We start from the raw sequence: 72,089 nt of genomic DNA on the forward strand, positions 1-72,089 counted from the left end.
CTTTGCACCATTGCTTCCAGTGAATATCCTTTGTTCAATGGGTTGAGGAGATTCTCTCGAAAAGGTACCAGCAAGTGACTGATACCCAGAGGGAACAGAAGGACCGCCGTACAAAAAAGATTCAGGCGATTGAGTAAACATGGACGACTAACCTGACATATCTACGGGAGTATAAAAACCCCTAGGTGGATAAGGAGCACGAGGTGGTGAAAAACTTAACCCTGAGTTGTCCAAATAATCTGTTAAAGAAAGATACCAAGTAGTACTTCTAGGTGGACTGTAAAAAATCGATTCATGCTCCCTTAGATCAATAGTAGGTTGATCTTCAGGGATAGGGATGCCTATTTCTTCTTCCGGAAGATAATCAGGAGCACTAGAAGTTGGAGAGACTAACCCCGATGTTGGAATAACAGGTTCAGATATCTCAGGTTCTTCACCTATATCACTAGTAGATGAAAAGATACCAGCAAGTTCGGAAACCGAAATAGCTTCAGGATTATAACTTGTTTCTAGAGTTTGGTAATCAGGATGAACAACCAACGAAGACTCTCCTTCTTCAGGTGAACCTACTTTACTACCACTAGGAGTTACAAGGACTTTCAAACCTTCGTAATGGCCCGGGACGTCTTCAGGAGGTTGGCCCCGAAGTCTACGGGACGTCCTCAACAAATCAGCCACGGTTACAACCTCAGGAGACTGGCCCCGAAGTCTACGGGACTGTCTTGGTAATTCAGCCACAGCTAAAAACTTTTAACCACTACACACGCAAACAAAGTAAAATCTCAAAGCAAACTGCCTAAAGTCTCTAAAGAACCAAACAAATTCGAATCACACGCCTAAAGAATCTAGGGCGTCAAACCACACACAAACAGTAACCTTCCGGACCGAAAACACTAGTTGGTGATGAAATCCAACATCGCAGAATTTAGTACAGAAGTGGCGGGTGGAACAGTTACCCCGGCAACCTGCTTAATGAATAGACTGGACCAAGTTCCTCCACTTTAACCGTCTCGAGTGAAGTGAACCCCCCAGAAAATCCAAGTGACTCTAGCCGACGTCTGCTCCAGGTACAGTGGAATCTTCCCTCCACCGCCACCTTAGGAAAAATCCTAAAGATAATAGTCACTAAGGTCACCAACAACAACAAATATACCTGGGGGAACAGTCTACGATCCGATACACACGCAAGGGCAGAGTAACAAGCTCAATCCCCTTGCCGGCTCCTTGACAATAATCCAAGGTTTACCGACACGTGACCCCAGGCTCCTTGACAATGGTTAATCCGAGGTTTACCGTTTGTAGTACGTGCATATCTGGCGTCGTTCACAATGAAGGGGGATTGATTCCCTCACTGGTTCGGACACGATCTTGTGCTTCTCCTTTAAGAGGAGCTTTCCCAGAGCATAAATGTAACTTTTGGATTTATCCTACCGAAAGATAAGCTACTTGTTTGGTTTCGTTGTCTTGGAGAGTTAATTACTCTCCTACTCCAAGACACTAGCCTGATCTATATTGGTGTATCAAAGCCCTAGTAAATAAAAAGTTACTAAGTTAATTTTACTTTAAGCGTTAATTTTTATGGCTTTTCTTTAGGACAAAAGGTAGTGGAGATGAAACTGATGGTGTGTAGACTCGACTCAAATCCACTAAAAAGATGCACCTAGGATGAAACAAAGCAATCTTTCCTTTTCAATGAATTCCCTAGCTAAGAGAGTTGGAGAATGCAAAATTTATAAAGACAACTTTCTTGGCAATGAAAATCAAAGAAAAATCTCTTTATCTTTTCCAAAGCACACAACACATGACCACTAATTATTTCACGAAAACTTCCTTTCTCTTTTCAAAGACTTCAAATGCTACTAAAACAAACTTTCCTCAAAAGAGATTTTGTATTTTTTCCTATTTTAACAAAGCATGTAAAAGTACTTAACAAAAATCAATTTTAAGATCTATGAAAATCAAATCAATTTTAAGATCTATGAAAATCAAAGAGAAATTTACCTAAAAGCAAATCTAATGAGGTAAAAGCCTACAAAATATAATTCCAGGTTGTTTTACTCAGTTACAATTCAACCAAGGACTAATTCATGCAGAATCATAAATCAATCAAAAACAAAAATAAAAGGATTTTTTTCTTTTTCTTAAGAATGAAATTCACAGCTTAACCAACAAGCCTTCTCGAAATTCCGCAAAGAGACAACACAAATGTAGGTTTCTCAAACAAAGGTGGATTTTATGAAAGGTCCGACTCCTAAGGAGACTGAAAAGACCAGGGATATCCAAGGTTCTTACAACTTCTAAAGCTAGAGTCACTACAAGACCAATACAAAAAATCAAACCTTGGGCTAGAACTTCTATGAACTTCACTAAAACCCTTGATGCTAATGAAACAAGCTTAGATGAAAACTTTTGACAGGTAACCAGTGGATCTGGGTAGCAATAAATAAACTATAAACAAAATCTAAAAGGTAAAAAGGAAAAAATTGAAATTTTCTAAAGTTTTGACAGGGTACGCAGGTAACCTGTTTGCACAGGTGCGGCCACGCTCTGTGTACAAAGCAGAAGTGCGTACAGGTACGCACTGTGCTTAAGGCAGAGGGTGCGTACTGCTCTCAAAAACAAGAAAAATAAAAACTAACTCAATCCAAGCTATTCCACCCAAATTCACAGTCAATCAGTCAAAAACTAGAAAGAAATCAGATTTTCTCAAATCAAAGTATCAATCAAAAGAGAAATCAATCAAATCCATGGATTCCCCAGTGGAGTCGCCATTTTGTCATGCGGAAAGAGTCAATTTTGTGGACAAACCCGGCCTCCCTAGAAGCTAAGGCTTTCTAGTGACAAACAAAACAATCAAGCACTATCTTTCCCTAAATATGCATTTAAAATAAAAGCAACCAGGTGTTTAAGGCTTACCTCTAGTCCAGCGCTTGTTTGTAGCAGCCAAGCCTCTTCGATCCAGATGAGCTCCTTCTCCTTGAAGCCTGCATTCACTAACAAGAAAACGATTACATAGCACCTGAATAACTCATATAATAAAACATATTCATCATAAAGACCAAGGAGTTTATGGAACAAATTATATATAACAACTTGTTGAGAAAAATGAACTTAATTGCATTAATTGGAAACAAAAGAAACCATTACAACCAGTGCCTTGGTGTTGTGCAAGTCCCTCCCAGGGTCCAACAAGAGTTCTCCTCTACTTTGATCAGCTCACCCACTTCCAAATGAAGCTAAGAAAGGATTGGAATCTCTCCTCTCAAGCTCTATAAGGGAGTCCTAATTTCCGCAACATCTACCCTTAGGAATGTTCAGCTTTCAACCTCCCCTCCCTCTGGCCCAATGCCTGTATTTATAATGCTTTGGAGGAAGTTAATCAGGTCCACCATCAATGGGATAAGCCCCTCTTTCAATGGGATAGCTCCCCTCTTCATGGAATAAGTTCCTCTTTCATAGGGATGCATGAACCATCTGGAGGCGCTCAATACACGTCAAACCATCTTCTAGAATGCTCTAGAATCAACCACAAGTAACTTTTTTGAAGTAAAACTTGCGCCTTTTGGCCTTTACAGGAGTACGCACCCTCCCCTTTACAGACAGAGCGTACAAGTACGTAGGTATTATGTACTTGAGGTGCGTACACGCAGGTAAGAGTAAGAGAAACTGCGTAACCAGAGTTATATTGACTTTTAAAGACTTTCTCTCTTTTTTGGAGTTTGACATGAGGAGCAGAGGTATAAGACTTGCCAAGGAGGACAGTATGGTTGTTGATGGAGCCATACTGACTGCAAATAGTCATGGTGACAAATTTTAGTGTAACAACTCTGCTATGGTAGTGTGCCATGCAGATTACCAAACTACTCTAAGTGACTAGCTTATCTTATCTAATAATTATAGTTATCATCGCGTAAACAGATAATCATAATTGCGTTCAATTATTCAATGTAATTGCATTCATTCGCACATCACATAAGAATAATAAAGGAATTTCATACATAACATAGTAAGATGCAATAACAAAACAAAGACATAGGAATTGCAGAATATCTCTCTTTATTAATATCTTACAAATGCTTACAGACTCTATCCAACCCAGGACTTAGTATTCTTACTTCAGAGCTACAACTCTCTTACCTTAGTGTTTTCAGGAAAATTAGTATTTCTAAGAAATGCTAACCCTCTAGGTTTGGTAGCTAACCTAGAAACAATAGTTAAAACAATTCACTATTTTCCCTATGAATGACAGATAAGAGAAAGATTATAAGGAGCCAACCTGTAACTTCCGCTTGATTCCTCGCTTGATCTCTCTCTCCTTTGGCTGTGTTATCTCAAAATCAGATCCTGATAGGCTGCTGGTCAGGTTGACTCTAAGTAACTATTTCAAACCTACTTTAGGCTGAGGCTTAGCCTCCTCAACCTGAGAGGGCTCTCTCTGGATGTATTAATGATTTTGATTTAAAGTAAGATGGCTAACTCTTGTAGAATAACTATGACAAATATGACTGCTGAAAATACATTAAACAAGTATCCATTGGGCCTATGGAGTCAACAACACCTTAATAAACAATGATCTTGACTTTACATAGAAGTTAGGGCATTCAGCATTTGAATATTCAGAACACAACTCATATGGAACCATACAGTTTATAGATGCATACAGGAAATCAGAGCACATTCAGTGAATTCTGAGTGATTATACATCCATACTACTGTAGACAAAACTAAGAAAAGGAAAACATAACACATTCTGAATATAAGAAATCCTTCATGAATCTTGAGAAGTAAAATCAAAAATATATTACTGAAAAGTGAGTCTTTACATAAGCCAAATACTATGCTCTGTTATAAAGTTTCCAACCCCCTGTACATTGTTGTTTCAGCTATATATAGAGCTCTTATTCTAACTGATCGAGATTCCTCCTCCAGCATGAGGGGAATTCGATTCTGCCTATGATGACACCTACTAACATTTGAAACTAACTAATAAATACAACAGACTACAAATTGACAGCTCTAGAATCCTAAAACAATTAGGATTCTAATTCTACTAGATCTTCTAGACATCTAAATCAAATGGGACTCTAATTCCATAACAGCCTTGGTCTACAATCATTTTCGTTCTCTGACATCTGGTTCCCTTCTGGCGGTGGCTGTGATGGGTCTTCAAGGCTCCATGTTTGTCTTCAATGTCACATGTTTTCCAATGCCCTGAAACATAGGAAACTGCCCCTGTTTGTCGGTCCTTGGTTTGCCTCAAAATATTCGGATCCAAAGAAGCATGCCTTTATCCTTTAATTACCCAAAATAGAGCAGACTGCCACGTCCTTGATGTGCTGTCCACCGTTTTCATGTACCTGTGTGATGACAAAACCTTTCAAAAAGATTTGCCGCTTTGTCAATCATAATTGATCAACTCAATTGTAATATGCAGCTACAGCAGTTTCGTAGCGCGCTACGAAACTGCTGTGTAATTTCAAAAACACAGTCTTCCTTTCATAGCTAAATGATCGCCGCTGTTCATGGCTTAAGCACCTTACTCCCTTGATCATTTTGACAGGATTTGCTTGCAACTTTTCAAGAAACAGATATTTCTCCTGAGGAAAAGATGCAATGACACCAATAACACCATTCACTGTTCCAAATATAACTGTATGAATCTGGCTACAAGAACATCATTCAGAACTGAACCCTGCCCTAGAAGCATGCCATTTGGTGTAATATTGAAGTCATTTGTAGCTCGAGTGACAACTCGAAGGTACTCAGATATGTTATTGAAATAGCCCTGGAGATAAGAGTCTCTTGGAAGTATCACTTGTTGCTCTAAACCTGGTTGAAGCCTTGTAGTTAATGCAATGCTTGCAAAAGCAAAACCACTGAACACCAATAGGACTGCAACTTTCACTGCTGGTATGCTTAATACAGGTGCATGGATATTCTTCATGTACTGCACCAAAAGGCCAGGTTTTTGGTGCCTCCTGCCCAAATTATCATGTTCAAGTTCAGTTGTTGATGGACTAACTCTAATGCAAGGAAAGCAATCAACTCTGTTTCCTTCTGTTCTTATTAAATCAAATGTCATAAGAGGAACAAATGCAGTCACTTGCAGTAAGAAGTCCACTAACACCACAAGAGCTGCAAATATCGAGAACACTCGACACGCAGGCATAGGGATGAAACTTCCAACTGCAAATGCCACAACCTCTGAAAGGGTTGAAAGTGTTATAGATGGCCCCACTTTAGCAAGTGTGTTTCCTACTCGTTCTTCCAAGGCCAATTCGACTGGCTGGCGTTTAAGCGCATGCACTAAGATGCACATATTGTCAACTCCCACTGCAAGCACTAGAAATGGAATAACTTCAACAATAATTAAAGTGGACTTCACTCCAAGTGCACTGAATAGCCCAATAGATCCAATTACCGAAAGGACAACAACAAGAACCCCTGACAAACCAAGTAACACCTTCGATGAAACATAAAGAGGTGAAAAGTGTGGTGAAATATCACCCAGTGTCACTGATATGTAGGCAAACATGACAATGTAGCTGATCAATATGGTTACAACATCATCAGTGCTCTCCCTCTTAAGTTCTTCCTGCACAGAACTTTTTGTAGAAAATGCGAGAGTAAGATTGTGCAACTTTGCCATTGGAATAAGCTCTTCTTTCACTAAATGAATGAAAGAATTCTCCCATGCTAACACTTTTCCATTTTCATGTCCTGTCTTGTCTACATCATTATTAACATGATATGTGATAACAAATGCAGTAGCCTGCGAATAGACTCACCAACCGGCTTCATGCAGATATCCTTTAGAGATACCAATGATCCAGAGTAGTTTCCTTGAATTCTATCCACCTTTTTCTGCATTTCAAATAATAACTTGATGTTCTTCTCTGTCACAATACTTGGAGCTGGATTATCTTCTGAAAGAGGAATAGTAGCCAAGATAAGCTGTTCTATTCTATAGAAAGGAGACAAGTGGGTGTCAAAGAAGGATGAAGCAGAACAACGTTTACATCTTCTGCTAATGTTCTTCTCAAAGACTTTACAAAGTACATATGATTGCTGCACAGTATTTGAATTGCTATCGTTGCAATAATCAAGAATGTACTCATGCATCTGCCAATTGGTTCTTTCTCCATGGCGAACACATTTTCCTGTCTTTTCTTTCAATTTCTCGGCTATTTCATCCCAAAACCCTTTGTGAGTCTTGAAACGTGTTACATCTTTTGCCGAACTCACACCATGTAAACTGCAATTCACGCTATCTTTACCACAGAAGCAATAATGATGTCGTCTCATAGCTTCCCTTATCGCCATAACTCAGAGAATAATCTGCAGCAAGGCGCCATAGGGATTGGAGGCCGCCAGGATGAATGACAACCTTCCTTGACCATTTCAAAGCTTCTGTAGAAACTACACGATCCACTGCACCCTTTAAAGTTATGGTTTTATGTAAGCCCGCTAGCATTTCTTCATAATCTGTATCACTAGTTTCTCCCACGAAAACATGTATATTTGCTACGTCCAACCCCCATCGAACAAATAAATACCTCAAAGCTTGTGAACGGGAAGCAAGAAGCGGAATCACATGTAATTGCGTGGAATTTCGACAAAACATTGGATGGGATCTGAGACCCCGCATTCTTAACCTCTGACGAAATTCATCCACCTTCCGAACCCTTGTTGAATCCACTAATTACCAAAAAAAAACTTCTTCCAAGGAAAGAGTGCTCCAGATAAACCTGATGAAACACAATCTGCTGGGGTACCAGAAACCTCATAAGCTGTAGCCCCTTTGATGCCAACAGAGCTTGCAACCAGCGTTTGACGAACCGATAAGCAATGCCCGCTTCCAGATTTATCTGATTCAGTAGCGTAGACATGAACATTGAAGCAACCTCCATTGACAAGAGCTTCGGCAAGGCATTTGAGCCCTGGAGCTTCTATTCCATCCTCACTGGTTACAAGAACAATGGGCCTTAAATCCTCATTCCTCTCTAAATCTTCATTGCGTGTCTTCTCTTCGGCTGGAGCCTCGATCTTAGCTTCTTCTTCTTGGTGTTTTTGTTCTTCTTCTTCTGGGGTTTTTTCTATCTTTCTGTTCTTCAAGACATTTTGCAAATTAGAAACAAAGGAAGGTGACAAGAGCCCATTCTTCCCAGAAGTCATACTGCCAGATTGATCACAAATCGAAACCAGAATCAGAAGTTTCGGTCTTAATAGAGAATTTTCAAATTTGGTTTTGGATGGAAATCTCGATTTGAATAGTACAGGCAAGAATCAAATTTGAAGGCTACAGAACACGTGTCAAGACCGACATATAAGACCTTACACATGCTATCCCCGTAAAATTTTTGCAGAAAATATGACAGCTGGGGTGAGATGTGCTATGGATCAGCACGAATTCCCCATTTCGTAGCGCAGTTAGTGCAAAATCGGTGTTTTCCGCTACGAAATCACCTAAACCAAGGTTTCTGCGCTATGAACTTTGAAATAGGATTGGCATATGGAGCTTAGGTGCGGTGTGAGACCAGTGATGGACTACAACAGAGAATTGACCCCATTTGACATACTAACAAGACTCTTAACAAGACTCTAAAACAAGATGAAAAGACTAGGCCCAAAACTGACACCAACCTTTTGACAAATTTTAAAACAATTGATGTTCAGAATTTAAACTATTTTTTCTTGAGTGATAACAGGCTGATCTCATTGCTCCTCCCCGTACTTAACATGCTTGGATAGTGCTTGCACAATTATAGAAACAAAGACTCGTCAAAGCATAATGATCCATAATCCATAAACATCATAGAATCGAAAGTATGATAAACATATAAATGCATTGACAGATTTGATCCGGATTTAAACAGGAATGCGACAAATTACAGAGATAACCATAAATACAGAGATGCGATAACCATAAATACAGAGATGCAGCGGAAATAATACTTCATTTCATTAATGTAAAATACCAAAATATGCTTACAACCAGAAATGGAAATAAACCAGCTAGGGCGATGGTAGCTTATCTCTAAGAAGAGATGTGCGGCTACATGCCTCTGAACTGTTACCGAACTCAGTTAAAATGAGGCTCGAAGGCCTATTTATTGTTGAGAAACAATGGAAAACCCTTAACATTCCGAAATCTAACCCTAGAAGATGAAACGCCAAATTGTGGGCCCCGTTTGGGTAAATTGGTACATCAATTTCCCGGGGTCGTAACTTTGGCATACGATCTCCGTTTGATGCGCACAATAGCTCGTTAGAAAGATCTATCCGAGCACTACAACTTTGGGAGGCAACATCAGTCCATGGACCCATGTTACCCCAGATTCCCAAAAAAACATCGTTTAGGGCCTCAAAACGGCCCCGGAAGTTCAAGACCTGAAAAACTACTAAAAATAGTAAACTGTGCTACAATTTAGGAAACTGAAAAGACTGAAAGAGACAGTTGTGGGGGTCCAAATGGGATAGGTGGGTGGCCACCAACATCCACCTGGATCATTCCTTCCCCCTTAGGAAGCAATGGTCCCCATTGCGTTGAGTTCCTCCATCTGCTGAACTTGTCCTGCAATCTTTGATGTGTCCAGTAATGGTGGGAAGCATGGTCGACGATGGTCCATATTGAACACTTGGTGCAGGCAAAGGAATGGAGGAATGATGTGCTCCAAAGCATTGTTCCCCACAGTCTTGGTACTGCTATAAGGACCATGTCGGAGTGGTCTGAGCTTCTGATGGGTTCTGGTAAGGTGTTCTCTCTGCAGATGCAACCAGACTTTGTTGCCCACCTCAAACTTGTGTGGTATCTCTGTGGGTGAGGAGAAGTTGTTCCTGTGTTTTGTCATGACTGTATCCCTTTGCTGTTGCTGCTGCGTGGAGGAACCCTTCGCGGGTGTCATGGATGCGATGGAAATCTTCCCCTTACTTTGGGAGTGAACCAGACAGATGAATTTCCTGGTCTGTGAGATGAGCTTGCTGCCTTTCTTAGCAGTGATCAAGGATGTGGCAGTAGGTGGGGCTACCTCCAGTATCCTGTATAATGAATTATTTAAAGAAATAATGACAGCACAAGGCCTTGACTCATACACAACATGTCGCCTCCACAAGTATGGTTGGCCTAATAATACATCACAAACATCCAGAGGTGTAACATCACACAATACCTCATCTGTGAAGGGCTTGATGCTGTAGGGAAGGCGGCACTGCTGGCGAACTTTGAGATCTCGTCCTTCATGAAGCCACCCGATATTGTATGGCTGCAGGTGCGGTGTAGTTGGTAGGCCCAACCGCTTCACGACATCTGCTGAAATGAGGTTCTTTTGGCTTCCATTGTCGACAATGAATTGCAGTGGCGAACCCTTCACCCACATCTGTGAGTGGAAAAGATGCTCCCCCTCTTCTGGATCTACAGGTTCATTCTTCTGGATCTTGGCAGTGGCAATAGTGGCGCTGGGATCCGCATCAATGATTTTCTTCCCTTTGCCATTCCCCTTGTCGGGTTTTGGCTCAGGGTCGGAACATGCATCTGATTCGAAAGCCTTCAACTCAGCCACTAGCGACTGCTTGGTCCGACACTCACTTGTGTTATGAGTGGAACTCTTGTGGAACTCACACCACTTCCCTGTGTCCTTCTTCGGCTTCATGGTGTTGTTCTTTTCTTGCGGCTTCGGCGGGTTGTCTTGGGTCACCCCACCTTGGCTTTGTCCTTTGAGCTTCGGATTTGCAGATCCAAAGTCTCGCTTCTTCTGTTTGAACTTTTGCTCGATTTTGACAGCGTATCGGTATGCTATGCCGAGTGAGGAGATGTTCAAGAACCCCATCTCTTCTTGGATGTATTTGTGTAGGAAGCCACGGTATTTGAGTACCAGATGCAGCTCAGAATCTTTGATACCCAATTGTGTGCGAAGGGTATGAAAAATGTTTGTGAACTCCAGCACATCTTGGTCTTGTCCCTGCCGCAGTGTGGTCCATTTAATGTATTTGTCCTCATAGCTTCCGACAGGGTAGTATTGCTCCTTGATGGCATCCCGGAAGTCATTCCAAGTGGGTGCGGTTGAAAATAGTGAGCCTGTACTTTCATCCTTTTGCTCACAGTAGGTTTCCCACCAGTCCTTGACGTGGGGGGCTGCTTTGAGAAGAGCAAAAACAATCTTTTCCGGACTTGAAAATTGATGAACAGAAAAATACCCATCTAGCAGATTTAACCATTTATCTACGGCATCTGCGTCTATTTTACCCTCAAAGATGGGGATTTCAAAATTCACTTGTACCTTAAACAGTGTGGCATTTCCAGAGTCGCTGTTGGAAGCCGATGCGTCGCCTCTGGGTAGCCGCTGAAGGATCTGCGCAAAGCTATCCATCATCGCATTCCTTTGCCGCTTGAGCACCTCTTCGAGCAAGATTTTGATAGGATCTCCTGCCCCCTCGTCTTTCTTCTCATCCACCATGGGAGGCCGTCGGGATTTTCAAGGCTGGTCTTGCAAAGGTTCGACCAGTTCAAGCCCTAACTCCTTATATCCCGACCTCGTTGGGGACATGCAAAGAAAAACAGAGAAAAAGCAGGCTGCTCTGATACCACTGATCCAGATTTAAACAGGAACGCAAAAAATTACAGAGATAACCATAAATACAGAGATGCGATAACCATAAATACAGAGATGCAACGGAAATAATACTTCATTTCATTAATGTAAAATACCGAAATATGCTTACAACCAGAAATGGAAATAAACTAGCTAGGGCGATGGTAGCTTATCTCTGAGAAGAGATGTGCGGCTACATGCCTCTGAACTGTTACTGAACTCAGTTAAAATGAGGCTCGAAGGCCTATTTATTGTTGAGAAACAATGGAAAACCCTTAACATTCCGAAATCTAACCCTAGAAGATGAAACGCCAAATTGTGGGCCCCGTTTGAGTAAATTGGTACATCAATTTCTCGGGGTCGTAACTTTGGCATACGATCTCCGTTTGACGCACACAATAGCTCGTTAGAAAGATCTATCCGAGCACTACAACTTTGGGAGGCAACATCGGTCCATGGACCCATGTTGCCCCAGATTCCCAAAAAAACATCGTTTAGGGCCTCAAAACGGCTCCGGAAGTTCAGGACCCGAAAAACTACTAAAAATAGTAAACTGTGCTACAATTTAGGAAACTGAAAAGACTGAAAGAGATAGTTGTGGGGGTCCAAATGGGATAGGTGGGTGGCCACCAACATCCACCTGGATCAAGATTACACAAACATAGGGGAAAAATCTTGAAAAGATTTATTAATAGAAAGAAGGATTAAAACCCATAAGCTCGATCCAGTGCCATCCTCCCAGCTTCAAACCTTCCTCACCTCATGAACAACAAGAAATTCCGACATTACCACAATACTTTTCCTCAATACTAAAACCATCAGCACCTCCTTACAACTCAGAATTATTCAGCCTCTAGATCCCTTGGATGAGTGATCCATTTATAGATGAGTGAAGGAGGTTGGGTCATCAATGATGATGATGAATTCCTTTCTATTTTTAGGAATTGGTTCCATGAAAGATGGGAATAGGAGATGGATGTTTCCTAATTCCTTTAGTCATCCTTGGGTGGACTCAGAGGGGCAGATGGCACTGGAGAAGCTTCTAGAGGTTTCCATGAGTAAATGTTTCTTTAAACTCTCCCAGAATTTTGCCCAAGCTCGACCATCACACCATAAAGAGGGCCTAAGTGTGATGCATAGCACTTAGTCAGTGTGGCACCTGCAATGCATCGCAACATAATGAAGGGCTTCCTGCAATGATCTCTTTGAGACACTTTTTGGATGAATTTTGTGATGGAACTTTTAGGGAATGAGACATTCTAGAGGACTAAGTTTCTTTAGGGCATAAAACAACTATATTAGGGGTTGATGAACCCTAATAACGTCAACATGTGAGTTGGGGGTTGATGTTCCCAAATAAGTCTGTAACAGCTACCCGCTAAAGCATGACTTCATAAATATCTATGTTGGGTGAAATGCTTTATCATGAGGATCGGAAGTTTTGAACCAGAAGGTGACCTGCATCAATTACAATACAGTACATCATGATAATCTGAATTTTTTCATGAACTAGCTGAGGGAGGCATTCCCATGCTCAAATTATAAACTTTCATTACATGTACATAGATCAGATAGTCGTCTACAGTTATAGATTGGTGATCTTATAGATGTAGATTTGTGATCCATGATTAGGATGACCATCTGTGTAAAGCCTTTGTACATTTTATTCGGTACTCCTGAATATATCACAGCTCGGATGGATGAAACTAGATCCGGGGTCTTCAATCTCGTTCAATCTTCACTCAATGTACAAGTCTAACCATGTGAATAGATGTTCTGAGGTCGAACATGGAGAGACATCTCCTGATTACTAGCCAATGATGTAAGCTGTTAACAGGTGCGAGAGAGATCACCGATAATAATGATGATTCTCAAGGTACTTCAGTACATTTCACATGGTGTGAAAAATGATTTGATGTCAAACACCATACAAAATAGTTCAGTCGAAGGCCATTGATGTCAACCTGTCACCGGAAGCGAGAAACTTGCCATTGGTGTATGCAAGCTTCAAAGCACTAAAAGGGTGTTTCTAAGTCAACTTCTTGGATAATGAGCTAATATCGACAAGAAGTGACTCATCGTAGGAAGGACTTGATGTATCCCACATGTACGACATGAAACGAAGTAAATGATTTTTGGAGATGAAAAATGACTGATGACACAAGGTTCAGGAATGGCGGTCATGAAAATGAAGGCTTGTAGTATTGCAATGGATGAAGTTTTAACTGGATGACTTCTCTTGAACATATCGGTGACACTGAGATGAATTGGTAGCATTGACCCAAAACAAAAGTGATGGATGGTGTGATAGAGCAACAGTATGATAACCATCAAACGAAATGACCCAACCCAACTTAATGACGGAGATAAAGTGAAAGTGTCATGTTCAACAGCGACTCGCTACCATAAGTTTTCAAGATTTTTCTCATTTTCCCCAGTCATTGCTAACCAGTACCTCTTTATTTTTTATTAATCTTGAGGACGATAGCATATGCTTGTTCTATAATTCGCCCTTCGGGAAAACCCATCGCTATTTGATGTTTTAATGAGTCTAGCAATGGTGAAACTCGGTCTTGTGTAGACAGACAAGTTTGTCGCTATTATGATATTTTAATGAGTTTAACAACAAAGATAACTTGGTCCTTTCATGTTTAGAGAGTTTGAAAAGGGACAAAAAGAAAACTCTATAAGCTATTTTTTGTAAAATAATCCCTTAGTCTGAAAAATGATAAAATAGTACAAGAGAGATGTCATTTCCAATACTTTAACGAGTTGGAAAATACAAGCGCTCGACAATATTTTTTTATTTAGAGAGTCTGAAAAGATTTTAAAGAGGACTCTATTTTGAGGAACGAGTGGTGTCTAGGATAGAAACTGGTTCCAATGATGTTGGAACTTCTCAAAACATGTTGATTTTTGTAAAGAGGCTGGCTAATAAGACCACTCATTGCAATTGTTCCTCAAAAAAGGGTAAAACAACCAAGTGAAGGCGTATGATCGGCCAAAGAGATGGTGGTGATGGAATGAAAACAACCAAGGCTCATCTGATGAAAAGGCTGATAGAATGGCAATCATGAGGGTTAAAAAAAATGGAAATGGGTTCATTTTTACATAAGCTTGAACCATAGGGAACTATGCTTGGGTTCGGTTTCATGTTTACACAAGCTTGAAATGAAAAACTATGCTTGTATTCAGTTTCATTTTTACACAAGCTTAAAATGAAAAAAATATGCTTGAAATTGGTTTACATGCCCCCAACATGATGAAAGGGATAGTCTCCTGTAACCAGATGGAAGTCACTGCGGTGAAGTAGGACGATTATCCAACACCTCTTTGGCTTCATCTAGATAGACAAAGGTGAATGGGGTGATTCCCTTCACATAACCTATAGGGAAAGTTATCTTTACCACTAGGTGCATGCCCCCCAAGCTTCATTACATTCACCTAAGTAGACTACTCATGGCTTATCAGGTGGATGGAATGAAGGTTCTTTTACGAGATCAAGTGAAAGACTCGACTGGGAGTTTATGAGATCTACTCAAAGACTTGACTTGGAACTTTTTTCTAGGGGACCTTGTTTCATTTTCTAACGAGCTTAACACAAGACAAGGAACTATGCTCAGATTCCTTGTTTCATTTTTTAACGAGCTTGACACAAGACAAGGAACTAGGCTCATGGACCTGTTTCATTTTTTTAACGAGGTTAACATAATAAAAGAATGATCCTCATACTCCTTGTTTCATTTTTTAACGAGGTTGACACAAGACCAGGAATTATCCTCATTGACCTGTTTCATTTTTTAATGAGGTTGACATGGTAAAAGAACTATCCTCGAACCCTTGGTTTCATTTTTTAACGAGGTTGACACAAGACAAGGAACTATACTCATATCCTTGGTTTCATTTTTAAATGAGGTTGACACAAGACTAGGAACTCTCCTCAAGGATCTGTTTCATTTTTTAACGAGGTTGACAGAGTAAAAGAACTATCATCATATCCTTGGTTTCATTTTTTTAACGAGGTTGACACAAGACAAGGAATCATCCTCGAACCCCTTGTTTCATTTTTTAATTAGGTTGACACAAGACCAAGAACTCTCCTCGAGGACCTGTTTCATTTTTTAACGAGGTTGACACAATAAAAGAACTATCCTCATATCCTTGGTTTCATTTTTTTAATGAGGTTGACACAAGACAAGGAACCATCCTCGAACCCCTTGTTTCATTTTTTAACAAGGTTGACACAAGACCAGGAACTCTCCTCGAACTCAATCACAACTCATAAGAGGTCATGAAGGAGAGATCTGGTTCCAATGCCACCAGTACATGATGCACAACATCACTGAATTTCTTGTCAGTTGATGTAGGTATGGAACAAGTTTCCACATATTAACCCGTGGCGGGGATGATACCATTGGTATAAAAGGACCATTTAGGGAAGATGGTTGACTGGGAGCCATATTTGGACCTAGAAATGAAAGCTAGTTGATGGTGACAATTCTGCCTTCATGCGGGAAACAAATCACTCGAAAGAGTGTTGAAAAAATAGCTCCCATGTCATAAACATAGTTGCGCCTAAGAAGTAAATTGTAATCTAAAGGTCCTTGGACTACCATCACATTCAGATAAATGGTTTTTCCTCCCAAAGTAATAGGTAACTAAGGGAGGATCCCTAATGGTTGACTGGTTCCTCTGTTAAACCCAACAGATTTTGTGTAACTAACATAAGCGGCGGTGAATTGAGCGCTTTCCAAGTAGTTGAGGAAAGGATACTCACTGAGGCATCTTCATCTATAATAGTGCTAGATACAATGATATTACAAACTTGTACTATGATCTGGAAGGGCACGTAAGAAGGAAGGTAAAATCCTTCTAGTTGATTCCAATCAAAGGAAGTGACTAGACTACTTGGAGGGGGTGCCGTAGAAATGGGAGAGTTAACCCCTTGAGTTACGATAACTGGAGGATTTTCCTCCTTTGTTGATGGAACATGTTGATTGACCCCAAGCTCATTTGAATCTGAAGAAACAAAAAGAACCTGAATGATATCATGTTCACCCTTTTCGGAAAAGGTACGATTTACTGAAGGTGAAATTGGGTCAATTATTACCTCGACTTGTTGATTTGGGTCCGCTATAGACTCATAGGATTCACTTTCAGAGAGAGTGGGTTTTACCGACAGTTGATTTTGGTCAGTCAATTTATCAACTAGTGAAGGATTTAGGGAGAGTTTCCTGTAACCAGATGGAAGTCGCTGCGGTGAAGCAGGACGGTTATCCAACACTTTCTTGGCTTCATATAGATAGGGACAAAGGTGAATGGGGTGATTCCCTTCACATAGCCTACATGGAAACTTGACTTTTCCCTTCTTTCCATGAACTTTACTATCACTAGTTGATGGTGTGTCACCAACATGATCTCTAGAAGTTGATGACATAGGATGATGTAAACGGGAAGACCATTCTTCTAAGATCTGAGGAATATCAGGATAATTCCGAAGAAGATGGTCTCCTGCACAAAGTTTGCATGGATATCGAACTTTGCGATGCTTTATGGATGGTTTCTCATCAGACGTTGCATTCAAAGCAATGGTTGCTTGGTTGTCCCTTTGCCGAATTTTCTTCTTCTTCTTCTTCTTGCATTTCTTCTTCTTCTTTGCCACCTGGTTACTAGTACCAATACTTTCACCAGGTGAAGAGGAAGAAGGGGAGGAAGAAACAAATGAGGAAGAAGGTAAAGGGTCAACTTTAGGATCAACTGGAGGTTGATTTTGTCCAGTTGGAGGCGTACTCGATTACAGAGAGATCATGACATTTTGAACCAAGGAGGTTGAAAACAACCATACTGGAAAGCCAATGGTAAATCCCAGAAGGGACAATGTAGCCATATATGGAGCACCAATATTTCCAAATGGAGGAAAAGTACTAGGATTTCCATCAAAAGGAATTCCTTGATCGGTGGACTCTGCATTTGTCGCCATATGCTTCAACCTAAGATCAATTAAGGAGCGAGTGTGGAGGATTTTATCTACGGTCAATTAATTTTATGACATTGGAACACAACTTCACTTTTTTAGTTTTATAGAGTCGAGAAGAAGCAAAAGATGACTCTAGTCACTTTCAATTTTTAATGTGCTTGAAAGGACAAGTGCTCAGATAGACCTTTTCTTTTAAAGAGTTGAAAAGGAATGAAAGTGACTACTCTGGAGATTCTAGACAAGAGGGTTTACCAGACAAATCACAAAACTGCAATATACACCTTGGTGATAAATGAAAGAGAAATTACCAAGGACTTTACGTACGGCAGTAAATCTTACCGAATGATGTGTTCGGTGCATTGCGATTGGTAAGGCGGCAAACTCGGCTGCCTAGGGATAAAGGATTTGGGGTCTCCCACTATATATGCGATGGTAGAGGGAGCACAAGTCTGTGCTAGCACTTATCGGATCAAAGAGGAGGAATCACCCAACCTTCAGTGAAAACGATAGCCACTAGGTTTAAAGACACCAAAACACATCTCTAGCCTAGACCTCTAGATGTTTTGTGTTAAGTTCCAATGTGTTATTAGATAATTTCAGATAAATTTTAATTTGATCTTCTTTAGAATTTTCCTTCGAAACTTCACCACGTGATGTATGTTCACAATTCCTAAAATGAAACTATCATGATAAACAAACTTTTGATTTAGTTTGAACAATGAAAATCTTAGCTACTAAATGATAGAGCAATCAGATCTTTGACAAAGAGCAAAGAGCACATCTAATGCAATTTCCCTAGCTATTCCTATCAAGAAATCAAAAACCTTAATATGCACAATGCAAAATGAATGTATTTGTTTTTAGTTTCTCTTAATGTGAATGATACAATAAGAAAAACTAATGCACAAACGATTCAGAACTTTTTCACAAAAAATGGCGATTTACGACAATTTTGTTTCAAAGAGAAAGGAAGACTTGTATGATACTTTCAATTTTGAAGAAATGAAGCTTTTCGACACTTTGAATGAAAATCAAATCAAATGCACAAAAATAGATTGATCAATTATCTATGAAGGAGGACTTTACAACACTTCACTTTTCGATTAAAATGATGACTTTACGACACTTTTCAATTTGACACGACAATTGATCAAAACTAGTTTTCGACAATAGATTGCAAATGATAAAAAAAATAGACAAAAACATTCAAAAATTTAGTCTATGCGAGGCCAAAATAAGGAAATGGGAGGCTCATTTCAGAAATGAGACATCATTTATATCCACCGAGCAATCCAAAAAATAATGAAAATTGACAAAAACTTTAGCTCCTAGATGGGAAACTGATCTTCAAGAGACATCACACCCTAAAGAGGGACCAAGTGCGATGCATAACACTTTGTCCATGAGGGAACTACAATGCATAACAGGCCATAGTTAAGGACAATGCGATGATTACACGGAGTGATTCTGAAGTTGTTTTTGGCTCAAATTTTATTCAATTTTCAGTGGATTAAGCTTGACTTCAATGAACAACAGCAAGTAAAGTGTAGTGGAATGTTCTAATAGGCTATTAAACTATCAAAAAGGGCATTCAGAATCCCCAGTGGAGTCGGCAATTTGTTTTCAGGAAAATTAGTATTTCTAAGAAATGCTAACCCTCTAGGTTTGGTACCTAACCTAGAAATAACAGTTAAAACAATTCACTATTTTTCCTATGAATGACAGATAAGAGAAAGATTATAAGGATCCAACCTGTAACTTCTGCTTGATTCCTCGCTTTATCTCTCTCTCCTTTGGCTGATCTCATTACTCCTCCTCGTAATTAACACGCTTGGAGAGTACCTGCGCAATTATAGAAACAAAGACCCGTCAAAGCATAATGATCCATAATTCATAAACATCATCGAATCGAAAGTATGATAAACATATGAATGCATTGATAGATTACACAAACATAGGGGAAAAATTTGAAAAGATTTATTAATATAAAGAAGGATTACAACCCATAAGTTCGATCCAGCATCATCCTCCTGTTGTGGTCACCAACAACCCCCCCCCTTTTTCTCACTTGACATTAGCAATAACGTCAAGTGAAGAGGGGACCCTGAACGAAAATCCCAAAAATATAGTTTTTCTAAAGTTTTTTGTATTTCTCTCCCTAAGGCTCAAATCGCATCGCAAGGAAAAAGCCAAAGCATAACTCGAGTGCGAAAAACAAATGCTGCGAAATTGCGATGCGAAGTTCATCGCATTGCATACTTCACACGCGCCCCTTAAAAGAAAAACCTTCGAGCAATGCGATCGCCGATATGCGATATCGCAAATCGCAAGCATTACGCTATACAACGTAACCATTAAACGAAAACTTGCGATATCTGCGATTTGCGATCTGCGATATCTGTGATTTGCGATCTGCGATATCTGCGATTTGCGATCTGTGACGGAAGCGAGTTGCGATCTGCGACCTGCGATCTGAAAAGACTTACCACACGATAGACACATGCATTAAGCGCGCGCCTTGAAAGAATTTAATGACCGCATGCTTAAGTATCTAGGAATGATTGCGTTACATTTATCGAAGAGTCAAGTGCTGATGGATGTCAGAATTATGCATTCATTAGAGATTAATGCTTTCACATCAAGTCTTTTCATTTCACTTCTCCTTTACGTAGGCTGCAAGACACGCAATTGATATAAGTTTATATGCAGGAAACATCTGAAGGAAAGAGGAAAGCGCCAATCAGCAAAGAGAGAATGCTTTCGCAAAATTGATGCTGCATGCAGCAGAACCGCGGATTCCAGGCTATCAGCCAACCGGCACTGATGAAATTAGACTATCCGGGACTCAGAGTCAAAGGCGCACAAAAGCAACATGTTCAGAAAAGATCCTGAAGCTAAGACTTAGTGAAGCAGAGAAAGAAGCGCATGAGAAGGAGAATGCTTCAGGGAAACCTGGAACAAAGAACGGAAGAAATTCTCGACACAGGGAGTTGCCCATACAACACGTCTCCTAACTCACTCAGTCATTCGCACGACTGGAAACCAGAACGACAACAGCAAAATTAGTTCGAGAAGAACCTGGATTGTGCTAAATATACACGCGGCGAATACACCCAGCTAGAGAAAGGTTTTCGAAAATATCTTCTGGTCTGCCGGAAGGAAGTGCCAGCTCATGTTATTTCCACTTTTATCTCCCGAGTAAAAGAAGAAAGAAGCCAACCGACTCTTCCCAGGAAAGCATTGCGCAGTTGACAGCACTAAAGAGAATATACAGAAACGGTCAGAAATTAGATTTTAAGTTTAGAAATAAAGTTTCTTTTAGTAAAAGGGCAGTCATTTGAGGCCGATTCCCTAATTTCATGTAATTAATATCAATTAGCTATTAGTATTTAACCCTTCTCACGGCATTTGGAGAAGGGTCCGGAAATCTGTCAAAAAACTTATCCTCAGAACATGCACTTCTGCACCCTCAGAGGAGGCTTTTGATGAATGGATGGATCGAGATTTATTTATGTTTGCATTTTAATATCTGTTACTGGTGTTGCACTTCTGTACTCTTAACAGATGTTAGAACAAGTAGAAATAAATCATTGTTACTTGAAGTTTATTAGTGAAATTAGTCATAAATGGTACTTTTATCTCTTGGCTGAATTCTGCTAGTATTCCTAAAGTGATATGTGGCTGAGTTCTTTGTATGTTATTGCATGAATGTCTGTATTACCATTTGGCACTTCTGTACGGTGGGGTCATTTATTTATGTTTAACATATAGAAAACTGATTATGCGATATGCTGTTCACAACTACTCTGCCTAACTCTTATGCAGAATGGTTCATCTTTATTGATTTATATTCTGATATCAGTTGAATGATCTTTATTACCGGCTGCTGTTAGAAATCTTTCTAGATCGCATAACAAAAGAAAAACATCCCAGGTTAGCGTAGATTAGATGTATTTTTCTTCATTAGATTACATTAGCATAGAGTTAATTTAGCAGTTAGAATTAAGACTAGATTAGAAGAATCCTTCCTCCCTTCCTTAGATTAATACCATCAGACTCTACGCACACACACACACACCCATCAAATTGGGAAACTGGTCCCATTACCCCCAGTCGGACCCGCTACTCCAAACGGGCAAGGAGCCGCCAACCAGGTTTCGGACCGGGTGGGTATCCCCCTTGTTGTTGACCCGACCTCGGGGCCCTCAAGTGGGGGAGAGGAGGGGCAACCTTGAAATTCTATCCTATACCTGGGGGCATGCAAGCCTTTTGGAGTGCAAGCTAGGGGCGGTTATTTATCTGGTTTTAGGATTAGCCGTTTCCGAACTTGCATAAAGGAAGGATGAGTTGGAGCATAGCTTTGGTAAGGCGCAAGCTCTATAAAAAATGGAATCTTACAGGAGACATTCTTATTTCATGACTGGTATATCGAGCAGTTTTAGCATAAAGTTCATGCTCGTTAAAAAATAAACGCAAGATCCGAGCAGTTTTAACGTGGTCTTCATGCTCGTTAAAAAATAAATAAAAGCAGTGAGCAATGTTCCCTCCAGAGTTTAAGCTCATTTTTATCTAAAAAAAGAACCTATCCCGGTAAATAACCTTTGTGATCGTAATTTTATCAGCCTTAAAAAGCCTTGGTCGTGTTTTCATCCACCACCTCCATTTCATTTGGCCGATCGTTCACCCCCATATGATTGTTTACCCATTTTGAGGAACAGCTGCGAAGAGTGATTTCACCTAGCCATCCTTGTGACACTGCCGTGATTGGAAAATTCCAACTTGTACCTGGAATCAGTTGCTATCCCTGTTTATCACTCGTTCCTCAAAAGACGAGTCCTCTTTGAGCTCTTTTCTGACTCGTAAAATATGAAAAGTTTGCCGAGTTTTGGCCCTCCAGCTCGTTAAAGGGACCGGAAGAGGTATCCCTCATTTAGACTTTAATCTTTTTGGACCTGAGGGATTATTACACAAAAAGATCGAGCGCTTGTCTTGTTCGGCTCGTTAAAAGTACCGAACGCTCATTCCTTCTGTATTGTTTTATACTTTTTCGGACTTAAGGGATTAGATGACGAAAAAGGAATTTTGGAGTTAACTTTCTGTACCTTTTCAGACTCTCTAAAAATGAAAAGGACCGAGTTTTCCTTGTCGTTAGACTCGTTAAAATGATTAAATAGTGACAAACTTGTCTTTAGACGAGAACGAGTTTCCCTATCGCTAAGCTCATTAAAACATAGCGATAGGCTTGCCCGAAGGGCAGGTTATAGAACAAGCATATGTTATCCTCCTCAAGCTTGACAAAAATAAAGAGGTACTGGTCAGAAATGACGGGGGAAAAATTGGGAGAACCTCAAAGCTTTAATGGTAGCAAGTCGCTCTTGAACATGACACTTTTCCTCCGTACCACATCGGGTTGGGTTGTTTCATTCACCGGTCTCATCACCATGGTCCTCGCCAAACCATCCACATTTGGGGTAATGCTACCGATCCATCGCATTAGTGTCGTTATATGTTCAAGAGAGGTCATTCAGAAAGTGTCAACCGTGTTCATCCACTACCATACATTATCCTTCATCCGTCCATGATCGCCACCCTGAATCATATGTCACAGTTTGTTTTCACCTCCACTAAAATCATTAGCTCCGTTCCGTGTCATTGATGTGGGATTCATTAAGGCCCTCCTTTGACGGATCGCTTCTTGTCGACTTCAGCTCATCATCCAAGAAGTTGATCTAGGAACAACCCCTTCAGTACTTTGAAGCTTGCATGCCTCAATGGCAAATTTCTCACTTCCGGCGACAGGTATACATCAATGACCTTCGACCAGAAGATTTTGCGTGGCGTTCAATGCCAAGTCCTTTATTCACGCCACGTGAATTGTACTGCAGTACCTTGAGGGTCATTATCATTATCGGTGATTCCTCTAGTGCTTGTTAACGGTTTTCATCATTGACCAGTAATCAAGCGATGTCTTTCCATGTTCGACTTCAGCGAAATTCTCACATGGATCGACTTGTACTTAGAGTGAAGATCGAACGAGTTTGAAGACCCCGGATCTAGTTTCATCCATCCGGGCTGCGATATGTATTCAGGAAATATAAGAGCATTTTTCATGTACATCATTGCAGCAGATGATCATCCTATTCAAAGGATGATAATTTCAGCAGAGAATTATCTGTCTATCATCAGACGATCGTCTGTTCTATGTACCAAAATGTATTTATAAAGCTGAGCATGGGAATTCCCGCCTCAACTAGATCATGAAAACAGAATGAAAAATAATGTATTGTATTGTATTGTATTACAGGGCACCTCTCAGCACTTGAATGAACTTTGGATCCTCTGGATAAAGCATTTCACCCGATAAACGACCTCATACTTTAGGGGGCAACTGTTCTAGACATTTTTGTGCCTCGCAGCATGGAGCATGAAATGTCGATAATTACAGGGATCCAAAGTACCTAAACATGTTGTTCTTACCCCTAGAAGAGAAAGGTCAGCAAACCACAACACTTCAGATCAGTTCTCCACCTGAAAACACTCAAAAACAGGCAATTTTAAGTTCATGTCAACTGCTCCACTGAGCATCTGCGCTGAATGTCAACTGTCCCACTTTGTACCTGCGCTGAATGTCAAAAGAGCTGAAGGCTACCTGCGCTGGGCGAGATTGGCCAAGTGGCACAGCCATTCTGCAAGGTGTCAGATACCCAGGAAGCTTCCAGAAGACACTTGGATCAGGAAATTCGCCCTATGATGAGTAAGAGGTACTTGATCTCCATGTGGAAGCAAGGATCTCCAAGTGGACTCAAGAACTGAAGTTTAACTGAAGAGAGAGAGGACACAAGGCAGCTTCATGTCAGTCTCAAGCTGACTCATCCTTTCTCCATTTATCCTATATATAGAGCTCTCTCATGAGGTCTAAAGAGGCTGGAATTTTGTGCAAAGTAAGGAAGTGTTGTTGGTTTTAGTTTAGAGCTATTGGGTGATTGCTTTGAAGGAGGTGAAGAGGAGATTTCTTGCTGCTGGGAGGTGTTGCTGGATTGGGCCTCTATGGTTGTAACCCTCTCAGAACTTTACTTCTTCCATTAATAAAGCATTTGAGGTTCTTCTATATACATGTGTTACAGTGATGTATTGTTTCTATTTTTATATTTGATCTATTCTAATCCATGAATCAGTTATGAATGCATGCTTCTTGTAGTTTCCCTCTTTTGTCTTTTTGCAGGATCTTGGTGCAGCTGGGCCCGTGAAAGAGCAAGGAGTTGGGAGCAAGCGGCAAAGAGAGAAGGCTGGATCAACACTAGCGAAAGACATCGGTTGGTGGATCTCTTTCTCCTCTCTGTATTTTCATAAAGAAGAAATATCAAATGGCTTTACTTTCTGTTGTTGCTGAGGTACTATCACCCTTAGAGTAGGGATAGGGTCATTCCGAGTCGGATACTTTTCCCCACAACACTCCCACCTATGGAGCAAATATTACAGGCTGTAGCAGGCTCAGAATTGATGTCTTTCCTGGACGGATTTTCGGGATATAATCAAGTGCTGGTACACCCAGACGATCAGCTAAAAACCACCTTCCGAACTAAATGGGGTACCTACGCGTATCGAAAGATGTCCTTCGGTCTGATCAACGCCGGCGCTACTTTTCAAAGAGCTATGGATATTGCGTTCAAAGGGTTAATCAATAGATCAGTAGTGATTTACCTGGATGATATAACCGTGTACTCCAAAAAACGAAGCGACCATCTCAGAGATTTGAAGCAAATCTTTCAAAGATGTTTAAGGTATGGAATCTCGCTTAACCCGAAGAAATCTTTCTTCGCGTTGAGCGAAGGAAAATTGCTAGGATTCATAGTTTCCAAATCGGGCATTCACATCGAATCTTCCAGAATCAAAGAAATTTCCAAGATATCCATGCCCCATAACAAAAAGACCATGCAATCTTTCCTAGGACAGATCAATTTTGTGAAAAGATTTGTCCCAGATTTTTCACGTATTATTTCTCCTTTACAAAAAATGATAAAAAAGAATTCAAACTTTAAATGGGGTCTAGACGAGAATGAAGTGTTTAACTTAATCAAACAAGCCATCATCAACGCTCCATCCCTAGCAACCCCAAATTTTTCAGAACCATTTGTCTTATACACGTTTGCCTCAGAGCATTCTTATGCTGCGATCTTGACCCAGGCAAACAAAGAAAAGGCAGAAGCCCCAATCGCATTCTTTAGCTCAAACTTACAAGGTGCTGAGCTGAAATATTCGGACGTAGAAAAACAGGCATATGCCGTCGTTAAAGCAGTCAAATATTTCAGACCCTTCTTGCTAAAGTCCCATACCAAGGTCATAGTACCATTCCCGGCGGTAAGAAACCTCCTGATTCAGAAAGACGTGGGCGAAAAGAGAGCGAATTGGATCACCACCTTGCAAGAATACGACCTGGAAATCAAGCCGGCACACATCGTAAGAGGCCAAGGCTTCTGCAAGATGTTAGCTGGAGCATCGCAAATCCCCGAAGAGTCACCTGAAGAGGTACATGCGTATGAGGTAAGCCTAAACGACACATAATCATTTTATGCCGACATCATTTATTTCCTAAAGAACGGATATGCCCCATTTCACCTGGGTCACATAAAAAAGAGAGCCCTGAGGTTAAAAGCTAAACAATACCAACTCGTAAATGATGTCTTATTTAAAAGAAACTATGATTCTGTGCTTCTTAGATGTCTTGAGAAAACTGAAGCCGAAAAGGTTTTGCAGGAACTCCATGATGGACCAGCAGGTGGACACTATGCTGGAGAAGCCACCGCACACAAGATTTTACGTGCGGGATACTACTGGCCCACGCTGTTCAAAGACTCGTACAATCACGTGAGAAAATGCCAAGTCTGCCAAACTGCTGCAAGAAAACAAAAGAAGTCATCCATGCCACTGCAGCCGGTTAACATCGAACAGCCATTCAACCAATGGGGCCTGGACATAATAGGTGAGATCGTTCCTCACTCCTCTAAACAACATAGGTATATCCTCACCGCAACCGACTATTTTACTAAATGGGTAGAGGCAGTTCCGCTCAAGACAGCTAATTCTGAAAACATTGTTGAATTCATAGATCAGTTTATCATTACTAGGTTTGGATTGCCGACGGCCTTAATATTTGATAATGCTTCATATTTTTCTGGAAATACCATGACTGAGTTCGCGCTCAAAAGAGGATTCAAACTGAAGTATTCTGCCAACTACTATCCGCAAGGCAATGGGTTGGCTGAATCAACAAACAAGAACCTGATCAGGATTATCAAAAAGACAGTTGACCAAAACCAAAAGAATTGGCACAAAGCGCTGGTAAACGCCTTATGGGCAGACATAATTACCAAGAAAGCCTCTATCGGGACTTCTCCCTTTAATTTGGTTTACGGGAGAGAAGCAGTTCTTCCTACCCACTTACTCATTCCCTCTTTGTCCTTAGTACAACACATTGATGAAGTATCTACTTCTCCCTTACAACTAAGGCAAATGGAGATAATCAAGTTAGAAGAACGATGAGAACAGGCCAAGAAAACCCATGCTCACCACCAAGCGTTGATAAAATCCTCTTTTGACTCGAACATAAAGACCAGAAAAGACTTCCAGATGGGTGATCTAGTTTTGAAGTGGGATAAGGCTCACGAAGAAAAGGGCAAACACACGAAATTCCAGAAGCTTTGGCTTGGTCCTTTTCAAATCGTAGAAATCATAGGCCTGTCGACTTTTGTGTTGCAGGACTTGACAGGCAGAAGAGATTCTCTGCCTGTAAACGGACAAATCCTCAAAATGTATTTCCCATAGAAGGTCATCCTTCTGTTTTTGTAGGATAGTTTTTAAATTTCCATGTTAGTTTTCATGTTTTCATAGATAGGGCTAGTTGCAAATGATCATAAATAGTATTCATGAAGAAACATACCATTTCTGTATCAGATTTTGATTTCACTTGTATAAATAGCAAAACTTTTCGAAAAAATCTGACTTTTATTATTGACAAATAGAGTCAGCTTTAACCTGAATATGATGTTAGTTTCAAACTTCACCAAGAAACCTGGGATGAGAGTAACTTTTGGAAAAAATTGTTTTATGCCAACGCTATGAAAAGTATCGTCAATAGCAAAATAGGTATTCTCTGCAAAACTGCTGTTCTTAAAACTCTATTATTGTCGTCCAGAGCTTTCTTAAGGAAAAACAATGACTTCCTCCCTGCTAAGGAAAATCGCAGCATCCAGAGAGACAATCCAAGGAAACACTATATCTCAAAGAATAAGAGGTCTCATCACGAGCCGGCTTATCATGATCACAGATATTATAACTTGCTGACTTTGCCACTACTGTCTACCAAAACAGGGCAACGACTCAGGATTGTGCAATCGAAAGACAAGGGGTCTCATCACGAGCCAGCTTGTTCAGCAAAGAGTGTAAATCAAGTGAATGACCGTGTCATAATTTGGCCACCAAACCAAGACATTGTTCTTTAGAGAAAAAAAAAAAAGGAAAGAAAAAGTGTCAAAAGGATTTTTCTCTGGAATGTTGTAAATAACCTCAAGCAGGAAAAAGGATCATTGCTGGATAACATGGTAACCCTGTCGAGGCTATGGATGCCTGCGGGCAGCAGAGGCTCTACCTGCGACAAATGAGCATACTTTACAAAGCCAGCACGTAGAGAAGACCTTATTTTGTCTTTGAGGAGACTGAGTAATGACTAGGTATGAATACAAAAGAATAACCCAGGGGAAATAAACAATCAGAATCAAATAAGATGTTGAGACGAAGCATTATTGACATGATAAAAGGTAATACTCTATCTGTCCATAACAAAATTTAGGCATAAGAAAAATTTTCTGTTTTGGAAGTGAAAATGCAATAGAACAAGCAAAGATAACTGGTTCTTCACAGTGAATCGCCATTGTTGTGGTCACAAACAACCCCCCCCCCTTTTTCTCACTTGACATTAGCAATAACATCAAGTGAAGAGGGGACCCTGAACGAAAATCCCAAAAATATAGTTTTTCTAAAGTTTTTTGTATTTCTCTCCCTAAGGCTCAAATCGTATCGCAAGGAAAAAGCCAAAACATAACTCGAGCGCGAAAAACAAATGCTGCGAAATTGCGATGCGAAGTTCATCGCATCGCATACTTCACACGCGCCCCTTAAAAGAAAAACCTTCGAGCAATGTGATCGCCGATATGCGATATCGCAAATCGCAAGCATTATGCTATACGACGTAACCATTAAACAAAAACTTGTGATATCTGCGATTTGCGATCTGCGATATCTGCGATTTGCGATCTGCGATATCTGCGATTTGCGATCTGCGACGGAAGAGATTTGCGAACTGCGACCTGTGATCTGAAAAGACTTACCACACGATAGACCCATGCATTAAGCGCGCGCCTTGAAAGAATTTAATGACCGCATGCTTAAGTATCTAGGAATGATTGCGTTACATTTATTGAAGAGTCAAGTGCTGATGGATGTCAGAATTATGCATTCATTAGAGATTAATGCTTTCACGTCAAGTCTTTTCATTTCACTTCTCCTTTGCGTAGGCTGCAAGACACGCAACTGATATAAGTTTATATGCAGGAAACATCTGAAGGAAAGAGGAAAGCGCCAATCAGCAAAGAGAGAATGCTTTCGCAAAATGGATGCCGCATGCAGCAGAACCGCAGATTCCAGGCTATCAGCCAACCGGCACTGATGAAATTAGACTATCCGGGACTCAGAGTCAAAGGCGCACAAAAGCAGCATGTTCAGAAAAGATCCTGAAGCTAAGACTTAGTGAAGCAGAGAAAGAAGCGCATGAGAAGGAGAACGCTTCAGGGAAACCTGGAACAAAGAACGGAAGAAATTCTCGACACAGGGAGTTGCCCATACAACACGTCTCCTAACTCACTCAGTCATTCGCACGACCGGAAACCAGAACGACAACAACAAAATCAGTTCGAGAAGAACCTGGATTGTGCTAAATATACACGCGGCGAATACACCCAGCTAGAGAAAGGTTTTCGAAAATATCTTCTGGTCTGCCGGAAGGAAGTGCCAGCTCATGTTATTTACACTTTTATCTCCCGAGTAAAAGAAGAAAGAAGCCAGCCGACTCTTCCCAGGAAAGCATTGCGCAGTTGACAGCACTAAAGAGAATATACAGAAATGGTCAGAAATTAGATTTTAAGTTTAGAAATAAAGTTTCTTTTAGTAAAAGGGCGATCATTTGAGGCCGATTCCCTAATTTCATGTAATTAATATCAATTAGCTAGTAGTATTTAACCCTTCTCACGGCATTTGGAGAAGGGTCCGGAAATCTGTCAAAAAACTTATCCTTAGAACATGCACTTCTGCACCCTCAGAGGAGGTTTTTGATGAATGGATGGATCGAGATTTATTTATGTTTTCATTTTAATATCCGTTACTGATGTTGCACTTCTGTACTCTTAGCAGATGTTAGAACAAGTAGAAATAAATCATTGTTACTTGAAGTTTATTAGTGAAATTAGTCATAAATGGTACTTTTATCTCTTGGCTGAATTCTGCTAGTATTCCTAAAGTGATATGTGGCTGAGTTCTTTGTATGTTATTGCATGAATGTCTGTATTACCATTTGGCACTTCTGTACGGTGGGGTCATTTATTTATGTTTAACATATAGAAAACTGATTATGCGATATGCTGTTCACAACTACTCTGCCTAACTTCTTATGCAGAATGGTTCATCTTTATTGATTTATATTCTGATATCAGTTGAATGATCTTTATTACCGGCTGCTGTTAGAAATCTTTCTAGATCGCATAACAAAAGAAAAACATCCCGGGTTAGCGTAGATTAGATGTATTTTTCTTCATTAGATTACATTAGCATAGAGTTAATTTAGCAGTTAGAATTAAGACTAGATTAGAAGAATCCTTCCTCCCTTCCTTAGATTAATACCATCAGACTCTACGCACACACACACACACACCCATCACATTGGGAAACTGGTCCCATTACCCCCATTCGGACCCGCCACTCCAAACGGGCAAGGAGCCGCCAACCAGGTTTCGGACCGGGTGGGTATCCCCCTTGTTGTTGACCCGACCTCGGGGCCCTCAACACCTCCCAGCTTCAAACCTTCTTCACCTCATGAACAGCAAGAAATTTTGACATTACCACCATACTTTGCCTCAATACTAAAACCATCAGCACCTCCTTACAACTCAGAATTATTCAGCCTCTAGATCCTTTGGATGAGTGAACCATTTATATATGAGTGAAGGAGGTTGGGTCATCAATGATGATGATGAATGCCTTTCTATTTTTAGGAATTGGTTCCACAAAAGAGGGGAATAGGAGGTGGATGTTTCCTAATTCCTTTAGTCATCCTTGGGCGAACTCAGAGGGGCAGGTGGCACTGGAGAAGCTTCTAGAGGTTTCCATGAGTAACTGTTTCTTTAAACTCTCCCGGAATTTTTCCCAAGCTCAACCATCACACCCTAAAGATGGCCTAAGTGTGATGCATAGCAGTTAGTCAGTGTGGCACCTGCAATGCATAGCAGCCTAATGAAGGGCTTCCTGCAATGATCTCTTTGAGACACTTTTTGGATGAATTTTGTGATGGAACTTTTGGGGAATGAGTCATTCACAGGACTAAGTTTCTTTAGGGCATAAAACAGCTATAGTAGGGGTTGATGAACCCTAATAACATCAACATGTGAGTTGGAGGTTGATGTGCCAAAATAATTCTGTAACACTTAGTCATTATTCTATGTCTCTAAAACTACTTAGAGCTTAACTCTTTTTATACAATCCAATGGCCCATAGACCATGGGTAGATCTCTTTACAACCAAATTTACTTTACAAAAATAAGGGCGGACTACCCTTTATGACACAAAATACCTTTGTGCTCTGTGACCACAAAATGCAGAGTCTTTACATTTTTATTACAAAATTTGACTCAAACATGGGCTTTTAGCCCCAAAACTTCCCTTGGGGGATCCCGCTCCGAACATGACCCCAACAAAAACATCGTGACTCACCCTCGACTCACTCGGTATGCGTGGATATCTTTATGTGAAGCCCATCCAGTTCAACCCGTATGACCGCTACCTCGGTCGTGCATTGAGCTGCCGCCTGCTTTGCATCTTCCATTGTCTTCTCGATCACTGCTCCTGTGTTGTCACCTTGAAGCTTTTGTTGCATTGCTTGTAGAGTTGCAAGCTCGCCTTCAATATTTTCTATGGCTGCATAAGCTTCCTCCAGCCAGGGCTTTAGTCATGCCTTCAACACAACTTCCCTGTGCAGCACTGCATCCACCTGTGCCTTCAGCTGCTTGGCCTCCAACAACCTAGCTAGCCTCCGTGTTAGCGCGATGGTTTGCGCTGTGCCCTTAACTTCATCGTAGTACTATTGTAGCTCGCGTGCTTCTGTCTCTAGTCTCTATACATTTGGGTCCTTCTGTAAGCTTGTCAAGACCTAAAATGTTTTCTCGAACAACTGTGTGCAGTCTGCTACTTCACTTTCAATCACTGCGATTGCCTCTGTGACAACAGTCGCCCACTGTTCCTTTACCTCCGACAGTGTTGAAGGCTGGGCCCTCAACTGTAGCTCTATAATATACAGGTTCAACTCCAGCTGAACCCGCGCCATCTCAGTTCGAGTGTCGCGCACCCTTGTGGCCAACTTACGGATGCAGACCTTGACCGGCTCTTCCTCCGGAATGGCCAACTCTGGGACCATTCTGCATGCCTCCTCAATGACCTACATGATCTTCTTGCTCTGGTTGGTCACCTCAGTCTCAGCGGTGATGGCAACATTTCTCTGTAGGGCCATCTGTTCATTGTTGATCCACTGTTCGCTGATCACTTGGAGGGCATGGTGCTCTCAAGCCCTCATTTATGCAATTACTCCATCCTGCAAGAGGTGGAGTGCTTCACGCGGAAGTTCTGCCAAGTTCAGCCCAACTCCCTTTAAGACGCTGACAATGGGACTGTCAGCCTCGTTGTCCATGGTCAGTGCTCCATCCAATAGCACTATCGCATTGGAAGCCTTCGTGTGCAGCATATCGACAACCTATAAAGTGCTGATGGCCAAGCTGGTAGACATTGTACCAGTCTGCACGTAGTTCTGCAACTCCTGTAACCAGTCTGGATAGACCCTAGTATGATCTGTTGTTGCTGTTCAAATTACTGCAGGGCCTTCGTGGTGACATCTCTAACTGTGTCACCAATATCATGTAAGTCGCCCTCCGTCAATGTGATAGGGTCCAGCGAGGTCTTGGTCACCTTGGATTTCTTTCTGGACCCTCCCTTCTCCAACTCTCTTGGGTGCTTAATGTGGGTGGACGTCTCTTGAGGGTTTGCGTCATGCTACTATGTGTCTTCCTCTTCAATCTCAGGTGAAGGTGACCACGCACCTTTGTCAGAGCCCCACTCTGTGCCACCTGTTTGTTTTCCTACCTGCTCTGCCTGGGCCTTTTCAGTGGCCTCCTTTTTCCTCTTCTCGACCGGCTGTGCCATTTTCAGCTTGGCCTCTTCCTTCTTCTTCTACACAATGGACTTGCTTCCACCCACTGCCAAGTCCATGGTAGTGCACCACTTTTCTAGCCATTAATCAAGCACCGCATTGATGGCATCATCTGTGGATAGATACGACAAGTTGTACCACTTCTGCGTAGGGTCCTTCCACCCCCTGATTTATATTCGATGGAATCCAGCTTTAAACTTGGCATAGCTCTGTAGGTTAGTGTAGAATGTGGGTGACAATCACAACTTGCGATTGATGGCCATCCTGATATTAATTTCCATCAAGATCTAGAAGATCTTGCTGTCCTGAACTCATTGCATGTCCTTGGTCACTCACAGTGAAGATTACTTTGCTGCTTCAGGAAGGTCTGGTGCGACCGAAGGGAACTGGTTTTCCTCTGGTAGCTACCACACTTCTAGCACAATCAATAGCAAGAGCCACACATAGTGGAATGTCTTTCTTTGCTCTTGTGATTCGTGATAGTTCACCCAGAACTCTCTGCGAAGGTAGTCTGACCAGTTAAATTGGACTCCTTCCGTGCACTTCCGTGCGAGCGCGATGATAGGCGCCGACACCTCATTGGCATGACACTTCCACATCACCTTCCCTGCAAGTATTTGCATTGATACTTTTACAGCGGGATTGCAGATGCTAGAGATAGCATACCCGCCTGGCTTCTTCACCAGCTTGAATTTCTCCTTCATTGACTCTGCGAGAACCTGCTCGCCACCCTTGCCACCAAAGATCATTGTTGGATTCTCGGCTGTGTATGACAAGTGTGTTATGTGGTGAATCAACATATCTATGATGGGTATTAGCTCCTCCAACCACAAAACCCCATCATGCACCAAGCACATCAGCTTCATGATGACCAAAACTATCACCGAGGTGTGGTTGTAGTGCGACACCCTGAGTAGGTTTAGCAATCCTGCTTTCTCTACCCCCTTGAACCACCTCCATGGCTCCAAGGCGGTCATTCCCTTATTTGTGTCTATGGTGCGGCATATCATCTTTGGGAACTTCTTGTGGTCTGCTAAATCCCATGCCAAACGCGGACCATCGAAAGCAATTTCATCTAGTAGCATAGGGGTTTGCAGGGGAGTCTTACTTTCGTAAATGTCCTTTGGGATCTTGGACTTAGGCTTGTGCAGAGAGACATACTCCAACAACCATGTAATAGGGTTTGCACCCTAGGTTTCAACCTCCTCTACTTCCATTCCCACATCCTCATCATCCATTGGGATGTCTTCAATATCTTCCTCCTTGGCTTTTAGGTTTATAGCCTTGCCTTTATCTTGTGCACTGAGCTTTGGTGGATTTTGCCTTGGCGAGGCGCACATCGGTATGGCGGGCTGCTTTCCCTTCTTGTCCTTCACAGTCTCCTTGGTTGGGGTTGGCTTCGGTCTCAGTGTTCTCGAGGATTTAGGGACCTCCCCCAATACTTCGGCAAACTTTGGGGTAGCTTCTTCAGCCTCCATATCAATTTCCTGCACATTCTCCTCGGCTGCCACTTCTTTGGTGTCCATAGCTTCTACGCATGTCGACATGACACTATTCACTAGTTCTTGTGTCTCCTTTGACAATTGTTGAAATGTCGGACTCGCTATCAGATCTTGAAAGAATTCACGGTTCATGTCCACCTCAGAGCACAACAACTCAATTCTCAAAATTGCAAGTGTTTTTTTTGGGCAACCACTCATAATTTATGGGGCATTTTAAATTCAAATCTCACCATTGCCCCTAAAATCTGTTCATTAATGATGGATTGGCAGCAAATTTTCAAGGATCTAAGCCATAAATTTCGTCTTAAATGCCAGTCACCCGCTCCATTTGGCCTCATTTCTGCTGTCTTTTCATGAACAATGACTTTAGTGGTCACTTTCCGGCAAATCTACGCGATTTCTCCCTGGGTAGCGTAGCCCCCTCCGCACTGTCGTGGACCTAGTGACACTTCCTTGCTTTGCACCATTCGGCAATCGCACAACTCCCCAACCTGGGCAGTGTAGTTTATGGTCCCGCACCTCCTTTCAGCTGCCTGGAGCACCCCCATGAGCATCTACGAGGATTCTACTTCTTTTGAACTTTGGTACATACTGTCGCAATATCTCATCATTCCCCATATTGTACAGATGCCCAGCAATGAGAGAGAAATCTACCATGCGCACCACTAATTCCTTCTTCTGCTGGACAATGTATCCTTCCAGTGCAGTACTTGTCGTTAGAAACTGTATTATATCCTCAAAATGACCATCCGTGACATGAACTACAAATAGCAGCACGTTAGGCAATCCCTCCAAATTAGTGGGTTCCTCCCCTGTTTCAATGTGCAACAGATGGTCTAGACGTTCAGTCATCCAGGCTTCACAACAACTTTAAAATCATACTCTTGGAATAATAAGAGACACCTGCAGATTCTACCCACCAACACAGGCTTATTGACCAGGTACTTTAGCGTGGAGTGATCTGTATACATCTTAAAATGGCCTCCCAACAAGGAGTGCCTATACTTCTGGAGCACATACACCACAACTAGCCCTTAGTGCTTAGTGGTGAAATAGTTCCTCTCCACTTTTGATAATCTTCAGCTTGCGAATGCAATAGGATGGTTGAAGCCTTCACTACCAACCTGTGTCAGTACTGCTCCCAGTGTTACACATGACGCGTTGACATGCACACGAAATTATTTCTTCAAGTACGAGAAGACTAGAATCGACACGGTGACCATATTTTCTTTCAATATATCCAAGCTCTTCTTGCAGTCATCATTCCAGTAGAATGTGACATCCTTCTTCAACAATTTCTCCATAGGCGTGGTGATTTGGGCATAGCCTTTGATAAACTTTCTGTAATATCTCGTATGTCCCAGAGTAGCACGCAGCTGCTGCACAGTCCGCGGTGCTTCAAAGTTTAGTATCACCATGATCTTCGCGGGGTCTATCATTCCCTGTCTGCAAACCACATGCCCCAATTGGTTTCCAAAAGGAAAAAAAACAAACACTTCTTGAGATTGAGCATGATCTGATATCCTCGGCAGGTATCTAGCATCAGTCGCAAACTTGCTACATGGCACTTAACCAGCCCAAACAAAGTCTAGTCATCAAAATATACCTCTAGTAACTTATGAATAAATTCCTTCAACGCAACAATAACTACACGCAAGAAGATCAGAGGTGCATTCTTCAATATGAATGGCATTATAGTGTACTAAAAACAACCCCACTCAGTCACAAAGGTCGTCTTTCTCCTGTCCTCCGGCGCAATTTTGATCTAGTGGTACTTAGAGAACCCATTAGTGAAGGAATATGCTTCCTGGCCACCTACATTGTCCAACACTTCATCAGTGAATGGAGTCGGGAAAGGATCATGTACACAAGCGTCATTAAGCTTTCTAAGATCCACGCATATCCTTATTTCATCCTTTTGCTTCTTTTCTTGTACCACCATTGGACTTACCCAATCAAATTCTTCCACAATCTCAATGATGCCTACAGTGAGCATCTTGTCTAGCTCTAACCAGAACTTTTCCTTATATTTTGGATTGAGATGGTAAGGACTTTGCTTAAATGGCTTTGCATCGGTTTTCAATGTAATCTTCATCATTCCTAGGTCCCCGATTATCCCCTTCAAGTCTGTAAACTTGACAGGGAATAAATCTTGGTATTCATGGGGCAATTCAGCGACCTTATTTACCGTCGTGTCATCCCAATAGTCTCCGATCTTCCGAACTTGGGTTCTGGCTCCGTACCAATGTTTACTTGTTTCATTTTCAATGGTACGGTTATATCAGGGTTCTCAATCTGCGGTCCTTGAACCTTGCGGTGACCTTCTGTTTCTCGAATGTTAATCTTCCGTGGATCCTCATCCTCTTCTTCACCAGTTACATTACAACATTATAGCGCGTGACTCAGCTGAGTAGCCCATTCAGGCTTACTTTGGTCTAAAGGATCCTGTAGTATCCTAAAGATTACTGCTTTCACTTCTTGTAGCACTTCATCAATACTGTCAAACCCATCCTCAAAACTGAATGTCATCATGAATCGCTCATGCAGTATATCCCATTCGGTTATCTCATGGCGGAGCTCAGTTTCTACATACCAGTTCATTGGTACGATATCCAGGGTATGACAGAACAAGTGCACCCATTCAGGTTGGGGCTTTTCTCCATAAGCCTGGGTCCATTTGGCCAAATGCATGTGTGTATTATCATTCCCATCATACTTGTCTATCATTCACATCTTTGGCTTCCCAAAGTGAGTTCTCATCATTCTCCTACATTCATGCCAATCATCAAAGCTTCCCTTGTGTGTACCCCACCATCTTGAGGGCATAGCATGTAGTGCCCAATCCGACGCTTGGAAGTGCTGATTCTTTGGTACCTCCCTTTCAAATGCATCCAAAAAGATATCTACCTCATTCAGACCATCATATGTAGGCAAATTTCTTACGTCTGAGGACACACAACATAGCGATTGGGTCATCATGTTGTTGTTCAACATAGTCACTTCATGTAACTAGTTCTGCCAGTGCTCTAACTCTTCATCAGATTCCAAAGTGCAGGAACTCTAGTGATCCCATGCAATCTGTCCATTCGTGGTGGGATTCACCCAATATTGATCTTGTGTTATTATCTTATAGATACAGTCCAAATCGTCATCACTCTCATAATCGCGGACTAGTTTTGTATAGTGCGATCCCTTAGCAAGATCTATAGGTACTATTACACATAACGATTTCTTCTCAAAGATAATCTTCCACTTCTTTAGATTGATTACCCCATTCATATTAGTGGCCCAGTCAATTCCTAGGAGCACAAGATAGGGATTGTTGTCATCCACTATCTCTATCAGGTCAAAATCAGCCAACGCACCCGGTCCCTCAATATCCACAGTCACCCCCTCCAGCCGCCCCATGGGGATGATCTTATGCTGATTGACCATCCTTAGCTGAATCGAAGACCATTGCAATGCGGGTCTCCCCATTCGTTCCCAAGTCTGCTTTGGTAGGATGTTTGCGTCTGACCACAGGTCCAAAATAACCTGATCCATCTCATACTCTCCTATTCGTGCAGTCAGTCTCATCTCCCGTCCTGTCCTTGTTTTATGCTTGCCAATATTTCGTACTATGCGCAACTCACCCTACGTGGTTCGAGCACATCTATTGATGAGATCATGTAACCCTTTCACAACCTTATTATCACGCAGTAAATTGATATAGGTCTCCAGGAAAGTTATGAGCATAGAGGGGTCCATCCCCTACTCAGGATTATCCCTGCTTCCTGAGGTGGAGACCTTAACGAAGCTCTTTTTAGCTTCCACGAAGGTTTCACATGCGCACTCCAAATCAATCTCAGCCGCTCTCGTCGGAGCTTTGCGAACCCATGTACTATCTTTTGCCTATTTTCCCTTGTCATATCCTATCACGATTCCACTCCTAAGCATTATATTTACATTTGGATCCTCTTCGCACAGCTCAGACCTCATCATCTACAGGTTCTGAGTCGACGGAGGTGGTAGCGCCCCTTTATCACATATCCTAGCTATCAGCGTAGGACAATCTTCCATTTCATGATCAAACAACATGCAATACTTGCACGACGGACATGTTGGATTAGTGCAATCACGAGAATAGTGTCCCGGTCCTTCGAAATTGTAGCAAATCAACTCTCCTCAACCTCTTCCAGGTCCTCCTTTGCCTCAGCCTCTTCCACACCCCTGAAATCCTGTTCGTGCCATCCCTACGCTCTGATCAGGGGGCCGTGTTTTGGTCTAAACCCTATAGGCAGGAGTTCTATCCATCATCAATTCATAGCTCCTGCAGGTACTCTCATCATGCCCTACTGACCTACAAAAGTTGTAGAATAGCTGTTGCAGTGCATGTAGAAACTTCTGCAACAAATGATAGTTATTCATGGCATGTTTTCTGGCTACCTGACAGATAGCACACCATAATGCAGGCCCCGTGCTAGGTCCTGCTTGAGCTTCTAGCCTCAAAGGCATTGGTCCCCCTCCTGCAATATAGTTTGCAAAGACTGGGCAATGATCCTTTTCATGTCCCTAACTCTTACATTTCAAGAACCATACCTCCTCGCACACCTCTGGTCGAACCGTCTTGTCCTGCTTCAGACTTTGCATCTCAAGGCGCAGATTCTTCAGCTGCACATGGATCTTCTGAACCCCCAGGTTTGGATCTTGCATCAGGTCTCATGTAGTCTCATGGCAATCTCCAAAGCCTCTGCCTGAGTTTTTATCTTCTATTGCGATAGCACAACCCTTAAGTGTGGCAGGAGTGAAGAAAAAAACCACTCGCGATGCTTTCCGGTCGTTAGGTTCATGTTGGCTTCACAGATTGTACATTTAAACCTCTGATCTAGTTCCCAAGGCATCTTGCCTATTATTATCGCAATTGCTTTGAATCCCACAATCGATTGCACCTTAGATTTAGGTCTACTGAATTCTTTATTCATTATTGTCTAAATCTCTGCCACTCCAGCATTTGGGTTATCATTAGAGTACTTAATATACCAGGTTAGTGCACAATCTTGTAGAGCGCTAACCAATGTCACCTTCCTCATATGATCATCTGTAACACCTTGAGCTTCCCATACGGCCCTCACAATGAACCAAAATTTGTCCGGGTCCTCATTTCCCAAGCCTTTGAACAAAGGTATCTTCACTGTATTTGCCATACTCAACTGTGATGGAGGTGGTACGGGTGAAGTTGGAGGTGGTATTCGCGGAAATCCTTGTCTTATTAACTGAATAGAACTTCATGGAGAAACCTTCGCTCTCTCTTCTTCATCACCTCATGGAGGTGAAATCAATGGAATATACTCCGGACCCTTTTTTCCTTTGTTCTTATAAGTTTTTCCGCTTTGTGTAGTTCTGAACATCAAGGTAGCTGCATAACCCATTTTTCACACAATAGCATTTTAATCCAAGTATTCAAATATTTTACGTACTTACCTCGCGGTCCTTTGAAAAAGCGTCGCTCCGCCTCACTGTAGCTGACTGAGGTGTCAACTGCAAATTCAGTCACAAATCCTCCTATGACGCGATCGAGCCAATGATCGACAGTGCAAGCGATCTTATCCACTGATGCTTCCAACCTCTGCACTAGCTTGGGGTCCACAGAATAGGACCATCAATTTTCCACCTTCCATGACTATCTACTAGCTTCACGATCCACTTGTATAGCTCAATAGGGAAGGAGTAGAAAAAGACCTTGTGGATCTCTGTATATAGGTATCTGTCCAACCACTGTTCCTTTGTCAATCGCAGGTTTTTTTTCTCCTGCATCGCGAATTTGTGGATCTTCCTATCCAACTAGTCTCCTATCTCCATTTTAGTTGGATTCCAGTGATATGACATCACACATCTCTTATGAAGATTCTGGTCCCGGGAACGAAACCATTTTTTGGCTTGAGGGGGCATGACCTAGGTTCAACGTTAATTAGGCAAACAAATCCCTACACTGCTGGCCCTTTTGGAATCAACCCACAGAGCGTGGATCGAAGGCTCACCTGAAGCAGTATGGGGGGATGCTAGAACCAATTTTCCGCACCATGAGATGGTTGTGATGTCATTTGATTCCCTCTATTCTTACCTTCGTGCAAGTCACTTCGCTCTAGGGCTTGCAAGATGATCCCTTTGTCCTATCCTTTAATACCTCTGTGAAAGGGTATGATCAACCTTCACGCAACCCTATCCTATTTATCAGGTACTTTCGCGTTACTATGGCAACGTGCTGCACAGATTCCCAAATCACTCTAAGTAACTTGCTTATCTTATCCAATAATTATAGTTATCACCACGTAAACATATAATCGTAATTATGTTCAATTATTCAATGTAATTGCATTCATTCGGGCATCACATAAGCATAACAAAGGAAATTCATACATAACATAGTAAGATGCAATAACAGAAAAAAGACACAGGAATTGAAGAACATCTCTCTTTATTAATATCTTCCAAATGTTTACAGGCTTTGTCCACCTTGTGCACACAGCTGCAGGGGTCTGCGCACTCCGCTACAGACTTCTATCCTAGGCCTCTATGCACTCAGCTGCAGAGTCTCTACCTACGCTACAACCCAAGACTTAGAGTTCTTACTTCAGAGCTATGGCTCTCTTACCTTAGTCATTATTCTATGTCTCTAAAACTACTTAGAGCTTAGCTCTTTTTATACAATCCCATGGTCCATAAACCATGGGTAGATCTCTTTACAACTGACTTTACTTTACAAAACTAAGGGTAGACTACCCTTTATGACACATAACACCTTCATGCTCCGCGACCACAAAATGCAAAGTCTTTACATTTTTATTACAAAATTTGACTCAAACATGGGCTTTTAGCCCCAAAACTACCCTTGGGGGATCCCACTCCCAACACTCACAATCTACAAAACTTGGAAGAATGTCCTTCTCCACCTAATCATTGAGATCTTACTACCTGTGCTCCCTAGATGTGCCATTCCCTTATCCTAACCTTCCTTTTATAAGTTTGAGTTATTGACCGAATCCACAACTCTAATATCCAAAGTGATTAATGATTGATATTAGATCTCAACGTCGCTTGAGTTTAACGATTAAGATTCAACTAATTCACTAATGCAAATAACCTTAGAATTTCATTATATTAACATGCTTTTTCTTATAAGAGTAAATTACTTTCATAATTCCATTTATTAAAGTAATTGCTAAAGATATTAGGTCCTTCTAGATGAATCCTAGATGTCTAGACACCTAGACCTATGTGGAAATACCTATTCGATGCTAGTATCATCAATAGTTCATTTTAAAAGATAGATAATTAGATAATTAATTAATTTTTATATACATTGTGGAGTAATGTTGTGTTGTGCCCTACAACAACCCCCCATTTCATATCATTTATATTTACAAAATTATTATATGAAATGGGTCCCTTTAGAAATTAATTGGTATCAATAGCGCATTATTTGTAAAAGGTACGCAAACTAAATGAAGATATTATATAAAACCTTTGAAAAAACCCATGTTCGATCAAATAAAACAATCTTTTATTGCTGCGATAAAGCGATCGCAAGATCGCATATCACAATAACATAGAAAACAAAAATAAGTGGCACATTGGTCTCCGCCGATGCGATTTCGCTATCGGCTATCGGCAATGCTCTATGCATATTTTAAAAGCGCCCCCATACCATTAGCCCCGATGCGATGCACAATCGGCGATCGCTATCGGCGATACTTTATATGAAGTCCAAGCACCTTAAGCCATTTACCCCGATCCGACGCGATTTCGCTATCGGCTATCGGCAATATCCTATGCTTAATAATGAGGCACCCAGGTTTTACCCCCGATGCGATGCGATATGGGCAATCGGGCAATCGGCGATACACTATGCACATTGTTATGTCTTTTCACGCCGATCCGATGCGATTTCGCTATCGGCGATTGGGGTTATGCTATCCATATGTTTATATAACACCTATTCTCTCGATGCGATGCGATATCGCTATCGGCGATCGACGTTTCAAAATTGTCAACATAAAGATTTAAAGTGTTCCCGATGCCCGATCATGATATAGCACGGATTTCGAAAAAGCCGTTAAATGGAGGGATATTGTGATCCATTCGTATTTAAAGTTTGATCCCTTAAATAATCGATCACCTGCACTCAACCGCCAAAATATCCATAGCACGCTTAAGTGAGTTATTCGACCCAATTATGGTGTAATGAGCATTTAAGGGGTTGCAGGCCTTAAACGACCATTTAATGTATCTATAAGATCTTCCCATCAATTGGATCCACAGCCATTTTTTAAGAGTTAATCTCTCAGCACGCTTTGATCAATATATCTTTCCCATATTGGATTTTCATTAGCATATTTCTGTGTTACGTTTATTTTCGCTGCTGTGCAGAATTCATCCATAGAAGGAAGCTTGAGCAAGATGGGGAAGAAATCCAAGAAGACTGCGGGCGCGTCCGCTACACCAGTTGTAGGACAAGCTGTCGTAGACAAAAAGAAGGGCTTAATGTCTGATACTACGTGTACGGGTCTCACCAGAGTTACGTGGCAAGGCACTTACAACCTGATTGAAGCCGAGCAACCAGTAAAGACAGTAACAGAAGCTAGTGTGGATTTACTTCGGAAGTCTGAGAGTACTCTCAAAGATTTAGCCGATTCTTTCCTTCACAAGATAGCGGCCAGGGAGTAAATTCTCCCATACACAGACGTCGTGCGGTGGGCGATCGAAGAAATCCCAATTTTGGATAGAACCTTCAGCACCAGAGATGGGAGAATTTTCGAATCATTCAAGGCAGAAGATCTAAGGCAAATGTATCATTTGCCCGAGCCAGAGAAGATATATAACAAGGCGTTCCTGGAGAAGTTTGCAAGCAATAATGAAGTTGAATCCGAACCCATCCGGGATTGGAGGCAAAATCCAGCCAAACATAAACACGAATCTTCCGGTAAGTACTCGGTTGATTCTCTGGCTTCTCCTTATTGCTATGCGGGAATAATGATGTGTAGATTATGGGGATTGCATGAATCTGCTAAATTTACCATAGAAATGGTTCCTCTAATGGAGGAAGCAGTAAACAGTATAATTATGGATTGGGCCACTATCCTTTCTGACAAACTAGCACAAGCTGTGCTTGAGTTTAGAAGTAAGACCCGGATTTCTGAAATAATAATTCCCCCATTTTACTACAGTGCCTATATTCTAGATACCCTCTGTTATAATTCTGAATTCCCCGTACTCGGCTGGAGGTGGACTGCACAAGACCCCTCGCCCATTGATATATATCACCAGAAATTATGGAAGTCTTCTTATAAACATCATCTATACCAAGTCTGTAATGGCTTTATGTTGCCTATTCATTATTCCATTTTTGATAGACCTGCTCCCAAAATTTCTTATCAAGCCGGAATTGATTTAACTGGAATAGGTAGATGGTTTGGAGAGGAAAGGTTTACCTACATAAGAGTTTTCGGCAGCCAATCCAGACCCCATGTCCTCCCTCTGTACATACCAGATAAACTTCTAGCAAGGGAAATTTCTTACCAAATTATTTCCGAGAGTGTTACACAAACACTCTAGAAGAATAAGAAGCAAGGCTGACCCTCTTTTCCTTTGAGGTGTGGTGTATATACCCTGCATGACCTCAAGCATGCAGAAAAGGAAGCCACAAAAATTCAATCCTTGACTCTAGCGACTCTCCCAAATAAGCATTTCGATCCAAGTAAAGTTGCCTATAATGCATTAGAACAGGCCAAACTGACAAGATTTGATCATAAGGAAGATATCTTTGATGACCTGTTCTCCTCAGTTGAATAAATAAGCCAGGTTAGACAATTTGCCCTAACAAAGTATAATGATGAAGGGTTGACTGAATTTAATAAACTTAGAGAACAGAGGTTGCAAACTCTGCCTCTAGATTTACTAGCAACGACCCCAGCAACATCATCAAGCGAGCCTGGTCGGCAACAGTCGAGCGAACCTCCTGTTATAACAAAAGATCATAAAAAGGAACAGGAGGAAAGGCAAAGGAAAGAACAGGCAGAAAAGCAGCGGAGAGCACAAGAGGAAAGACAGAGGAAAGAGATAGAGGAACAGCAAATGAAAGAACAAGAGGAAAGACAGAGGAAAGAACAAGAAGAGCAACAGAAGAAACAACAGGAAGAAGTGCAGAAGGAGTCTGAAGCCGAAAAGCAGAAACAAACCACCATTGATGTCAATATAGATACTCGTATTGACCCCAAATTGCTCCAGGAATGGAAGCAATTTGACTCTATCATCAGTGGGTTGGAATGTTCCAAAGATACAGACACTTCCAAGACAAACGATACACAGGACATCACTTCACCTCAGGTTCTAAGTGGAACCAGCGGCCCACCCATTTCTAAGGATGTTGAAGTAATACCAAAAGACCCCTCCGACCAAATCATTCTACAGGTAGAAGATATTCCTCCCCTGGATGTTTTCTACAGCCCGAGGCATAGAGCAGTGGTAAAACGACAAAGGAAAAGAAGGAAGATTGATCAACCTTCCCTTTTCCAAGAACAAACTGTTACGGGCAGCGTGGTTTGGAAGGAGGAATTTGACCCCTCCGATGACCTAAAAAAACTGTCGTAGTATGCAGGAGCCTATTCGGCAGCGAAAATCGACAAGGCATCGGAGGTAAGTCTTCTACTGAAGACGAAGGACCAAGAAATTTTCGCATTACAAGTAGAGTTTGCTGAATCAAAGCAGAAGGCAGAGCAGGCGGAGCAACAATTGTCGACACAACAACAAATGAACAGTCAATTAACTTAGCAATTGCAGGCAGAGAAGCAAAGGATCGACCAAAGCGCGATCCAGAAATAGAAGGAATTATCGGAGGCATTGGCACAATTGAGGGCAGCAAATGAGCAAATGATGAAAACAAAAGATGAGCAAATCGCTCAATTGTCATCGCAGCTCGAAATAATAAAGGGCGCTCCACAAGTGGATGAGTTCAGAGCAGAAGCATTGCAAATAAACACTTCATTAATATCACAAATTAGGCTCCTGTGTCAACAAATCACTGAGGCAGAGCCATTGTGTGAGCTAACGACATCCATAAATCGGCAGGGGGAAAAGGCCAGGAATGAGTTAGACCAAGCCGAAGAGATCATAACCTCATATCTTGACTGGCAAGATTCTAATCAAGGGAAAGCAGCAAATTTGCCCAGGATCCTAGAAACATATAAGGATATACTCTTCACAGAATGGCAGACTCAGGTGATGAAAGCAGAGAGGGCGGCTTGAAGATGTAAATCAACTTCCAGCAATCTAGTTGATCTAGTTAACAACACTCTCTACTTAGCAAATATGATTTCCCAATGTACACCAAGAAAGATGACAACAACAAACATGTTGGAGCAATCATGTTATCCTGACTTGGAGGAAAAGGGGAGATTAATCGCCGGGATTAATAGTTTAACCTTTGATGCATATTGGCTCTTCTTGATTAAGCCGCACACACAGAGAACCGCCCTTAAGTGTTTAACAGATGCAATCGGGTGTATAATTCCCGATATTCAGGATGCCACCTATGCCGCCCAGCTCAGTTCGCGCCTCAACAAACCGCCTGAAGTAGAGCCAATGCTTGCGATAAGTCAGCTCAGATTTAAAGGCAAGCAGCCTACTTGATGAATCATGCCGTCAATTGCCAGATCGCTGAGGGAAATAGGATCAATATTTATTGATACCAATTTAGTAGGATTTCAGTTTAATAGATATTTAGATTAATTTAGTATTTATAGACCCTTTCATGTTTTTAGAAAGGGTCGTAAAGTTTTGTATCAGACTTAATAGACTGAAGTTTGCACTATTGTGCTTCAGTCAATATTCTTTTATAAAACTGGACCAGTTGTTCTTAATTCAACAAGGAAGCTTTTTATGCAATTGTGCACTATTGTCTTTGTTGAGAGTGTTTTTGCGTTGAAGGAAGAACTACAAATAGCGATTGATATTGGGAGTGTTGCGCAGCCAATATGGTATTTCTATCTATGTCTGAATTCATTCCTTTCATATGAATTGCTATGTGATTATTCCTGCTATTATTGATTATATGCATGCGTTGTAACAACAGATCTGTATTTATTCCACTATTGGATGTTTTATGATGTGTTTCTTTTTAATCATGTATATGTCAATGATATAAATGATAAGTGTGGTAATATCGCTTTAATCGCTTTGCTTAACTGTTTAAGCATAGTAATCATGAATGAAATAATGCCTATGTTTGTTAAATAGATTCATCTATATGCCTGTTTATAGACATAGATCATCAAACGCTGCACTTTAAAGCTCAGATAAGTTCCCGGGATAGATTATAGTTTATATATTCTTGTTGATAGTTTAGTTATTCGCTTACCATTAGCCTAGTTTATAAATCATTCATCCATCCCTTTTATTCACTTTTGGGAAACTGGTCCAATTATCCCCAGTCGGAGCCACTATTCCAAACGGAAAAGGAGCTGTACTAAGGTCCGGACCGGGTGGTTATCCCCAATGTTGTTGCAGCGATTTTCGAGGCTTCAACATGTTGTCAAAGTTGTGTTCTATTTCCTATTTAATGTTTAACTAAATCATTTCAAATCTTTAGTATCATAATGATCAAATGTTTTCATGATCTTATATAAAATTTATTGATGTATATTATTAATGGTAAAAATTCTTCTAATCCAATTCAAATTCACCCGTCTTTTCTAAAATTTATGTAGTGATTAAAATTTAACTTCATTACATTTATGTGCAATTTGGATTATACTTAAAAAAATTTCAAGCTAAATGAGTTGAAATATAGTAATTTAAGTTGAGTTCGAGGAAACTCACGAGGCACTTCCTCTCATTTTGAGGATGGTACCCATGGTAAATTAGATTATATAGAATCTCAAAGTAGTGTCATGTCACTTAGATAAATAGAACATGTGTGAGCATAATACCAATATGTCATACAACCACTTATGATAGACCTAATTAACAACATGAGATGAATTAATACGACAAAATGCTTTACAATTTATATTTTACTATATATTGAAGTTGTTTTACAATATATTTTTTACCATATATTGAAGTTCTCAATTAAGAGATTTAATGTGTGAGACTTTAAAATCCTATAATTTTAGGAATTTCATTACTAAAAAGAAATAGAAATTATGAAGACATATTCATGGTTTGATCCCCATAAGAAAAAGTTCAAAGATGGATTTGGAAACTCTACCAAGGAGGAGATTCTTTCAACTTTTAACCTTATATTTATATTAGATTTAGGGATTTCTTGTGAAATATCATCTTTGGTTTTCCACTTGTAAGATTTATCCACTTGAGATTTACATCAACACAACATTGGAGCTACATTCTCGCCTTTTTCCTTTTCCATTCTTGATTTTAACCAATATGCGCATTCAAGGTATTCTATAGCTTGTGTACACCTCTATTTGAGCCCACATCATTTTTCTACAACCCAAAACCCTATGCACATGCTATAGACTATGTGAACCTCTTTGGCCCACTGATAAACCTTGCATGCATTCCCTACTTGTGGGTGTTTCCTTCTATGTGCCATACAACCAAAAAATTAACTGAGAACTCAACCAAAATAAAATAAAATATTTCTATCTTGCTTTTGAAATTCAACCAATTAGTTGTTGCAATCATAATTTCATTGGAGACAATGATGGAAAATAAGTCACAAACATAGAGAACAAATGATGAGTTGGATATTTTGCAGAAACTAGTGGAGCAATTGCAAGCTCTCCTCAACATAATGAACCTATGCTCCCCCATTGTTCGTAGCACAAACAATTTTGAAAATAAGACACGTTTTGACTTGAAAATGATCCTTCTGAATTAGGGAAATACTTAAACATAGTCTAAAGGATTTATTTAATTTTTTTTGTCTTTATGTTTTGTAAATTTTACAAAATCTTATATGTCTTTTGCAAAGTTTTCTCTTCCAAAGACCCTTCGTATTTAAGGCAAGTATGTCAGTAGATAGCCATAATATGTGACAATTAAGAAGAAGCCCTAGCCTCATTTCACCTTGGTTTCAAGGAAATTGTAATCTCATGATGTATAAGCTGTGACATAGGCACAAAAGTTTTACTATAATATAAATTCTCATCAGTGTTAAAATAATAATAATAATAATATGAATATAAATGTTTTTTAGATTAAGTTAGACGAAGAAGGAAGACAAAGAAGAATATTTTGGGTTTAAATCAAGATTATATTTATTAAAATAAATAGGTTGCAGTTAACTCTGATGCAAGGAATCTTTAGTGTAGGGGCCATTCTACATAGTATTATATTGAAGTCGAGGGAAAACCATAATGCAAAGACTGAAGAATAAATTTAAGAAGTTAAGAAGTTGTTATAGATGATGTGGACCTAATTTGCATGGTCTATTATGATAACCTAATGATGATGTTGTTGTAAAAAGAGAGAAAAAATAAAAGTATAATAGGAACACATAAAGGCAAGAACACATGAACACCATAAATTATCCTCGAAACCCTTTTGGGAAAACCAACTCCTAATAATATATTTATTGTTCTTTGGCCTAGAGACATCTTACGATGGAGTCCTCAAGCCCTTAAATAGGCTATATTACATGAAAATACCATGGGGTAACTAAAACATTAGGTCTGTAAACTGCCAATGATAAACCCATTAATTACTGTATCAAAATTGATTCTATGACCAAGTCAAATTTACCCTAACTACTTTAACAATCCCCCCTTAAAATTGACTTGTGTGATTAACTTGGTCTCAATATCTTTGTTGAATTCCATATAAAAAAGTTACCATTCATCAAAATACATGGATAACTAGTCGTTGTATCTGTAACTTTTCTTATTGTATATGATTCATCAACCATTCCCCACTCAAGCTAGCATATGAATGGTTATAACCCTATTTGACACCCTAGAGACAAAGGAGAAACCCTACCCTAAGTTACATCATTAGCAGGATGAGATACCCTTCTCCTAACCCTTGGAAGACAATAATTGAAGCTTCATCACTCCATCTACCTTGATATAGATCAATGCATTATTTTTTTGTAGTGTGCAAAGAGAGATTAACTTGTCATCAATGCTTTAGATGCTATATGACACAGAGATGAAGGTCATATCTTCTAGAACATCTTGTTTCCAAGGAGATCTATTCGAAATGGGAGATGATGACTTGTCAATGGTCTAACAGTTGATGCCTAATGATAACTTCTCTTGGCTCTAGGTGTCCAAATACATCCTCCCATATCCTTGAGAAGCTTACATGGAGGCCATTCCTAGGGGAGGAGAGAGAAAAGTTAATAGGTAAATGTTGGTGAAATTCTTGGGGAGACCTCTTTGTGTGTTTTAGTGAGCCTGACTATAGCCTATTAGCCAAGCCCGAGACAAGGCTGAGGGATTTTTGTGAACATGATCCCCCAAGGATAGTTTTGGGGCTAAAAGCCCATGTTTTGGGTCAAATTTTGTAATAAAGTTGTAAAGTCTCCGCATTTTGTGGTTGCAGAGCATGAAGGTGTCATGAGTCATAAAGGGTTGTCCACCCTTATTTTGTAAAGTGTAAAGTCGGCTATAAAGATATACCCATGGTCTGCGGACCATGGGATTGTATAAAAAGAGCTAAGTAAGTAAGCTCTAAGTAGCTTTTAGCACTACAAGAAAAAATGTCATTGGTGAGGGTCATGCCTGTGATGAACCTTTAAGGTCTGTCACCAATGTTGCATATGGTGACGGTCTTTAAAAAAGTGTTGTTGTAAGTGTATATAGTGATGGTCCTTTAAGCTTTTCCACCAAAGCCATTTTCAATGACACTTTTGGTGAGGGTAATTAAAGGACCGTCACTAATTCTCTCTTTGGTGACACTTCTAGTGATGATATTTTATTGACCGTCACCAATGCTATTTTTGGTTACTTTTGGTGACGATCAATAATTGTTCATCATCATTGATCATTCCAATGAGTTTTTGATGATGCTTCATGCATGTGACGAACATTTAAAGTCTGTCACCAAGGTCGCATATTGTGACAGTCTTTAAAAAATCATTTTTGTAAGTGTATATAGTGATGGTCCTTTAAGGTTTGTCACCAAAGCAATTTTCAATGACATGTTTGGTGAGGGTTGTTAAAGGTCCCTCACTAATTCTCTCTTTGGTGATACTTTTGGTGAGGGTCATTAAAGGCCCATCACTAATTCTCTCTTTGGTGACACTTCTAGTGATGATGTTTTATTGACCCTCACCAATGCTCTTTTTGGTTACTTTTGGTGACGGTCAAAAAATGTTCATCATAATTGATCATTCCAATGAGTTTTTGATGATGCTATGTACTTGTTACTATAGCTTTTGTCATAAGATAACGATTTAAGACCATTGTTGTGGAGTCTTTTTCATTATGTGTCCAAGGTCATAGTGGTTATAATAGTCAGTCAATTTGTTAAGAAGTAATTAGTGAGTATCAGTTCCCTCAAGTCATAAGAATATAGTTTCCCTATGAGTCAACACATGATTCATCTCTATTAGGTTTATTATCTAACAAATTTCTTTTAAATAAAGTTCCACTAGTTTGTGTAGGAACTATACTATGTAATACATAATCAAGCTCTGTCAATTCTATTAATGAGAGAGACATAGCACTCCTCAACACTCATGACACATCTTAACATGCTTTGGAAGAGTACACTAACATTGGCACCTCACATGTCTTGGAAAATCTTTGTACCTAGAACATCTTTCCATAAGTAGGATGCCCAAGCACATGTTGGCATGCCCTAGCATAGCATAGCACTCCCCTATCATGTGTTGGCATGCCCTGTAGTCCCTAGCATGCCTTGGAACACCTTGGCATAATATTTCATTGACAAATGTTAACACTTGGCACACATTGGCACTTGGCATGTATTGGAACATATTACTAGTGTGCTTAGCATGCCCCTTTTGAAAAAGATAAAGTACCAACTTATTAACACTCTTATGTGTTTATTTCCTTGCATTTTAGCTTGGTTATTCCTTTTGTTGCCTTGAAACTCCTTGATGCATATTGATATACTCTGGCACCTGCACATCCTAGAATGTCTTAGCACCTGGCATGCCTTAGCACTATTTGGCACATGTTAGCACAACCCAAAACTATCTAGCACATTGTAGCACTTTTTGACATGCCCTGATATTCCTTGGCATAAAGTTTGATGCTTAGTGATAATTTCTCTTGGCTCTGGGTGTCCAAATCCATCCTCCCATATCCTTGAGAAGCTTACATGGAGGCTATTCCTAGAGGAGGAGAGAGAAAAGTTAATAGGTAAATGTTCGTGAAATTATCGGGGAGACCTCTTTGTGTGTTTTAGTGAGCCTAACTATAGCCTATTAGGCAAGCCTAAGACAAGGATGAGGGGTTGTTGGGAACGGGATCCCCCAAGGATAGTTTTGGGGCTAAAAGCCCATGTTTTGGGTCAAATTTTGTAATAAAGTTGTAAATTCTCTGCATTTTGTGGTCATGGAGCGCGAAGGTGTCATGAGTCGTAAAGGGTTGCCTGCACTTATTTTTTAAAGTGTAAATTTAGTTATAAAGATCTACCCATGGTCTGCGGACCATGGGATTGTATAAAAAGAGTTAAGTAAGTAAGCTCTAAGTAGCTTTTTATAGAAGTAAGAAGTCTTGAGCGATAAAGAGGAAGTCTTTAGAGAAGTCTAAGTTTTAGGTCTCAACATAGGTGGAGGCTCTACAGCTGAGTGCATAGAGGCTTAGGGTGGAAGTCCGCAACTAAGTGCACAGATCCCTACAGCTGTGTGTGCAAGGCAGATAGAGTCTATAATCATCTGAAGATATCAATAAAGAGATGCATTCTACAAATTCTATGTCTTTGTTTCCTGTTAATGCATCTTGTCATATTGTGTATGAATTTCATTTATAATGCTTATGTGATGCACGAATGTATGTAATTACATTGGTTAATTGAATGCAAGTAAGGATATCTATTTACGCGGTAGTAACCTTGATCGTTTAATAAGATAAGTAAGACAATTAAGCTAACTTGGGAATATTCACAATACATTGCCCTAGTAGTATGAAAGTACCTGAACCGAAGGTTAGGGCTACGCGAAGGTCAATCGTACCCCTTCATGGAGGTACCAAAGGGCAGAATAAAGGGCTAGATAGATAGAGCCCTAGAACTTAACTACCTACGCGAAAGTAGGAAAAAAAGGAATAACCCGACATCATGACCATCTCAGGGTGAAAAAACTTGGTTCTAGCATCCCCCCATACTGCTTTTGGTGAGACTTTGGTCTGTGCTTTCTGGGCTGATGCTGAAAGGGCCAGTAGTGTCACACACTTTTCACTTCTTTGTAAATCAATACTGATGATTAGTCTTCATCTAGACTCGAACCGTTTACAAATATAAAAGATGAACACTTTGGAATATCTGAATTCAGGCTATCAGTGTAGGGATTTGTTTGGCTAACTAATGATGAACTTGGGTCAGGCCCCACGCAGCCAACAAATGGTTCTATTGATGGGACCGAAATATGCATAAGAGATGTGTGATGCCATATCACTGGAATCCAACTAAGAAAGAGATCAGAGATTGGTTGGATAGGAAGATCCACAAATTCGCAGTGTAGGAGAACATAAATTCGTGACTGACAAAGGAATAGTGGCTACACAGTTACCTATATACAGAGATCCACAAGATCTTTTTTTGTTCCTTTCTAGTTGAGCTATATTAGTGGATTGCGAAGCTAGCAGATAGCCAAGGAAGGTGAAGACTTGATGGTCCTATTGTCTGGACCGTGGAGTTAGTACAAATATTAGAAGCCTCTAAGGATAAGATCACCCGCGTTGTTGATTATTGGCTCGATCGCATCATATGAGGATTTGTGATTGAATTCGTGGTAGATACCTCAGTTAGCTACAACGAGGCAGAGTGATGCTTTTTCAAAGGTCCTCAAGGTAAGTACTTGAAGTCTTTGAATACCTGGATTAAGATGTTATTGTGCAGAAAATTGGTTATGCAGCTACCTTGATGTTCGGGGCTACGCAAAGTGGAAAGACTTACAAGAACAAAGCAAGAAAGGGTCCTGAATATAGTCCACTGATTTCACCTCCATTGGGTGACGAAGAGGGAGTAGCACAGGCTTCTCTACGAAGTATTATTCAGTTAATAAGACAAGGATTCCTGCGACTACCACCTCCACCCACACCACCTCCAACTTCACCACCATCACCTACAACTTCACCCATACCACCATCGCCTCCATCACAGTTCAACATGGCAAATTCAGTGAAGTTGCCTTTGTTTAATGGCTTGGGAAATGAGGACCCAAATCAGCTCTGGTTCATTGTGAAAGCTGTATGGGAAGCTCAGGACATCACGGATGATCACATGAAGAAGGAAACATTGGTTCGTGCTTTGTTGGATCACATGCTAACCTAAGAAATTAAATACTCTAATAATAACCCAAACGCTGGAGTGGCAGACATCCAGACCATGCTAAATAAAGAATTCAGTAGGCCTAAATCTGAGGCAGAATCGATTGTGGGGTTCAAGGAAATTGTGATGAAACTAGGCGATACACCTTGGGAATTAGATCAGAGATTGAAGTGTAAAACCCACAAAGCTAATATGAACTTAATGGATGGACAACACTGCGAATGGTTCATGGCTTCACTCCTGCCACACCTAAGGGTTGCACTGTCACAACAACAGATAACGACTCAGGCAAAGGCCTTGGTGATTGCAATGAGACTGCATGAAACATCGATGTAAGATATGAATATGGGGGTTCAACAGCTCCATGCGCAATTGCAAAATATTTGCCTTGAAATGAAAATTTTGAAGCAGGACATAACAGTTCGGCCGGAGGTGCGCGAAGAAGTATGGTGCTTGAAATGTAAAGGTCAGGGTCATGACAAAGACCATTGCCCAGTCTTTGCGAACTATATTGCAGGAGGAGGACCGATTCCTTTGAGGCTGGAAGCTCAAGCAGGACCAAGCACAAGGCCAGAGTTATGGTGTGCTATATGTCAGGTAGTAGGAAAACATATGACGGATAACTGTCATTTGCTACAAAAGTTTGTACAAACACTGCAACAACTATTCTGCAACTTCTGCAAGTCGGTAGGGCATGATGAGAGCAACTGCAAAAGTTATGAATTGATGATGGATAGAACACCTGCCTATAGGGTTCAGGAAGAAATGTGGTCTCCTGACCAGAGCGTAGGGATGGCGCGAACAAGATTTTAGGGGTGCGGACAAGGCTGAGGTGGAGGAGGACCTGACAGAGGTTGGGGACAACTAATCTGCTACAGTTGCAGAGGACCGAGACACTACGAATGCGATTTCACTAACCCAATGTGCCCGTCCTACAAATATTGCACTTTGTTTGATCATGAAACGAAGGAATGTCCTATGATTATAGCGAGGATACATCACAAAGAGGCACTACCAGCTCAGCTGACTTAGAACCTGCAAATGATGAGGTCTGAGCCTCGCAAAGAGGATCCGAATTTGAATATAGTGCTTCGAAGTGGAATTTCAACAAGAGATGATAAGGGAAATAGTTCAAAGACAATGCATGGGTTTGCAAAGCCTCAACAAAGGAGGCTGAATTTGATTTTGAGCATGCACGTGAAACGTTCATGGAAGCAAAGAAGAGCTTCACTGAGGCCTCCACCTTAGGGAGCAAGGATAAGCTTGGTCAGGAAATGGACCCTTCTATGTTTACAACCTTTCTAGAGACCTGCATGAAGCTGCTATGCGATAGCAAGGCCATGAAGGGATTACAGGAGATTATAAATAGATGCGTCGGAAACACTCCAAGTGAACTGCACATGGTACGAAAGATTGGTAAGCATAAAACAAGGACAGGATGAGAGTTGAGGCTAACGGCGCAGATAGGAGAGTACGAAATGGATCAGGTTATTTTGGATCTGGGGTTAGACGTGAACATCCTACAAAGGAAAACTTGGGAATAGATGGGAAGACCCACACTGCAGTGGTCTCTGATTTAGTTAAGGATGGAAAATCGGTAGAAGATCATCCCCATGAGGTAGCTACAAGGGGTGACTGTAGATATTAAAGGTGTGAGTGTGCTAGCTGAATTTGAGGTAATAGAAATTATGGATGATAGCAACCCCTACCCTGCACTCCTTGGCATTTATTGGGCTACTGATATGAACAGGGTAATCAACCTAAAGAAGCAAAAGATGATATTTGAGAAGAAATCGCTCTGCATAATAGTACCCCTAGATCCTACTGAAGGATCACACTATACTGAACCAATCCACAATTATTAGAGCGATGACAATTTGGAATGTATATATAAGATAACAATGCGAGACCAAGATTAGGTGAATCCAATAGCAAATGGACAAATTACATGGGATCGTGAGAGTTCCTTCACCCTAGACTCTGATGAAGAATTATAGCGCTGGTAGAATCGGTTACATGAAGTAACCACACTGAGCTGTAACATGATGACCCAGTCGCTACGCTGTGTGTCATCAGAGGTAAGAAATATACCCACTTATGTTGGCTTCAATGATGTAGATGTATTTTTGGACGCATTTGAGAGGAAGGTACCAGAAAATTAGTGCTTCTAGGCTTTGGACTAGGCACTGCGTGTTACGCCCGCAATATGGTGGAGTACACACAAGGGTAGCTTTGATTATTGGCGCAAATGTAGGAGGATGATGAGAACATGATTTGGGAAGCTCAAGGTACAAATGAAATACAAGTATGATGGGAAGGATGATCTGCACGCATGCTTAGCCAAATGGGTCGAGGCTTATGGAGGGAAGCCCTAACCTAAATGGGTGCACTTGTTCTGTCACACCTTGGATGTCATCCCGATGAACTGGTACTTAGAAACAAGGATCCTCCATGGTACAAGTGAATGGGATATTTTACGTGAAGGATTCGTAATGAAATTCAGCTTTGAAGACGGGCTTGATTGTATTGACAAGGCACTACAAGGAGTGAAAGCAATAATATTTAGGATACCATAGGAGCCTTTGGACCTGATTCAACCCGATTGGACTACTCAGCTGAGTCACATGCTATAATGCTATAACATAATCTTTGAAGAAGAAGATGAGGATCCGCGAAAGCTTAACATCCCTAAAATAGAAGGTCACCACGAGGTTGAGGGATCACAGATTGAGAATCCTGATATAACCGTGCCACTAAAAATGAAACAGGTAAATATTAGTATGGAGGCAGAGCCCAAATTCACAAAGATTATAGATTACTGGGATGACGCGACGGTGAATAAGGTCGTTGAATTTCTCTGCGAATACCATGATTTGTTCCCTACCAAGTTTATAGATCTAAAAGGGATAATATGAGACTTGGGTGTTATGAAGATCACGTTGAAGCCCGTCGTGAAGCCGGTTAAGCAAAGGCCTTACCATCTCAATCTGAAGTACAAGGAGAAGTTCTACTTAGAGCTAGACAAGATGCTCATGACAGGAATCATTGAGCTCATAGAAGAATCTGATTGGGTAAGCCTAGTGGTGGTACAGGAAAAGAAGCAGAAGCATGAAATACAGATGTGCGTAGATCTCAGGAAGTTGAATGTCACTTGTGTACAAGATCCTTTCCCAACTTCGTTCACTAATGAAGTGTTGGACAATGTAGGTGGCCAAGAAGAATATTCCTTCACTGATGGGTTCTCTAGGTACCATCAGATCAAAATCACACCGGAGGATAGGAGCAAGACAACCTTCACGACTGAGTGGGGATGTTTTTAGTGTAACATTGTAATTCCTTTCAGACTGAAGAATGTGCCTACGATTTTTTCGCACGTAGTCATTGCTGCATTCAAGGAATTTATTCATAAGTTCCTGGAAGTGTACTTTGATGACTGGTCCATGTTTGGGCTAGTGAAACGCCATGTGGCAAGTTTGCGCCTGATGCTGGGTACCTGTCAAAAATAATAGATCATTCTTAATTTGAAGAAATGCTTGTTTTGTGTTCCTTTGGGGACCCTATTGGGTCATGTGGTTTGTAGACAGGGACTGATGGAAGATCCCATGAAGATCATGGTGATACTTAACTTAGAAGCACTGAGGAGTGTGAAACAGTTGCGTGCTACCTTAGGACATACTGGATATTACAGAAAGTTTATCAAAGGCTATGCCCAAATCACCACACCTATGGAGAAGTTGTTGAAAAAGGATGTCACATTCTGCTAGAACGAGGATTGTAGGGAAAGCTTTGATGTATTGAAAGAAAATATGGTCATCGCGCTGATTCTAATCTTTTTGGATTGGAAGAAGGAGTTTCTTGTACATGTCGACGCGTCATGTATAACATTGGGAGCAGTACTGACACAGGCTGGTAGAGGAGACTTGGACCATCCTATAGTGTTTGAAAGAAGAAGGTTATCCAAGGTGGAGAATAACTATTCCACCACCGAGCATGAAGGGTTAGCGATGGTATAAGCACTCCAAAAGTTTAGACACTATTTGTTGGGTGGCCATTTTAAGATGTATACAGATCATTCCGCATTGAAATACGTAGTCAATAAGCCTGTGTTGGGGGGGAGAATCTGCAGGTGGTTGTTATTGTTCCAAGAGTATGATTTTGAAGTTATTGTGAAGCCTAGATGACTGAATGTGGGACTAGACCATTTGTGGCGCATCGAAACAAGGGAAGAACCCACTAATTTGGAGGAGGGATTGCCTAACACGTATCTATTTGCAGTGCGTGTCATAGATGGTCATTTTGAAGATATCATACACTTCCTAATGACAGGATCTGCCACAAAGGATACATCATCCAACAAAAGAAGGAGTTAGTGGTGCGTGCGACAACTTTTTCTGTCATTGTTGGGTAGCTATACAAAATGGCGTCTGACAAAATATTTCGATGATATGTACTAGAGTTTGAAAGGACCAATATCCTCACAGACACTCATGGGGGCACCGTGGGACGAAATTATGCAGGGAAAGTGACCGCACAGAAGATTCTACGTGTAGGGGGTTGGTGGCCAACCCTCCATCAGGATTCAAAAGCTTACTGCAAAGAATGTGATGTGTGTCAAACGACTGGCAGGCCATCATGGAGGGATGAGCTTCCTCTAAATGCACAGATGACGTTACAAACCTTTGAGAAATGGGTGATAGACTTTGTAGGACCCATTCAGCCCCAAGGGAAGAAGATGCGAGCGAGGTACATTATCACCGCGATGGAGCATTTGACTCGATGGGCAGAGGAACAACCTGTAATGGATTGTACAGGCGTGACTGCTGCAAAGTTCCTCTTTGAGTATGTATTGACGTGATTTGGGTGTCCCAAGATTTTGATGAGTGATCGTGGTACACACTTTCTGAATGAGACGATTAGCACACTGATGGAGGAATTTCAAGTATATCACTAGAAGAGCACGCCTTATCACCCACATGCTAACGGGACGGTGGAAGCATTCAATAAAGTGCTGTAGAACACACTGACCAAGGTTTGCAACGCTAAGTAAAGTGATTGGGACCTACGCATACCCATAGTACTATGGGCCTATCGGATGACATGCAATAAGTTGACTGGACAAACACCCTTTAGGGTTGCATATGGTATTGAAGCGGTGATGCCCATGGAATACATTGTGCCTAGTCTGTGCATAGCGACAGTCATGGGTATGATGGATCGCAGAGCCCTAGAAGAGAGGCTCGCGCAGCTGGCGGAGCTTGAGGAAGAAATATTTCTAGCTGGATTTCACCAACAAGTCCAAAAGTAGCTTGAAAAAGGATGGCATGATCGGCAAATTAAGCTATGTACCTTTAAGGTAAATGACCTGGTTTTGTTATATGATAGCAAGTTTGATAAATTTCCAGGGAAATTCAGAATGCACTGGTTAGGGCCCTGTGTCATTAAGGAGATTACCGACAGAGGAATAGTTCAATTGGTCAAATTGAATTGAGATCTCTTCCCAGGAAAGGTGAATGGCAGATGATTGAAGCCATACACCGGTGGTCCAACCATGTGACTATATGAAGGTAGCACAGTCTTAGCGCTCCGGGTAGTTGAAAGGATGTGCGGGACTATAAACTACACTGCCCAGGTTGGGGAGCTGTGCAATTGGGGGATTGTACAATGACTGGAGACAAAAGCGTGCGAGCTGCAACACTGCTATGATGAGGTCAAAGGCATATCACAAACTATCATGCCCACAGAGAGACAAGCAAAGCTACAGGAGGCGAAGCAGCTAAAATAAAAGGTGGATGCAGTGCAGCACAAGGAAGCAGTACTGAAGGCGTGACTGAAGCCCTGGCTGGATAAGGCTTATGCGGTCACAACCTCTATTGAAGGAAAGCTTGCGACTCTGCAAGAAACTCAGCAAAATCTTCAGGTCGAAAATTCAGGAGCATTGACTAAGAAGATGGTTGAAGATGTGAAGCAAGCGGCTGCACAGTGCACTGTCGAGGTTGCCGTCATACAGGTCGAGCTAGGAGGTCTTCGTGCTAAGTTCGCCGCGGCTACAGAGTGACTCAAGGGCGAGTCACGATGTTTGTGTTGGAGGATTTTTGGGAATGGGATCCCCCAAGGATAGTTTTGGGGCTAAAAGCCCATGTTTTGGTTCAAATTTTGTAATAAAGTTGTAAAGTCTCTGCATTTTGTGGTCTCGTTGCACGAAGGTGTCATGAGTCATAAAGGATTGTCTGCCCCTATTTTGTAAAGTGTAAAGTCGGTTGTAAAGATCTACCCATGGTCCATGGACCATGGGATTGTATAAAAAAGCTAAGTATGTAAGCTCTAAATAGCTTTTAGAAATAATAAGTCTTGAGTGATAAGGAAGAAGTCTTTAGAGAAGTCTATGTTTCGGGTCTTAGCTTAGGTAGAGGCTCTGCATCTGAGTGCGCAGAGGCCTAGGGTGGAAGTCTACAGTTGAGTGCACGGACCCCTGTAGCTATGTGCACAGGGCAGATAGAGTCTGTAATCATCTGAAGATATCAATAAAGAGAAGAATTCTACAAATTTTGTGTCTTTCTTTCCTGTTAATGCATCTTGTCACATTGTGTATGAATTTCATTTATAATGCTTATGTGATGCACGAATGTATGTAATTATGTTGGTTAATTGAACACAAGTAAGGATATATGTTTATGCAGTGCTAACCCTGATCGTTTAATAAGATAAGTAAGACACTTAAGCTAACTTGGGAATCTACACAATATGCTGCCCTAGCAGTGTGAAAGTACCTGAACCGAAGGTTAGGGTTGCACGAAGGTCAATTGTACCCCTTCGTGGAGGTACCAAAGGGTAGAATAAAGGGATAGACAGATAGAGCCCTAGAACTTAATGACCTATGCGAAAGCAGGAACAGAAGGAATAACCCGACATCACGACCATCTCAGGGTGCGAAAACTTGGTTCTTGCATCCCCCCATACTGCTATGGGTGAGACTTTGGTCCGCGCCTCGTGGGATGATGCCGAAAGGGCTAGTAGTGTAGGGATTTGTTTGGCTAGCTAATGCTGAACCTAGGCCAGGCCCCACATAGAAAAAATGGATTGGAAGGGAGTGCTTGAATCCAAGGTATCTATTGTAAGCAACTTTATCGTCTCTAATTTGGATATCATTGTTTTCCCCCAATATTTTCCATCTTTTGAATGCATTATATTGGATTTGGATTGACTTAGATAATATAACATAGATCTAGTGTATTACTCTAATAGATATTTGGTGTGAATGCATATCGATGTTCTTTAGTTATGATGTGTTTAGGATTAGGTGGGAGAAGTGGAGACACGATCTCTAAGAGTTGGAGTAGGATTCTCATTAGCTACACTAGTCATGATTTAATTCAAACTTTAGAGATAAAATGTATGTAAATTCCTTCTCCTTCATCTCAATCTATCAAGGAAAAATAGATTGTATATCTAGGGAATTTTTTTGAATGGTCCTCCCCTCTATTTGTATAGATCTTGGGAAAATAGGTAGAGTGTGAACTATTGGCCATAAGAGGTGTTGTCCCTTAAGAAACCAATTTCTTGGCTGTGGAGAAATTGTGCTTAAGACATTAAATTTTATTATGCATGTCACTTATTTGTATAATTTATCTTCATTTGAAGGACTTGAAGGACCTGACCTTAAACTCTTAATATTTCGTTGATATGAAAATCTCAAAATGCCATGTGATGCTGAATATAAATGTTGTGTGAAGAATATCTTGAGAAATTAAAGACAATATGCTATGTTTGACAAAAACTATTATCTATAACTTAGAAGAAATATAGAGAAAAGAGTTTTAAATATGGGAGTGCTCTTTTAAGGAATTTTAACTTTATTCACATAAGCAAACAAAGACCTGTGGCTTCATTACCATATTTAAAGAGAGGAAGAGACATAATGACACATAACAGAGAAATTACAAAATCATACCCAACATTGGATTAAAAACTCCTGTTTCTTTCATTAATCATCAGTCTATCAAGTAAAAAATAGTATAGTCTTCATATTCTTAAAAATTCCAACCTTTCTTCTATAATTTTCCCTCTTTTTAAACATCAAAAGATAATTGTTAACTACCAAAACTGTCAAACTGCTTAACTACTTTCTAACTGTCTAAAGTAAAAGTCATTACAAAACATTACATTAGAGGGTAAAAGGCACCTCATTTTTCTCAGGAAATAAGATAACATAAAGTAAAAGAAATTAAAGTATGATTGGTGATTGCTGATCACTATTTGAATCTGTGGCTTGAGTAGGTGGTCCTGCTGGTGTGTCTTTGGTATGCTCTATCATCCATTCCTTACATTTTCTCCACAATGGTACATTTGACTTTGGTGCTTCTTCCAATTTTTCAAGTGCTATCCTGCATACTGTAATCCTACTATAAGTAGGCTTATCTGTAAACAGAGTCTTCACCATCCATAGAAGCTTAAAATATTTATTAAGGTAATTCACAATAGTGGCTCCCTTCAATACTACTGTCTTTTCATGAGTGTTGTCAACTTTGCTTTTTGCCTCAACTAGCAAAGTCTCATATGTCTTCCATGGCAACAAGTTTCCTTGTAGATCCCAACAAGAGGGAAGTCCAGCTCTAACCATTTTCTCAAACAGGATGTTAAACTTGGAAACAACTTCCTTCATCTCATTTATCTTCTTCTCAATAATATTTCTGTAAATATTTTTGAGAGTCATCTTGTTAAAATCTATTGCACATAGTGTTCTATTTGGCATGTCATGCTCCTTTAATTCTGAAGTAGATTTAAAATTAATGAAATCTATCATTCTCTTTCCAAACTTTGATCTATCTAAATCTTTTTGCTTATTTTTCATAACCAAACTATAGAAATTCTCACTGTAGATCACCTGATAATGCAATATACTAAAGCAAAATACTTTATCTACTTCTACAAACAAAATCACGAAAGCTTAATCGATTTTGAGAAAGATCAAATAGAACACATATAACAGATGAAGAGAAATCAATCATACATGAACATAAAAGAATACTCTGGGGAAAGCCTCAGCTAAAAACCCCACTATCTATATTATCATACGAGTGGAAATATCTCCGGATTACACAAAGCTTTAGCTCACAAGCTATCCAGCTCTCAGTAGAATCCCTCAAATGTTGCTCATAGACTAAATAGACACAACACATGCCTTCCTTCAGTCCTCTAAGCCTCCTATTTCCTTGTGCATTTTCTCCTGGGTCCTTTGGCTGCCACCTGTGTGAATTCACCTCTCACACAACTCACCAAACTCAGAAAATAACTGCACAATCCTCAAGGAATGAATTCCTTCTGCATGCAAGAGATATTCTCAATGGAATATTCCTACAATTTATAGTACACTATCCCATCCTCTGATCTCAACTGGGTCTCTGACTGAACTGACATGCATGAGTTATTTATGAGAAAATATTCAGTTATTTGAAGTACACTAGTTACATGCATGCATGCATTAACTAACTGAACTCAGAATCAGTTCCACAAACTATTGGAACTAATCTAACTGGACTTAACTCAGTTAACTGAGCTAACTAATTACAACTCAAAGTAAAACTCATCCTGATCTCCTTAATTAAGGGATAACTTCCTCAATCAAAGGGAAAATTGTTGCATGTCTTCACATAGACTTCATGTTTGATTTTCTCCAACTAATTAACTCAAGATGAATTAATTAATTGTTTTTCAAATAGCTGCTAAGATCAATTTCGAATTTTAATTCTCAATTTTAGTTCAGGGACTAACTAAAATTGGAATGTATCCTGAAATGCTATTGATAGAAATGCTAATTTTATCACTTCTATATTTATCATTTCTTGTTGCTATTTTCAACACATCCCCTTCAACAAGAAAGGGATTATCTATCACCCCAACCTTGTCTCTGTGGAACACGAATTTGCATTTTGACAATGCCTTAGTCAAAATGTTTGTATCCTGCTCCTCGCTCGAAACATACAACGACAACATGATCCTCTTCACAACACAGTCTCGAAGATGATGATACCAGATATCGATGTGCTTGGACCTGTCATGAAATATTGGATTCTCAGAGAGTTTGATACAACTCTGGTTATCGCAATAGATCATAGTTGGATCCATCCTCTGATCAAACAATCCAACTAGAATTTTCTGTATCCAAATGGCCTCACATTCTACCTGATTGGAAGCCATGTATTTACCCTCTATTGAGCTAAGTGAAACTGACCTCTGTTTCATGCTATACCAAGAAACTGCAGCTGAACGAAGGTTGAAAATTCCTCCTAAAGTGCTCTTCCCATCTGATGGACTCCCTGTCCAATCTACATCTATGGAGCCCTGAAGCTTCACTCCCTATGTCCATCTATACCATAATCCATATTGAGATGTGCCTTTGAGGTATCTCAGCACATGCTTTTCTTCCTTCCAAAATAGCTTGGTAGGCTTAACCATAGCCTGACTTAGTTGGTTCATCGCAAAGCACAAATTTGGTCGTGTGTTCACTAAATACATCAATGAACCCCCAAGCTTTCGATAAATAGTAGCAACTACTACCTCACCTAAAATAGCATCCTCCTCCCTCCAGTTACCTGCTAGAGGAGTTTGCATGGGCTTGGACTTCTCCATGTGGAATCTCCTGTGTATCTCATTGGCATACTTACCTTGAGACACAAACACTTCCCCATCGTTCTACGACACTTCTATTCGTAGAAAGTAGTGCATGAGACCCATGTCTTTCATCTCTAACTCTCTTGCAAAGTCCTCCTTGCAAGACATGATCAACTGATCATCACCTGTCAATATCAAATCATCAACATAAAGAACAATGATCAACTGCTTACCTTCTACCATGATGTGGTATAGGTTCGCATATGCTTCACTCTTTGTGAAGCCCAACCTAGTGAAATAGTTGTTGATCCTGGTGTACCAAGCATGCGGTGCTTGCTTCAGCTCGTACAAATCTCTCTTGAGTTGGCACACATGCGACTCACGATGGAAGGTCTCAAATCATTCCGGTTGCTCTACGTACACCTCTTCCTCAATCTTCCCATTAAGGAACGCAGTCTTCACATCCATCTAATGGATCTTCCAACCCATCTGTGCTGATAGTAACAACATTGATTTGATAGATGAGTACCTTGCTACAGGAGCAAAAGTCTCATCATAGTCGATCCCCTTGAGCTGTGAGAAACCATGAGCAATGAACCTTACCTTATGTTTCTCCACACTCCCATTAGCTTCTTGCTTTACCTTATAAAGCCATCGAGAACTCACTACTGACTTGTTCTCAGGTCTTGGAACACCATCCCAAACACTGTTCTGAACTATGGAGTCATACTCCTCCACCATAGCATCAACCCAGACTAGTTTCTGCATTTCTTCCTCGAAGGAAGATGGTTCGGTCTCTATACATTCCCCAACCAGGGCCATGTAACCAGTGTACCGATTGGGTGACCTCCTCTATCTGTGCTGATAAGATGGCTGTCCCACATTCTCTCTCACTTCCATCATCAATATGTTAGCTTCCCTTGAGCGTTTCTGCCCATCTCTGGAAGACTCTGAATGAGTGGATGTCTCCACTCCTGGGTCCTCTGCATGCGGCTGCCCTGCATCACTTTGAGGCTCCTCCTCCTTAGGAACCAAAAGTTAGTCCTCTAGATGCAACTTGAGCTCCCTCTCAAGGGATACTCACATGGCCTTCTGCTCATCGAACATTAGATCTTTGCGTACCACTGTCCTCTAATTAGTAGGCAAGAAAACCCAATAGTTGTGGGGTGTATCAGTGTACCCCACAAGTATCCCAAACTTAGCTATTGGCTCTAGCTTCTTCCAGGCATCTTTGGTCACATGGTAAAATACCGATGAGCCAAAGATCCTGAAGTGACTCACATGTGGTCTCTTCCCTGAGAAATCTTCCTCTGGTGTCTTCATCCCCTGTATACAATTCGAGCTTCTATTCTGCAAGTATATTGTTGTATTGCATACCTCAGCCCACAAATGAATTCGTAGGCCTTGGTCATGCAGCATCGCCCGAGCTGCTCCCACAATCATTCTGTTCTTCCTTTTGGCCACCCCATTTTGCTGTGGGTTATGGGGTGTCGTCAACTCTCGTTTAATTCCTTCTACTGCACAGAATTCCTTAAACTGTTGAGAGACATACTCTCCACCATTGTCACTTGCAAGGCCCTTATTTTCTTTCCAGATTCTTTCTCAACAAAGGCTTTGAAATCACAAAACTTTGATAAGGTTTGATCCTTCTTCTACATGAAGTAGATCCAACATCTACGAGAAAAATCATCAATGAAAATAACATAGTACCTTTGTTTACTGGTGGAGGCTGTGGAGAATCGGTCCACACACATCTGTATGAACTCACTCCAGGATTGATCCAACTCAACTGTGTCAATATTGAATGGAATATTTTGCATACTTACCAAAGGTACAACCTTTTCATGTATCCACTTGCTCAATTTTAGCCTTTGGAAGTCTGGTTGAAATCTGCTGCATGATCTTCAAGGCCCCATGGTGCAAGTGGCCCAATATTCTATGCCATAGTTCGCCAATATCTTGGCTTTGCACCAACTCTACTTTGGAACTAAATGCAACACAGTCATCTACCTCTAGCTTGTAGAGATTCTTTACTCGCATTCCAATCCTCTTGGTCTCTCCCATGCCGATGTGTCTTAGGAATGCCTTTCCTTTACTAAAGACTACATCATAGCATTTGTCTTCCAACATAGTGACAGACACCAGGTTCTTCTTCAGTCCAGGCACATAATTTACATCAGTCAGGGTGGGAGGAGCTCCATGCTCCCTCTGAAACACAATCATGCCTTCACCTTAAACATGGTACTTTCCATCATCACCCATCTCTATGCGCATCTGGAGGTCCTTCTCCTCCAAGGTACTGAATAAAATCTTGTCACCGGTCATGTGGAATGAGGCTCCACTGTCTAGGTACCAAACACAACCCACCATCGATGAAACCATGCATACGATGAAGGTGAAATCCAATTCGAACTGTGAGTCCAGTGCCTCACCATCTGATCCTTTCAGGGATCCCTTCTTGGATTTCTTCTATGGACAATTTGTAGCATAATTGCCCACCTCATGACAATGAAAGCATTGCACTTTCGATTTGTCAATCTCCCTTTCCCTTTCCTTGCCTTACTTGCTAAGGTTAGATTTTCTTCATCATCATGCTTTGATGAAGATCCATCTATGGTGCTTCTCCTTATCTCCTCCTGCATCAGATCTGACCACAGTCGTTTCCAATCTGGCAGTTTCTCTCTTCCATTTAACGAGTCTTGGTAGCTATGCCAGCTCTTAGGAAGACCGAGGAGAGCAAGACTCACCATGTCATCATCGGTTGTTGTTATTCCTACACTTTCAAGCTCATCCCTATAGGTGCTGAGCTTGTTCATATATGTAGAGATCGTGTCGCCCTTTTCACACTTAATTTTTTGACGCTTGTCTTTCAGCACAAGCTTCCTCTGATCATTGTTGTTCTGATATAGATCCTTCAATGTTTTCCACATTGAAAATGATGTCTCCTTCCCATGGAGACTTGAGACAATGTGGTCTCGAACTCCCTCCAAAAGAATCCTCCTTGCTCTAGCCACACATTGTTTCCATTCCGCCAATTCTTGGGCATTAGCAGTTGCGGTCTTGGGGACTTCTTGATCAATGAAGTCCTTCAAACCATCGTACTCTAATACTACTTCCATGCGATCCTTCTAGGATATATAATTCAAGCTACCATCCAAGGCATACTCGAGTCTCAAACAGTTGAATGCCATTGGTGAAATTTGAGATGTGATAAGAATTTGATTTCTATAATCAATAATTTCAACCTTCAAACTTCTCCCTTCTTTGTATAGTATTCTCCGCTTTGATCACCTTTTCTCTGATACCATGTAGAGATTCTCACTGTACATCACCTAATAATGCAATATACTAAAGCAAAATACTTGATCTACTTCTACAAACAAACTTGCAGAAGCTTAGTTGATTTTGAGCAAGATCAAATAGAACACATATAACAGATGAAGAGAAATTGATCACACATGAAAACAGAAGAATACTCTGGGGAAAGCCTCAGCTAAAAACCCAGCTATCTGTATTATCATACAAGAGGAAATATCTTTGGATTACATAAAGCTTTAGCTCACAAGCTATGTAGCTCTCAGTACAATCCCTCAAATGCTAGTCATAGACTGAATAGACACAACACATGCCTTTCTTCAATCCTCCAAGCCTCCTATTTCCCTGCACAGGTTCTGCTGGGTCCTCTGGCTACCACCTGTGTGAATTCACCTCTCACACAACTCACCAAACTCAGAAATAACTGCACAATCCTCAAGGAATGAATTACTTCTGCATGAAAGAGATATCCTCACTGGAATATTCCTGCAACATATAGTACATTTTCCCATCCTTTGATCTCAACTGAGTCTTTGAATGAACTGAAATGCATGAGTTATTTATGAGAGAATATTTTGTTATCTGAAGTACACTAGTTACATGCATGCATGCATTAACTAACTGAACTCACAATCAGTTCCACAAACTATTAGAACTAATCTAATTGGACTTAACTCAGTTAACTGAGCTAACTAATTACAACTCAAAGTACAACTCATCCTGTTCTCCTTAATTAAGGGATAACTTCCTCAATCAAAGGGAAAATTGTTGCATGTCTTCACATAGACTTCATGTTTGATTTTCTCCAACTAATTAACTCACAATGAATTAATTAATTATTTTTCAAAAAGTTGCTAAGATCAAATTCGAATTTTAATTCTGAATTTTAGTTTAGGGACTAACTAAAATTGGAATGTATCTCGAAATGATATTTATAGAAATGGTAATTTTAGCGCTTATATATTTAGCATTTCTTGTTGCTATTTTCAACACTCCCTCTCAACAAGAAAGGGATTATCTATCACCCCAATCCTGTCTCTGTGGAACTCGAATTTGCATTTTGATAATTCCTTAGTAAAAATATCTGCATCCTGCTCCTCGGTCGAAACATACAACAACAACATGATCCTCTTCACACACAATCTCGAAGATGATGATACCCGATATCGATGTGCTTGGACCTGTCATGAAATTGCTGAAAAGTGGACAACAAGAAATGCTAAATTTAGAATGTGCTAAAAATAACATGTCTAAAAATAGCATTTCTGGGTCCCTTCCTATTTATAGCAGTCCCTAGTCTATATATAGGAAGTAAAATTAATTTTGGTCTTAACAGTAGTTTAAAATATTAATTAATTAATCTCCATGAGTTAATTAATTATGGAAAATTAAACTTGAAGTCTTTGTGAGATCACACAATTATTTTCTCCCTTGATTTAGGAATTTATCCCTTGATTAAAGGAGATAAGGTTCAGTTCTATAATGACAGAATCAGTTGACTTAGTTCTAACTAGTCAAGTCTAGTTAGATTATTTTAACAAATTGTTAAAATAATAAAATATAGTTTGTTAATGCTTGCATGCATGTGACAACTACTATTTTAGATAACTGAGGATTCACTCATGAATAACTGTTGCATGTTAGTTTTGTCAGAGACCCAGTTGAGATCAAATTTGGGACAATGTACAATCAGATGCTTAACTATTTCTAGTAAGTAGTTTTTCATGGTTGAGGAACTAGTGTTCTCAAGGAATACGTAGTTGGACCATTGGTTGTTTTTGGTATGTTGGAATTAATAACATATGATTTTGCTATTATTCCCTAAGAAAACTACATAAGGACCATAAAGAAAGCCTATATAAACAGGGCTTGGGTGGTTCATGAGACATATCTTCATATCTTCATAGTTCATTGAGAACTGAATAGCTTGAGAGCTAATTCTTCTTGTATTGTGAAGAGGATTTCCACTTGATTGATAATACATGGTTGGGGTTTTATGCTGGTGCTTTCCCCTGGATATATCTTGTGTTATGTGTGATTAATTCTCTTGATTAGTTATGCATGTTTCTACTTGATGTTGCTCATGATTTCGATTATGTTTCCGCTTAATGTTTTGTAGAAGTAGAACAAGTATTATGCTTTAGGAAATTGCATATATCGGTTTGTTCTACAGGTGAAATTTCTACATGGTATCAGAGCAGAGGTGATCAAGCAAGAACAGTATACTAGCAGGAGGAATTCGAAGTTTCTTATTCTTGATATAGATCTCAAGTTCTTATCACATCTATTTCATCAATTGCGTTCAATGGTTTGAGGCTTGAGTATGCCCTTGATGGCAGCTCAAACTATATAGATTGGAAGGATCACATGGAGGCAATTTTGGAAGATAATGGGCTTAAGGATTTCATTGATCAAGAAGTCCCTAAGCCTATTGACAAGACTGAGTTGGTGGAATGGGGTAAGTGTGTGGCTAGAGATAAGAGAATTCTCTTGGAGGATGTTCGAGATCACATAGTCTCAAGCCTCCATGGGAAGGAATCTCCATTTGCAATGTGGAAAACATTGAAAGATTTATATAAGAATAGCAATGATCAAAGGAAGTTGGCACTGAAGGACAAGCTTCGAAAGATCAAGTGTGAGAAGGGAGACTCTATTTCTACATATCTGAACGAGCTCACCACCTGCAGAGATGAGCATGCAAGCATAGGAGTCACTACAGCTGATGAGGATATGGTGAGTCTAGCAGTCCTTGGCCTTCCTAAGAGCTGGCATAGCAACTAGGACTCAGTGAATGGAAGGGATAAACTGCGAGATTTGGAACGACTATGGTTGGATTTGATGCAGGAGGAGATCAGAAGGAGCATCGGGGATGGAGCTTCTTCATCAAAACATGATGATGAAGAGAACTTGGCTTTAGCTTCTAAAGCTAAGAAAGGGAAAGGGAAGGCATCCCATTCCAAGTCTTCTCAAGGAGGGATTAAGTTTGACAAGTCGAAGGTGAGATGCTTTCATTGTCATGAGTTGGGTCATTATGCTAATAATTGCCCAAAGAGGAAGTCCAAGAAGAAAGGTTCCTCCAAGGAATCTGATGGTGATGCACTAGCTTCATATTTTGAGATGGATTTCTTGCTTATTGCATGCATGGTTTCATCCAGCATGGGATGTGTTTGGTATTTGGACAGTGGAGCTTCTTTCCACATGTCAGGTGACAAGAATCTTTTCAGCATTTTGGAGGAGAGGGATCTCCAGATACGGATCGAGATGGGTGATGACATAAAGTACTATGTCTCGGGTAGAGGTACGGTTAGGTTTCAGAGCGAGCATGGTTCTCCCCTCACTCTTTCTAATGTTATGTATGTACAAGGGCTAAAAACGAATCTTGTGTCTATTGCTATGCTTAAGGATAAAGGCTATGATGTAGTCTTTAGTTTGGGAAAGGTTTTCCTAAGGCATATCGGCACTGGACAGACCAAACAGATTGGGATTCGAATTAAGAATTTCTACAAGTTATAGGTAGAAGATTGTGCTGCTTTTAGTTCCAAGGCAGAAGAGGTGCATGGCCAAGACATGGCAAGTTATGGCATAGAAGACTAGGCCACTTGCATCATGGGGCCTTGAAGATCATGCAACAAATTTCTACCGGATTACCCAAGTGCAAACTGGAGCAGACAAGCACATTCAAAGGTTGTACTCTGGGTAAGTATGCGAAGGCTTCCTTTCATGATCGAGACGGTAGAGCAAGAGCAGTTCTAGATCAAGTTCATTCAGATGTACGTGGGCCCTTCTGTAGAGCCTCCACCGCAAAGCAAAGGTACTTTGTCATTTTTATAGATGATTTTTCTCATAGATGTTGGATCTACTTCATGAAAAAGAAGGGTCAAACCTTATTGAAGTTTTGTGAGTTCAAAGCTTTGGCAGAGAAAGAATCAGGAAGAAAGATAAAGGCCTTACGGAGTGATAACGGTGGAGAGTATGTTTCCTAGCAGTTTAAAGACTTTTGTGCTTCAGAAGGAATTAAACGGGAACTCACAGCACCTCATAACCCACAACAAAATGGGGTGGCCAAAAGGAAGAACAGATATATTGTGGGAGCAGCTCGAGTGATGTTGCATGACCAAATC

The 72,089-nt window shown here is 40.7% G+C and overlaps 1 protein-coding gene across 1 annotated transcript; it reads right to left on the reverse strand.

Moving 5' to 3' along the window:
- Positions 1–7,698: 7,698 nt before the first annotated feature.
- Positions 7,699–31,762, reverse strand: LOC149212187 (uncharacterized). Its single transcript, XM_089388585.1, has 2 exons — positions 31,611–31,762; positions 7,699–8,176 (listed from the first exon to the last, which is right to left on the reverse strand). The coding sequence occupies exons 1-2, from the start codon at positions 31,760–31,762 to the stop codon at positions 7,699–7,701; spliced, it is 630 nt and encodes a 209-aa protein (XP_089244711.1).
- Between the last annotated feature and the right edge of the window lie 40,327 nt (positions 31,763–72,089).

Source organism: Pinus tabuliformis, chromosome 1_1 (assembly GCF_031772625.1).
Source record: "Pinus tabuliformis cultivar Carrire ecotype Pingquan chromosome 1_1, CPIR1, whole genome shotgun sequence".
NCBI lineage: Eukaryota > Viridiplantae > Streptophyta > Pinopsida > Pinales > Pinaceae > Pinus > Pinus tabuliformis.

Coding starts and splice junctions, on each gene's coding strand:
- LOC149212187 (XM_089388585.1), bottom strand. CDS start 31,762: ATGCAACAAAAGCTTCAAGGTGACAACACAGGAGCAGTGATCGAGAAG. Junction 8,177..31,610: donor AAGATATCCACGCATACCGA/GTGAGTCGAGGG, acceptor TCAATCTGGCAG/TATGACTTCTGGGAAGAATG.